Source organism: Peromyscus eremicus, chromosome 1 (genome assembly GCF_949786415.1).
Source record: "Peromyscus eremicus chromosome 1, PerEre_H2_v1, whole genome shotgun sequence".
Taxonomy (NCBI): domain Eukaryota; kingdom Metazoa; phylum Chordata; class Mammalia; order Rodentia; family Cricetidae; genus Peromyscus; species Peromyscus eremicus.
The window spans coordinates 162,232,160-162,301,896 of record NC_081416.1 but is presented as its reverse complement, the minus strand read 5'-3'; the positions used below and the strand labels follow the sequence as shown (position 1 = coordinate 162,301,896).

The 69,737-nt window shown below is 48.2% G+C and overlaps 4 protein-coding genes across 9 annotated transcripts in view; 3 read left to right on the top strand and 1 right to left on the bottom strand.

The window, feature by feature from the left end:
* The first annotated feature begins 10,742 nt into the window (after positions 1-10,742).
* On the top strand, positions 10,743-19,591 carry Siglecl1 (SIGLEC family like 1). 2 transcript variants are annotated; one of them, XM_059277886.1, is made up of 6 exons: positions 10,752-11,026; positions 13,369-13,447; positions 13,996-14,277; positions 14,882-14,987; positions 16,076-16,226; positions 19,410-19,591. In XM_059277886.1, exons 2-6 carry the CDS (start codon positions 13,423-13,425, stop codon positions 19,428-19,430), a joined length of 585 nt encoding a protein of 194 aa, XP_059133869.1. In that variant the 5' UTR covers positions 10,752-11,026; positions 13,369-13,422; the 3' UTR covers positions 19,431-19,591. The 2 variants fall into 2 exon arrangements, with proteins under 2 accessions (XP_059133870.1, XP_059133869.1); XM_059277887.1 differs by lacking the exon at positions 16,076-16,226 and having other exon boundaries at positions 10,743-11,026.
* Positions 19,592-22,335: 2,744 nt separating this feature from the next.
* LOC131922975 (sialic acid-binding Ig-like lectin 10) lies at positions 22,336-41,422 on the top strand. Of its 5 annotated transcripts, none has more exons than XM_059277882.1 (9): positions 22,336-22,936; positions 26,960-27,158; positions 27,284-27,382; positions 33,800-34,129; positions 36,397-36,678; positions 37,547-37,828; positions 37,966-38,068; positions 40,094-40,227; positions 41,296-41,422. In XM_059277882.1, exons 3-8 carry the CDS (start codon positions 27,343-27,345, stop codon positions 40,197-40,199), a joined length of 1,143 nt encoding a protein of 380 aa, XP_059133865.1. In that variant the 5' UTR covers positions 22,336-22,936; positions 26,960-27,158; positions 27,284-27,342; the 3' UTR covers positions 40,200-40,227; positions 41,296-41,422. The 5 variants fall into 5 exon arrangements, with proteins under 5 accessions (XP_059133865.1, XP_059133850.1, XP_059133857.1 ...); XM_059277867.1 differs by having other exon boundaries at positions 26,885-27,158; XM_059277874.1 differs by lacking the exon at positions 26,960-27,158.
* A 4,730-nt stretch (positions 41,423-46,152) lies between these two features.
* Iglon5 (IgLON family member 5) lies at positions 46,153-62,944 on the top strand. Its single transcript, XM_059281941.1, has 8 exons — positions 46,153-46,231; positions 55,768-55,846; positions 56,745-56,977; positions 57,819-57,938; positions 59,106-59,240; positions 59,412-59,532; positions 60,056-60,210; positions 61,474-62,944. The coding sequence occupies exons 1-8, from the start codon at positions 46,153-46,155 to the stop codon at positions 61,560-61,562; spliced, it is 1,011 nt and encodes a 336-aa protein (XP_059137924.1). The 3' UTR covers positions 61,563-62,944.
* Positions 62,945-63,246: 302 nt separating this feature from the next.
* Positions 63,247-69,737, bottom strand: part of Vsig10l (V-set and immunoglobulin domain containing 10 like) — a 9,270-nt gene continuing 2,779 nt past the window's right edge. The window contains exons 5-10 of the mRNA XM_059281802.1: positions 69,071-69,325; positions 67,957-68,235; positions 67,547-67,843; positions 67,030-67,143; positions 66,683-66,777; positions 63,247-65,177 (exon numbers count right to left, since the gene is read on the bottom strand). Coding sequence (XP_059137785.1) covers positions 65,106-65,177; positions 66,683-66,777; positions 67,030-67,143; positions 67,547-67,843; positions 67,957-68,235; positions 69,071-69,325 — 1,112 coding nt within the window. The 3' untranslated portion in view covers positions 63,247-65,105. The remainder of the gene's footprint in view (positions 65,178-66,682; positions 66,778-67,029; positions 67,144-67,546; positions 67,844-67,956; positions 68,236-69,070; positions 69,326-69,737) is intronic.

The following is a 69,737-nucleotide window of genomic DNA, read 5'->3' as shown; positions in this document are numbered from 1 at the left end:
AACACAATGCAGCCGAAAAACTAACACTCATGGCTGCAAACTACCTGACCCTCATCCCATATCTCTCAGTTCCTCTTGAAGCAACCTTTCTCAATTGGTGTGTCTTTTCCTCTTGCACACTTCTGACTCCATATATGCTGTCTCTGCACTTTCAGACTTTAATTTGTGGTTTTGCTTATGCTGTGATGCTCCACTGAGATGTATCCTATGTGTACAGTTTGTTTTTTCAGGTGGTTTCTTCATGGTCTCTGGCTCAAAACCTGATTCCTGACCTGGAATGACCTTGTCTCTGGCTCAGCTGTCCTAGTCTCTGGACAGACCCACACACTGTCTCCTGGGATGCCGTGGCTGTGATCTTCAGCTGGTTCAGCCAGACTTTGGAAGTCTGTGATCCTGTCTCTGCCTCTGTCCCTCATGTATCTCTTGAGAGTCCGTCACACCTCAGCCTAGCCAAGTAGAAAACTAAGGCCCACAAGTGGGACCTCTCCTGTCCTGTAAGGAGGAGTGTGGGGTTGACAGGGTGGTAGGACTACCCTGAAGATCTGTGCACAGGAATGCGGATGGTTCGTCTGGTGGCCCAACCCTTCGCTTCTCTCTCTTCTCTCACTTTCTTCCCAGTCCCACCTGACACGGCATGTGCTGTGCCCTGTGTGGCCCCCTGTGCCCAAGGCAGGCTGTGTGAGCAGTCTCCTGGTAGGGATACATGATGTCCTGAGGATGACCTTAGGTGTCAGCTTGTCCAAGCTGTGGTGACATAGATCAGCACACTGAGCGGCTTAAACCACAGGTTTGTTTCCTCAGTTCTGAGGCTGAAAATGAGATCAGGGTGTGCTCAGGGCAGATTCCTCCTGTGCCCTCTCTCATCAACCTGAAGATGGTATCTTCTGTGTTCTCACGTTGTTTGCCCTGGGTGTCTCTATGTCCAAAGCCCCTCTTCTAATAAGAACACAGCTGTATTGGATTCAGGCCATGCTAATTATCTCACTACAACTTTTTAAGTGGCTTGTTCTAGATACACACAGTCTGAGGGATTGGGGAGCAGGGACTTCAAAACATGAACTTTAACTGGCATGGACCCAATTCATCCCATAATGTTCTATGAGTGTAGACACAAGACTGTGCACAGAGTGGTTCTGTCTCTTCCCTCAGTAGCAGAAAAGGAATCAGGGAGACCAGTCCCTAATGTTCCTTGGAAAACCTCAAAGGACTCCTCCTGCAGGCCTGTGGACAATGAAAAATGGCTTGCTGGAAACATGACTCTCAGAATGACCACTGAAGATAGACAAGGTGGCCCATGTGAACTCTGGAGCATATGAACACATAGGATATACACTCAACAACCCTGAGTCTGCAGAGAACATTGTCCTCCATTATCTCATTGGATTCAAAGACTGAGGGTTGGGGCTGTCTTAGCTATGGCTTCTATTGCTGTGATAAAACAACATGACAAGAAGGAACTAGGGGAAGAACGGTTTTTTTTCAAGCATACAACTCTCGGGTCATTGTGATCCAGGCTAGTTATCCTGGGCTATACAGGAAGATAGCTTGAGCAATCCAGGAGGTGCAAGATAGTAAGCAGCATTCTTGCATGGCTTTCTGCATCAGTACCTGCCTTCAGGTTCCTGCCTTGAATTCCTGTCTCAACTTCCGTGGATGATGGACTACAAGCTTTAAGATGAAATAAATCCTTTCCTCTACAAGTTGCTTTTGTTCATGGTGTTTTACCATAGAAACCCAAAGACAGAAATTGGTACCAGATCTCTCTTCCTGATGCCTGCGTATGGTGGTTCCCCTGCACGCTTTACAGCAGACAGGGGAAAACAATCCATGAAGGGACAAGAATGAAACTTGGCCAGCCCAATTTTATTGTAACTGGTGCTGGACCAAGACTTCTAGAGTCAACAAAGACTATTGGGGTCCAGCCTCTCTATAGTCTTTTCCCAGAGTTCCAGAAGAGATGCTACCAGCAGCAAATTAATTAATCTGAGGGATCTTGAATGAATCTATGTACACGAAACTCTTTAGTTCATTCACTTTATTTTTCTGAGTCAGTTCTCTCTATATACAGCTTCTTTTCTGCTCTCATACTTAGCTCCTTTCTTGTCTGATTCTCTCTACATTTTTCTGCTGTTCTAAGTTCTATATTAATTCTCCAATCTTAGTTCTTCCCATCTAGTTCTGCCTATCTTAGTTCTTTTCCATCTAGTTCTTTCCCATCTCATTCTTTCCCATCTTAATTCTTTCTCAAGTCTCTGAGGTTTACAGTTATATACCCATGCAATCAGCAATACTCTGGCCAAGGCAAGGTCACCAGGCTTGAATTCCTTCAGGATCAAAAAGAAGAGTGATAAGATCCACACAAAGAGCAGTAATTGTCAGCTATCATAGCAACCTAAAGGGAAGTGACTAATGGGGAGTGAATCAACTAAGGGCTAAATTCAGTTAATAAATTTAAAAAAAGGATTTATGTGCTCAAACTATATTCTTAGAAGTGGTTGGGTAAAATGTTAAGATTCTATAAGTCACTAAGTCACAAGTGAAATTAAAACTGCCTTTTTTCCCCTTTGGCACCAAAATCTGTCCAAGCTTTTTCTCGACTGTGTCATTTTCTGGCAGGGTGGGGGAAGAGGTAGCTAGGCAACCTGTGTCACAGCTTGATGTACCTGGTATGTAAAAGCCATTTAGTTCAAGTTAATTGTAGCACTTGGAAAAAGGAGAATTAAGCTTAATTAGCACATCCCCCTGGCCTGGGCAGTTGTCAATTATAAATTTTTACCTTTTCTCAGGAACTAACAGGTAGTCTGGATGCTAATCTATCTGCAGTGTGTTCTTACAAAGCCTGGGAAGTATCTCAGATAAAATACTTTTGTCCAGAGATGGTCCTGGCCAGATGGTTCTGATGACGATAATTACAGAAAGGCCTGACATTAGGGGTCTTGACTGTGTGACTGCTGTCAGCACAATTGGGGATGTTATTCAAATACCCCAATTGTATAGGGGACATTGTGCCCAATGAATGGTTCAACTACACTGTAAGAAGTTCTTGGGAGCTGGGCGGTGGTAGCGCATGCTTTTAATCCCAGCACTCGGGAGGCAGAGGCAGGCGGATCTCTGTGAGTTTGAGGCCAGCCTGTTCTACAGAGCGAGTTCCAGGACAGGCTCCAAAGCTACACAGAGAAACCATGACTCAAAAAAAGCAAAAGAAAAAAAAAGAAAAAGGAAGAAAGAAAAAGAAAGAAATGGGAAAGCTACAACAGCACATAAGAAGTTCATTGCAGGAAACAGCTAATATAGTCAAAAGCCAGCACCACCAAGCTCCTTGAGGCTTGGCTTTATCCTCTGGAAGAGTTTTTAACTCTTCTAGGTAATAGCCTTTGCCATAGTCAGCTGAATTCCTACTTCATATTTCTGCGGCTCGCAGCATAGAGTCTTAACCCAGATCATTTTACTTTAGCCATATTTAAACACAGCACAATTTTGGAAAAAAGTATTCAGATAACAATTAACTCAGCCCCAAGTGCACAACAATTTAAGATGTGTTTTCATTGAGATTCTTTACAAAGTATATCTGGCTTCTTTCCCAAGAATGGGTCTTGTTGACTCAGAGATAGTGTCCAAGATTTAGGGCGTTTGACTGAAGTAAACATAAGGCCTATGGGTGGATTGGCCTGGCCCCAAGAAAACATAGACGTCAGCTAGGTTGGTGTAAAGCACAAGTAACATCACTCATAAGAGTGGGTTTTATGGTCTAAAAGCAATGCTCAAGATTTAGGGAAAAGGTCTTGGATATGTAAAACTGTAAATTATAGGAGATAGGGGCCTGTCTCAACAGACAGCAAAGGATCACCAGGTTGTAAAACTACATAATTTCTGGCATTCTAAGAAGAGCAGCTACACACCTCATCCCATTGAAGAGGAAAGTGTGTTTCACTTTCCTGGCTTCTCCAGTGCCTATCTGTGTGCCCTTTTGCCCTCTACGCCTGCTGATTCAGTTGTACAACTCTCAGCTCCTTCTCCAGCACCATGTCTGCCTTGTGCTGCCATGCTTCCCACCATGATGAAAATGAACTAGACCTCTGTACTGTAAGCCAGATCCAATTAAATGTTTTTTCCTTTATAATAGTTACTATGGTCATGGTGTTTCTTAATAACAATAGAAACCCTAACTAAGACAGAAGTTGGTACCAGGGACTGGGGTACTGCTGTGATAGGCCTGTTTTGTTTGGAGGAATATGAAACACTTTGGGACTTTGGGCTAGAAAAGCTATTGAAAATTTTAAGCAGGGCTTAATGGGCCATACTAGTAGCAGCAAGGAAAACAGTGACACTGAGTGTGATTTGGACTGTGGGGGTCTGGCTTAAGAGGCTTCAGATGAGAAGAATATTCATATGTAGCCTAGAGACTGTTCTTGTGATATTTTGGCAAAGAATGTAGCTACTTTTTGCCCTTGTCCGAAAAGTCTGTCTAATGCTAAATTGAAGAGTTTTGAGATAACTGCATTGGCAGAGGAGAGTTCCAGACAACCTAGTGTTGACTGTGTCCTGTGGTTATTAGTGGCTAATCTTATGAAGATCTATAAAGAAAAGGAGCAAGCTGAGCAAAGAAAAATACAAAATACACAGTTTAAGGAGAAAAGGGGCACCAGGAAGTGTAAACAGACTAAAGAAAAGCCTGATGCTAAATGGAATAAAGGGAGTGATGACCTCAGAGCAAGCCCCGCCTCCCCTTGCCTGCCCCTGCAGCTAAGCTTCCAACTTGTGAAGAGGAATTTTTAAAAAGTGAAAAGGTATTAAAGAAAAGCCTAGGGCTGGGTGTGGTGGTGCATGTCTTTAATCCCAACACTCAGAAAGCAGAGGCTGACAGATCCCTGAGTTCAAGGCCAGCCTGGTCTACAGAGTGAATAAAAGCTTAGGTAGTGAAGGAATCCATGAAAACCAGAAATCTGATGAAAATGTGCTTGAATGAGTGGTCCATGTTCTGGCCCCAGCAAGCAGCAGACCACATCTTCAGCCACATTCTTCTCTAAAATATCAGAAGAACAGTCTTTAGGCTGGTTAATAATATTCTCCCCTGAAACCACTTGAGCTAGGCCATCATAAATTGGTACCAGGGACTAGAGTATTGCTGTGATAGGCCTAACCATGCTTTTGTTTGGAAGAATATGTAATACTTTGGACTAGAAAAGCTATTGGACATTTTAAGTGAGGCTTAATGGGCAATCATAATAGGGGCATGGAAGACAGTGGTGCTGAGGGTGAATTGAACTTGGATGCCCAGTTCGAGAGATTTCAGATGACAATATTATTAGTATGTGGCCTAGAGACCATTCTTGTGATATTTTGGTGAAGAACGTGGCTCTTTTCTGCCCTTGTCCAAAAAAATTTGCCTGAGGCTAAACTGAAGAATTATAGATTAATGGCATTGGCAGAGGAGACTTCCAGACAGCTGGTATTGACCGTGTTGCTTGGTTATTAGTGGCCAGTCTTATGCAGATCTATAGTGAAAAGGAGCAAGCTGAGCAAGGGAAAACACAAAAAGGACAGTTTAAGGAGAAAAGGGGCACCAGGGAGTATAAAGGAACTAAATCCTGTGTTCAAGGAGATAAACAGATAAAAGTCTGATGCTAAATGGAATAAAGGAAGTGGTGATCTCAGGGCAAGATCTCACACAGCTAAGCTTCCAACTTGTGAAAAGGAATTAAAGAAAAGTTTAGGGCCCAATGTGGTAGTACATGCCTTTAATCCCAGCACTCCAAAGGCATAGGCAGACAGATTTCAGAGTTCAAGGCCAGCCTGGTCTACAGATGGAGTTCCAGGACAGCCTAGCTTAGGCAGTGAAGGGAACCATGGAAAACGGAAAGCTGGCGAAGATGTAATTGAACAAAGGGACCACATTCCAGCCCCAGAAAGCAGTAGAATCTGGCAACTTCAGCCACATGGCTCCCGCTTTAGAGTCAAGGATACAGGATAGGGCTTATGAAATCTTCCTCCATGACTCAAGAAAGCTGCTGAGGCTAGGCATGTGTCAGGGGTGTCCCTGCATGGAGGCCTACAGAGTCCATTTTGTGAAGCTATGGAGATGAAACCTGGATTGCCTTGGAGATTCCAAGACGTTGGAGATGTCAGAGTTGTGGGATATCTGTCAAGGAAAGCTGCTAACAGGGAGTGGAACTAGCCCAAAGGAAAGAAGTGTGTTCAGTCAACACAAAGCTGAGAGGAGTTGGAGATCTGAAGAGCTACAAAGAGCTCAAGACATCAGATGCTTAGAGATGCAGAGTTTGGATTTTGCCGAGCTGGTTTTTAGATTCATTTCAGTCCAGTAATTCCTCAATATGCTCCCTTCCCTCCTCTTGGGAACAGTAATGTATATCTTGTGCCATTGTGTGTTGGAAGTATGTGATCTGCTTCTTTAATTTTGATTTTGTAGGGAGTTACAGTTAAAAGATTGCATGAGTCTCAGAAGACACTTTGAACTTTGTACGTTTACAGAGTGCTGATTCTAATAGACTATGTTTTGAAGTTGGACTAAATGCATTTTTAATTATGATGTGGGTATAAGGCTGTGGGGCAAGGGAGTGGAATGTGGTGGTTTGAATGAAAATGGCCCCCATAGGTCCATAGAGAGTGACACTATTAGGAGGTGTGGCCTTGTTGAAGGAAGTGTGTCACTGGGGGTGGGCTTTGGGGTTTCAAATGCTCAGGACAGGCCCCGTGTCATTCTCTCTTTCTGCTGCCTGAGGATCCTGATGTAGAACTCTAAGCTCCTTCTCCAGCACCATGTCTGCCTGCATGCCACCATGCTTCCCACCACCATGCTTCCTGCCATGATAATGGACTGAACCTCTGAACTATAAACCAGCCCCAGTTAAATGGTTTCCTTTGTAAGAGTTGCTGTGGTTATGATGTCTTTTCACAGCAATAAGAACACAGGGTCTCTCCCTGAATCTGGAGTCTGATGTTTAGGCTAGACTGGCTGGCCAATGAGCCTCTGGGGTCACCTCTTTATGACCTTCAATATTTTCATGAGAGATACTGTTGCAAGTAACTTTATGTACGTGATTGAAATCCAAGCTCAGCTCTTCGGTTTGCTCACTGAGTACCCTTTGCAGCCTCCTGTATACTGGCTTTCTAGGGAATCAATAGCCTTTCTATAGACCAATGACAGACGCATTGAAAAAGAAATCAGGGGAGCAACGCCATTCACAACAGCCTAAAAAGTACTTGGAATAAACCTAGCTAAGGAAGTAAAAGATGTGTATATGAAAACTTTAAAACACAGAAGAGGTAGAGGAAGACACCAAAAGGCAGAAAGAACTCCCATGTTTTATAATAATTCATCTTGTGAGAATGACATCCTACCAAAAGCAATCTACAGACTCAATGTAGCCTAATCAAAATGGAAACTCCATCCTTCATCATTTTTTTTTAAAAATCCAAAAATTCATACAGATAACAAAATTCCCCACATAGTCAAAGCAATCCTGACGAAGAATCCTGCTGGAGACACGGTAATACCTTCTTTCAAGTCATATTACAGAACCTTACTATTTTTTCCTTTTTTATTTAAGAAATTTTTTAATTCATTTTACATACCAACCACAGAGCCCCCTCTCATCCCTCCCCCCAGCCTACCCCCTGATCCACTCCCCATACCCTCCCCCAAAAGGGTAAGGGCCCTATGGGGAGTCAGCAAAGCCTGGTACATTCAGTTGAGGCAGGACCAAGCCCTTCCCCCCTGCAATAAGACTGAGCAAGGTGTCCCACCATAGGTAATGGGTTCCAGAAAGCCAGCTCGTGCACCATGGATAGATCCTGATCCCACTGCCAGGGGCCCCTCAAAAGATCCAGCTACACAACTGTCTCCCATGTACAGAGTGTCTAGTCCGGTCCCATGCAGGTTCCACAGTTGTTGGTCTAAAGTTCCTGAGTTCCTATGAGCTTGAGAACTGTTAAAGCCAGCATGGTTTGACACAAAACCGATACCAGACCAACAGAATAGGATACAGGGTACAGATAGAAACCCACATAACTCAGCTACCAATATTTTTTAAAAATTTAAATGTTTACTTTATGTGTATTGGTCTTTTTGCCTGCGTGTATGTTTGTGCACAGGAGGTGAGCCTGCTTGCCTGGGCTGGAAGGCAGCTTCCTACCCCCTGGCACTGGAGTTGGAGATGACTGTAAGTCGTCACGTAGGTGATTAGACATGAATCCGGGTCCTCTGCCGGAGCAGCCGGTGCTTCTAACTACTGAGCTGTCTCTCCAGCCCCAAACTATCGATTTTTGACAGGGAAGTAAAAAAAGTACACATTGGAGAAAGTAAGCCTCTTCAACAAAGCACTTGTATCTACTCACAGAAGAGTGAAAGCAGCCTTCTCCTCACCTCTGCACAAAAGTCAGCTCTAAGCAGATCAAGTGCCACTTCCTCTGACAAGCTGCTCCAGTTTTAGCTCTGCACTTCCCTACAGGCTGGGGAAGGGTTCATTGATCTCAGTGCTTGTCATATTTGGTCATCTGAAGCTGGATGGCTCGTGTGTGTGTGTGTGTGTGTGTGTGTGTGTGTGTGTGTGTGTCCTATGGGATGTTAAGAATAGACCTGACTTCTACTCATAGATGCCAATGGTTTCCCTCACCTGCTTTTATATGGTTTTTTTTGTTTCTTGTTTTAAAATTTTTGTATTTTGTTGTTATTGTTTTTCCAGAGACAGAGTCTCACTCTGGAGCCCAGGCCAATCTGGAACTCATGACAATCCTCCTGCCTCGGTCATCCACATGCTGGTATTACAAGCTTGAATCGACATGCCCAGCTCCCCTACCTGGTTTTCTTCATTGTGCTGTTTACTTTCTATTCGTGTGTCTAGAGATTTATTTATTTTAATTTTTATGTGTGTGAGTGCCTGCATCTATGTCCATGCACAGGCATGCAGTACTCACAGAGGTCCGAAGAGGGGCTTGGGTCTCCTGGGACTGGAGTTACAGAGAGTTGTGAACTGCCACGTGGATTCTGAGAATCAAGTCTGGGTCCCCTAGGAGAGCAGCCAGTGCTCTCAGCCACTGAGCTCTCTCTCCAGCCCCTCCATTTGTGCTGTTTTGTCTAATTTTAAGTGCCATTAAATTTTGCTTAAAAAGAAAATTTACATGCTGCCTACATAGGAATAGGAAAAATGGGAGGGTTTAAAAATTAGGATTTTACATTATTTTCTTACATCTTACTGCTCCTTAATAATGCCTAGTTCTATAATAATTTAAAAAGTTATTTGCTTCTTTACATTAAATTTTAAGTGTGGGCGGTCTCTGCTTAACATCTCACATGGTTCACTGGTTAACGGCACCTGCTGCTTTTGTTGAGGATCCGAGTCAGTTCTTAGCACCACATCAATTGGCTGCAAAGGCCGTGCAACTCCAGCTCCAGTGGTTCTGATGCCCTCTGTGACTTCTATATGCACTTGCGCACACACACACACACACACACACACACACACACTAAAAATAGGCCTGTAGATGTAAAATGTGTACTACACTTTCACTTTTATGTATCCTCCTCTTAGTAAGGCAATGAAACAAACTCGTTGATTTGTCAGATTGGGCACTGGTGCCCTCGTTACTTTGGTCTGTTGTAGACTCCCTTCCTGGGGTGAGTAGAAGCTTGTGCTGTGTCTCCTCAGGAAGTCTATCACACAACAGCTAACAGGCAGCACAACTGTCTCCAACTCCACTTTCAGGGATCTAATGCCCTCTTCTGGACCCCATGGGCACCTACACATGGGTGACATTCACTCATGTACACAAACACACACACACACACACACACACACAGATAAAATAATGATGACGATAAATCACTTAAAACAGAATATAAGATAATGTTATATTGATCCTCAGGCAGATGCAAATTCAGAATCTCAGTGAGCCAATAACACACACACACACACACACACACACACACACACCACACCACACCACACCACACCACACCAGAGTGGTTAAATTTAGAAATGACTGTTCTCATGTGTGGCTGATATGGAGCAGGTTGTAAAGTCCACTTGACAGCATCTTAGGAAGGTAAGCCTAGACCTAGCCCCTGTAACCTTGATGTTCTGCTCCTTTAACCTGCCCGTGATTATAAAACTGTTTTTATTGAAGAGTATGAAGCACAGTCAATATTTCAACCTCGAGGAGATAGTTGTGAAAACAACAAAACATGACCAGATTTGCAAGGTGTGTAGTTTTAGTGGGATAATGCAAATTTAACATAATTGAGTAGCTAAGAAGCATTTTTGAAAATGTGAAATAATGGGTCAGAAAGTTTGTAATGAGTAAAGTAGAAGAAAATCAAGCAGGGCTGACAGGGAAGGGAGTAAGCAGGGTTGGAAGCCAAAGCGTGATTTGATGAGCATGGTCAAAAACAGGCCTTGTGGAGGCCAAATTTTCAGCATCTCGCAGTAACTCCTGATTGGCTCGGAGCCACCACAAAGATGGGTGGGACATGCATGTTCTGCTTCTGATTGGCTATGATGACTTTGCATCAAGTTCCGGAGGCAAGTGCGTAATGCAAACCTCATAACCTCACTTACTGGTTGTAGCATGGGACCGCAGCCATTCTTTGGCTGCTGGGTAAGATGTTCATACGTCACCAGGTCGTTGACAGACAGACAGACAGACAGACAGACAGACACACACACACACACACACACACACACACACACACACACACACACACTGCGCATGCGCGGCAGAGACTTTCACGCAGCCCATCTGTGGCACTCTAGCGTGGCAGACAGAATATGACGGGCCGCCTGGGCCTATGGGAGGGTCCATGGGATTTTTGTGCGTCGAGATTCTCCATGCTGGGCTTCCGGGGACATGGAGTTCCTCCCTTAGTCAAGCAGTCCTCAGACAGCGTATCCACTTCTCACGTGACAGCCACAAGGCGGTTAAACCACTTGCAACGTCAGCTCCAGGGTACCCCGAGCTTCTGCGTTTGTCCAAGGCCCGTTCTGGATCAGCAGACAGGGACTGTACACCGGTCAGTTTCCAGGGGCCAGTTTAGTCAGTTCACGCTATGCTAGTCAGCCTGTCACTCCTCAGTCACCTGGTCAGCTTTTACCTCTCAGTTTGCTGTTCATCTTCCCCGCCCCCATCCCCTCCCCACCTAGTCAACCTGTTACCCTTCAAGTCACTTATTTGTCCCGTCTCTCTCACTCGTTTGTCCTGTCACCCCTCAGTCACTTGGTCAGCCTCTCTCCCCTCAGTCACCTTCAGCGTGTCACCAAGTTAGCCTGAAAAGTAGCCAGTGGATCACCATTCTACTAATAGAACAAATTAGAAGCATGGGAGTTAATTATCAGATTAGTGGCTGTGTGAGTTAGCCATTCGCTCCCTTGCAAATCAGTTAATCCCATAATCTATCTCTGTCATAACCTGACAGGGATCCATTAATTAGGCTCCCACCAGTCTCTTGGTAAATTAGTCCCAATTACATACCTGTAATCCTAGCTCTTGGGAGGTGGAAGCAGGAGAATCAGAATTTCAAGGTCATCCTCAGCTACATAGAAAGGCCAGCCTTGGCTACATAAATCAAAACAAAACAAAAATCTAACAGTTGGAGAGCACTTAACTAACAAGATGGACGTAGGGAGACAGATAGATGGAAGTGTGCTGAAGAAAAAGAATTTCATGGAGCCCCCGAGACATCAAGTAAAATGAAGAGGAGTGAAAACCATGAAGAGATCCATTAGTAGCGTCCTACCTATACTCCTTAAAGCTGGCAGAGAAGAGCAATAAGAAATCAGAATTATAAAGCTAGATTAATCACTACATCTCCAGCAATAAATCCCACCCATGTGGCGTGAACATAAAAACAAAATTGGAGAAGGGATGGCATTTGACCAGAGCACTTTGGTGATTTCCTGGCAAAGCTTGGGCCAGGACCCATATTAGGTTCATTCCAACATCCAGAATGAGGTTTTAAGTTGGCAAAAGAGAAGAGAAAAGTTGACAGAGCAAAGATGAGGCTCATGTTTGGTGTGAAAGTAAGAAGCCCTTATGCCTGGGAGCCTGGGCAGCAGCGTGTCTCTGTGAGGAGCAGGAGCAATGCAGCACTCAGGAGCCAGAGACTAGCCTGGTCTACACAGCCAGCTACAGTAGGCTGCCTATTTCAGCCTGTGAGCCACCACATCTGGCTACGAATTTAGTGACTGATTTATTCAGACTCATTTCTGGACAATGAAAGGAACACCAGAAATCTAGATTCTACCCACCCCTCTGAGTCCTGTCCCCCATCCCTCACATTTCAACTCATCCTTTCTCAATAACAATAGAGGTCTCTGCCCTGGTCACCTGGCCTGCAGTGGAAGAATCCCAAACACATCTCTTGATCCCATCCCTCCATGGTATAACATCGCTTTAGTTAGAGTTTCTGTTGCTGTGAAGAGACACCATGACCACAGCAACTCCTATAAAGGAAAAACATTTAATTGGGGCGGCTTGCATTTTTAGAGGTTTAGTCCATTGTCATCATGGTGCGACATGGTGGCACGCAGGCAGACATGGTGCTGTAGAAGGAGCGGAGAGTCCTACATCTTGACCTGCAGGAAGTGGTCTGAGACACAGGGCAGGCATAGCTTGAGCATAGGAGACCTCAAAGCCTGCCCCCCACAGTAACACACTTTCTCCAACAAGACCACACCTCCTAATAATGCCACTCCCTATGAACTTATGGGGGCCAATTACATTCAAACTACCATTCATCCGTGCATTGCCACTAGCTTTTGAGAACTTGACATACCTGATCATTGAGTTCCTTTTCCTAAACAGACACAGCACTGGGTTGGAAATATTGCTCGGTGGTAGAGTGCCACATTAAGGATGACCACACCTGTCCCTAGATACCCCCGAGCATCTCATTCCATGTAATTCTTGCTTCTCTAGGGCATCTGGTGTTTGGGATGAGAAGAGGGTTGCAGGCACCTGTGTCTTAGTTAGGATTTCAAGTGCTGTGAAGAGACACCATGACCACAGCAACTCTTATAAAGGAAAATATTTAATTGGGGTGGTTTACATTTTCAGAGGTTTAGTCCAGTATCTTCATGGTGAAACATGGTGGTGTGCAGGCAGACATTGTGCTGGAGAAGTAGCTGAGTGTCCTACATCTTGACTTGCAGGCAACAGGAAGTGGTCTGAGACACCAAGCATGGCTTGAGCATATATGAGATCTCAAAGACCACTTCCACAGTGACACACATCCTTCAACAAAACCACATCTACTCCCACAAGGCCACACCCCCTTTGGGGGCCATTTTCTTTCAAACCACCACAACCTGCTTTTCAAAGATGTTTCTGCGCACCCACGTCCACATGTTCTTTCAGTTGCCATCACCTCCTTCCTCACGGTGAAGAGTACTGGGATTCTTGCTGTTGCATATGGGAATGCCGCATCTACAGCTGGGTAAGTGGGACAAGAAGCACTTCTAGAGGTGTCTGAGGAAGCTACAGATGGAACTGTGAAGAAAGAGGACAGAAGGTTGTAGAAGACAAATAGTCATTGTGAATTAGACATCATCTCTGTATCTGGGATCCCCAGTGAGGGCTGGGTTATGGTTCAGTGGTGGAGTCCCTGCTAGAATCCCCAAGTAAGGGGTTGGGGATGTGGCTCATCAGTAAAGCACCTGCCTAGAATTCCCCAGTGAGGGTTGGGGGTGTGGCCCAGTGGTAGAGCACCTGCCTAGAATCCCCCAGTGAGGGGCTGGGGTGTGGCTCAGTGGTAGAGCCCCTGCCTAGAATCCCCCAGTGATGGGCTGTGGGTGTGGCTCAGTGGTAGAGCCCCTGCCTAGAATCCCCCAGGGAGTGGTTCAATGGTAAGGCATTATCTAGCATGTGGGAGGCCTTGAATTTCATCCCCAGCGTGGCAAACAAAGGAAAGAAGGGTGGGTCCGTAAGGAAGAAGACAAAGGACAGTCAGGTCACCTTGCTGACCCCTGACCCTCCTCTCCACAGAACCGGCCAGACTGATGAGCTCCTTCTGTGCTGTGGAGAAGACATTGCGGTGCAGTTGTTCCTTTCATGGGGTCCCCACACCCTCTGTGCAGTGGTGGATGGACGGTGCTCCTGTGGACGTGAACAGTGGGCATGGCCAGCTCCAGGTGACTTCTACCACACTTGGTTCCTGGGACAACAGCACCCTCAGCCTGCTCAAGGACCCAGAAATGGGCACAGTCCTTCTTTGTGAGGGAAAGAACCAACATGGAACCCACGGCTTGAGCATCCTGCTGATGTCAAGTGAGGGCAGGGACTTGGAGACTGGATGAGGGCAGTGAACTGGGAGGGACTTGGAGACTGGATGAGGGCAGTGAACGGGGAGGGGCTTGGACTGGGCGAGGGCAGTGAACGGGGAGGGGCTTGGACTGGGCGAGGGCAGTGAACGGGGAGGGGCTTGGACTGGGTGAGGGCAGTGAACGGAGAGGGACTGGCACTGAGGCCAGAAGAGGGAGCACAGCCTGGAATCTGAATCTTAAGAAAGGCTTCTAGAGGGTGTATAAGATGGCCCAACCGGGAAAGGTGCTTGCGGCCAAACCTAACAACCTCAGTTCAATCCTCAGGTGCCACATGGTAGGAGGCGAAAGCAGACTACTGCAACTTGTCCTCTGACCTCCACATGCACACTGTGGCACATGCAACACCCTACACAGATATGCAAACTTGTCCTCTGACCTCCACATGCACACTGTGGCACATGCAACACCCTACACAGATATGCAAACTTGTCCTCTGACCTCCACATGCACACTGTGGCACATGCAACACCCTACACAGATATGCAAACAAACAAATTTTTTTTTTACTTATAAAAATAAAGCCTTACTGAAATGCCTTCTACTTCCAGGAAGGGGCCCTTTGGCTCCCCAGATCTTCCTGAAAGCGCTGCTCCAGGGTGTTGTCTACGCAGCCACGACAATCACACTACTTTTCCTCTGCCTCCTCCCCTTCATGTGAGTATGTCTTAGCCCATTTTATACTATGTAACAAAACATCTGAGATGAGCTAATTTATGAAACACAGACGTTTATTTAGCTCAGGGTTCCAGAGGCTGAGTAAATGAAAGAGTATGGTGCTGGCATCTAGATCCAGCAAGGGCTTTCATGATATATCACACGGTGAGATCCAGAGCAAGCATCTCTTCTCACAAAACCACTAATGGCCATCATAAGGGCCTCCCTTTCATGACCCCCCCCCCCAAATCCTATGTAACAAAGAGAGATATGGTAATTGGGACTGAGTGGTTGTCTATCAGGGGAAGAGGAATGACGTGGTACAGCATGGAGAGAAACTGGATTCAAAGGCAAACACAGGTTAGGAATATTGCTCATTGCTTGCCTAGCATACACAGAGCCCTGGGTTCAATTCCTAGCACTGCATAAACTGAGTGTGGTGGTGCATGCCCATAATCCCAGCATTCAGGAGATAGAGACAGGAAGATTAGAAGTTCAAGGTCATCATCCTTAATGTGATGAGTTCAAGGCTGGCCTGGGCTACATGAAACTCTCAATAAGCAAGCACAAATAAATAAATGACAAGGTGTTGCAGAGATGGCTCAGTAGTTAAGAGTCCTGGCTGCTCTTGCAGAAGACCTGGGTTTAGCTTCTAGTGCCCACATGTTGGCTCACAACCATCTGTAACGCCAGTTCCAGAAGATCTGCCACCGTCTTCTGGCTTCCGAGGGCACGCATGCAGTGCACAAACATACATTCAGGCAAAACATCTATACACATGAAATAAAAATAAATAAGCTTTAAAAAAACCTCAACTCCCCCACACAACAAATAAATAAATAACAATCTCTAGGGGTGCAAGGACCCTTCACAGCTGACCCATCTGAACCCCATGGCCTGTTAAACAGAGAATCCCAATTACACAGGGTGTGAAACCAACTTGCAGAGAAGTTGGGTAGCTTTCCCTAGATAGCACAGCCAGCAGGCAGTACTGTTGAGACTCTAGACTTGAATGTTGAACAAAACCAGAGTCCATCTGGGGACGCAGAGGCGGGAAATCAGAACTAATCAGAAGCACATTTCCGTAGAGTGAAACTTCTCAGGACCAAGCAGGCAGAGAAGTGTGCACAGACGAGAGCCCATCAGGGCTCTGAGGCTGGAACAGACCAAGAATCCAGCACGAAGCCCATGGAGCCCAGGGAATTCAGAACTGAGTCACCTTCTGGGACGCAGCTCTCAGTGAGTGCCCCTTGCGCCAGAATGGAATCCAGCTAGCAGGACAGTGTTAGGAGGGGGAAGCTTGTGTGCTGCTTTGGAGAGAGAAATTAGCTTGAAGGTTGTTTCATAGGTACTGAAGTGGAGGCCCCAAGAGCCTCTTGGAAGAAACTAAGACATATAGTTTAAAAATAATTAGAACTATCAACACACACACACACACACACACACACACACACACACACACACACGCTCCATATACATCATATTCACATACACATATAGCATGCACACATATACACAGACTCACTAGACATACCACACATATATACTCTATGCACACATCATACTTACACATGTATACACATGCACACCACATATACACACACACATACACATGTACCACACACACATATACACACACACAGACACACCATACCCATCACATACATGCGTGTGCACACACACCATATACACACATACCATATACATCACTGTAGCAGGCTTTCTTTTGGGCCACCAACCAGCGTCCAAATCATGACACAAGACATATTAATTAGTTAGGAATGCTCAGGCTTATGTTATGCTTGTCCCACTAGCTCTTATAACTGATTTTACCTGTTTCTCTTCATCTGTATTTTGCCTCGGGGCTTTTTACTTTTCTTTCATTCTGTATGTCTGACTCCATTTAGCTGGCTGGCCCCAGGCATCTCCCCATCTTTCTCCCTTTCTCTCTCTTGTTCTTCTCTCTTCCTAGATTCCTCCTCCTACTTATTGTCTCTGCCCTCCAGCCCCACCTATCCCTTTCCTGGGGATTGTTATTGGTTGTTCAGCTTTTTATTAGACCAATCAGGTGCCTTGTGCAGGTAAGGTGAAACAAATGCAACATCTCTTTACATAATTAAACAAAGGCAGCAGAAACAAATATAATACATCTTTACATAAAGTAATATTCCATGACACACCATACATACACACATACCCACACATACAAACCCACCCACACATACATACCATATGCACACAACACATACATGTACACATACATTCCATACACACAGACATGCATACATACCGTATACACACAACACACACACATACACATACACATACATATACCACACATATACACACACTCCATAAACACAGACACAGATACATACTTGCCATATGTATACCACACACTCATGCTCACACACACACACACACACACACACACACACACACACACACTGAATCCCCACTGGGAAGTGGGTTGATGCCCCTCTAGCAGTAGTGGTAGCATCAGAGTGGAAACCACAGGTTTGGCCTCTGGTGTGCAACAGGCAACAGCCACTTACAGCCTAAGGCCCCATCAGCACCAAGTGCTTGGAGATTAGGGAGTACTTGAGGCTCAGCTCTGTGACCAAATATCTGACAGAAGCAACTTCAAGGATTTATTTTGGCTCATGGTTTAAGGGATACAGTCTCTGATGGTCAGTGTTAGCTGTCAGCTGGACAGGATCTAGAATCACCCAGGAGATGGGCCTCTGGACATGCCCGTGGGGCCTGTCTTTATTGCACTGATTGAGGTGGGAAGACCCGCCCACTGTGGGTGGCACCATTCCCTGGCAGGGATCATGAACTGTGTAAGTGGAGAAATTGAGCTGAACACCAACTGGCATGCTCAAGTTCGTTGCTGTGTTTCCCGATGTGGATATGATGTAATGAGGTGCTTCAAGTTCCTGCTGCCTGGAGCTCCCCGTCTTGGTGGACTGCACCTTGTACTGTGAGCCAGAATAAACCCTTTCTAGCTGGAGAGATGTCTTAGTGGTTAAGAGCACTTCCTCCTCTTTCCAGAAGCCCTGAGTTCTGTTCCAAGCACTCACATCAGACAGCTCACAACTGACTATGACTCCAGCTTTAGAGGGTCTCATGCCCTCTTCTGGCCTCTGTGGGCATCTGCACACATGCTCACATACTCACAGACATATAAATAAAAACACATCTTAAAAACAGCACCAAGAAAAAGAGAGCTCAGGCAGGAAGCAAGGCCAGGCTATAACTCGGAAAGGTCCACCCTCACTGAGGAACCTGTGCCAGCCATTCATCCAGCCCCCAAGGTTCCAGACCTCCCGAAACAGCACCACCAGCTGGAGAGCCAGCGTTCAACACAGGAGCCTGTGTCTGATTTCACATCCAAACCATAACACCAGGTTGCTCCTTCCTTCACCCCGAGCCCCACAACCCCAGGATATCTTGACTGGAACAGTGCTGGAGACTGCTAAGTCTCATTCTTATTTAACATCTGTGAGTCTCCAGGACATAGGCATCCTGCTGCTGTTAGTTACTCTTCTGTTGCTGTGATAGAACACCAAGACCAAGGAAGAGTTCATTTGAGCTTATGGTTCCAGAGGGTTAAGAGTCCAATGTGGTGATGGTGGCAGGCATGACATCAGGAGCAGGAAGCTGACAGCTCACATGTTCAAATGCAAATCAGAAGCCGAGTACAGACAGTAGTAAGTGGGGTGAGACTATAAACACTTAGAGCCCACTCCCAGTGACATACTTCTTCCAGCAAGACTAGGCTCCATCTCTCAAAGGCTCCATGACCTCTCCAAACAGTGCCACCAACTGGGGACCAAGTGTGTCATACCACCTCACCCCCCCCCACCCCCAACCCCCATAAGCTTATGTAAATTGAACACTTGTCTCTCAGCTGGTGGTGCTGCTGTGGAAGATTATGGAAACTTTAAGAGGTAGAGCCTGGCTGAAGAAAGTGGGGGTGGGGGTGGTGATGGGGGGTCTTAAGTTTATGTCCCCAGTTTATGTCTGCTCTCTGCTTCATAGTCTGTACTGGGTGGTGTGAGGTCCCAGGAATGAATCAGACCTAGCCCTTGCCCTCAGAGAGTAACCAAGCTGGTAGGGAAAGGTGCCCTCCCAGAAAGAGGACTGAGCCAGGGCTTAGGGTGTCCAGAGCATGGGGAAACACTTGCCTGAGGCCATCATATACAACATCTCGGGAACCTAAGGGGTATTCTGGGAGCCTCTAGTTGCACCAGGGAGGGGCCAGAGGGAGAAGAGTTTTGTAGGCTCCAGCCACGGAACTGTGAGGAGAGCTAAGCCAACGTTTGAGCCATGTTGCCTTAGAGTTCCTTCTCAGGTGTGGCGACTTCATCTGTAAATCTGCTCCATCATCTCTCTTTGTCCCACCTTCTCACCTTCCAGGAAAAGGAAGACAGAGCCTGAAGCCAACGAAGGCTGTGGAGACAGCACCCCATCCAAAGTTCCCACTGTGCCCAGAATTACAAAAACCCATGGAGACTCCAGAAGCCCCAACTCCATAATAAACTTGAGGTCCTGAGAATCTGTGCTCACAAAGCCCTCTCAGCCTCTACACATCCCATATACTCCAAGGTGTGGAGACTACTACTGGGCCTGGTCTCAGGACTTTAAAGGTCACCTGTGTGATTAACAAATCATATAGGTTTGGGTGAGCCAAAAGGTACATATTTCACTCTGAGACAGAGTCACAGGAGAGAAAAATGAATGCACATGGCACTGTGAAACAGGGATTTTGATCCCTTCTTCATGACCAGTTCCATAGACAGACAGGCAGACAGACAGACAGACACACACACACACACACACACACACACACACACACACGCCATTATATTTTAATCTAATCCCAATGTAAGTGCTTAGTAGATGAAACCTTTGGACAAGAGCTCCCATTCTTATTTCTCTGCCTCAAACTTCAGTAGACTCATATAATGTGTAGTTGAATGGAGACTGGGTTGTGAAAAGTGGTACCCAGAGCGGGCAGTTGTGGCACACGCCTTTAATCCCAGCACTTGGGAGGCAGAGGCAGGTGGATCTCTGTGAGTTCAAGGCCAGCTTGGTCTACAAAGCTAGTTCTAGGACAGCCAAGGCTACACAGAGGAACCCTGTCTAAAACAAAAAACAAACAAAAAAACAAAAAAACACCAACCCGCCAAAACAAAACAAAACAACAACAACGACAAAACAAAATAAAGTAACAAACCCAAAAAACAAAAACAAAAACAAAAAAAAGGAAAGAAAAAAGTAGTACCCAGAGACACAGGTGGAGAAATGCCGTGATGAATTTGAATTCGAAGATAAAACGTTGGGAGATTATGTCATAGGGTCACACCCTGACCCTCAGATGTCCATTCCCCGGGGATAGGAGCTTGCCTGTCTTCTCCCTGTGTCACCAGGGACGGTGCCTAAGGTCTAAGATGCATGCAGAACTGTTTGTGAGAAAGTGAACAAATGAGTGAATGAATCATGAGCCAGTACGAGGTTTGAGGCCAAGAAGTGGAGTGAACAGGCCTATAGAGGAAGGTTGTTCTCTGAGTGAGAGAAGGGTGTATGTGGTGTCTTTGGAGGGGGCAGAAGTGAGGCAGAGGCAGCGAGCCTGCTTAGGTGAATACTGCAGTGTCTCTTGGTATTTCTTGACGTTGTTAGGAGGTAAAAGAAATGTGTGTTCATTCCTAAAGAAGACCAAAGAAAAGATTCCTATATGTCCAACCCGGCCAGACCAATGAATTTGTTAGAGGTGCTGACAGGAACACGGATGACTCGTGTGTAGTGGTACTATGGAAAGTTGAGTTGTTGTTTCCTCCTGTTGCCGGGACAAAACACTCTAAGAGGAACCTAGAGAGGGAAGGATTTATTAGGCTGACAATTCCAAGTGACAGTCCATCACCGAGTCAAGGCAGGAACCTAAAGTAGAAACTGTGGAGGAATGCTGCTTGCTGGCTCCCTCACGGGCTCATGCTGAGCTAGCTTTCTTATACATCCCAGGATCTCCTGCCTAGGCATAGTGTCACCCACAGTTGGCTGGTCCCTTCTGTATCAACAAGACATGCTCCCATGATATGCACCAACCAGTGTATATATACAATACACTCATAAGATGGACACACAAATTGATTTTGTAAAATGTAGGTAAGTGGTAAGAAAAAAGTGGACAGAATACTATGCACAAGAACAAGAGAGAGAGTTGAGCTGAGTCAGAGTCAGGGAAGGCACTTCAAGAGAAAGAGCAGTGGTGTCTGAAGGGACCCTAGCCACTCTGAACACAGCAAACATGGCTCTGGTAGCTTTTGCCCTTTTCCCTATTCCCTCTGCCTTGCCAAACACCATTAGATTGCTTTCCTAAGCTAACCACCAAGGACTATTCTCTAGTTTGACCGCTTTCTCCTCCTGACTACCAAGGTATTGAAGTGCAGCAATCAAAAGCCTCCTTTGGTTCATCTAATTAACATTAAACACCTCATCCTAACACACGGGTTCCCCTTTTACCTTTATAAACTGCCATGTGTCTCCTCTCTATCCAGAGGCAGGCAGTCCTTTGTCCCTCAGGACAAATATCCTTCCCCTCTCTCCCTCGTTCCCTCCCCCTTCTCCCTCATCCTCAATCTCCCGTCTTTGTCTCTTATTCCCTGCCTGTTGTCTCTCTTGGGCAAATAAATCTCCTTTGAGCTGAGATCTCGGTCTTGGGATGTCTTGTGCCAATACTGGTCCCTTCAGTATTGAGACCTAACACATTATGAGTCATCCAGAGGAAGCGGAAGGCTGTGGGAGAGACGCCATAAGTTCAACAGTGCAAAGCAGGCCGAAAGTGAGAGGGTGGTAATTTATTTCAGAAGGGCCAGAATTTTTAGAGCCCCAAGTACTCTGGTGACTTTAGATTTTTTTTTTTTTTTTTTTTTTTTTTTTTGGTCTTTCGAGACAGGGTTTCTCTGTGTAGCTTTGCGCCTTTCCTGGGACTCACTTGGTAGCCCAGGCTGGCCTTGAACTCACAGAGATCCGCCTGCCTCTGCCTCCCGAGTGCTGGGATTAAAGGCATGCGCCACCACCGCCCGGCGACTTTAGATTTTTTAAGTGTGTGTGTGTAGTCGAGCTTTTGCAGAGTCTAGAACCACCTGCTCAAGAAAACAACAAACTTTTGACTGGAGGAGGTTCTGCTCTGTATTGCTGATTGCTAAAGGTCCAGCTCAGAAGAAGGAAATCTGCTACTTTTTGGTGGCCCGGCCCTCCATAGACTCCTACTTGGCACCACCTTCAGACTCGGATTTGTTCTGAATAGGCATGCGCCTGCTCGTTGGTTCCTGTGTGGGCGGGGCTTCTTAAGAGTATCTGTGCTTGTCAGTTGCGGTTCCTCAACCTTAGTCCCGCCCAGTCTGCGCAGCGTCATTCTTCCTGTGGGTTCATCAGGGTGGGCACTGCGTCCTTAAATCAGCCCAATTGGTTTGTCCCTCTAGAACCTAACTTCCCCAGCCAGTGTCTGTAATTGTAAGTCAGCCCCTCACTGGATGCTTTCTGCAAAGCTTCCCTAAATACCCAAGAGAAGGCTTGTTGAGGAGCCTGGAGCCCTAGGAAACGGAGACCAGGAAGTAGAATTGGAGAAGAAATTGAGGGAAGGGACAAGAAGGTGCTGTTGAGACTGGCGAGACTCTCGGCAGTTAAGAGTGCTTACAACTCTTGCTGAGGACTGGAGTTCAGTTTCTAAGTCAAGTGGCTCGAAACTGCCCATAACTGCAGTTCCAGAGGATCATCAATGCCTTCTTCTGGTCTCCACCGGCATCCAAACACAAACAGGGGTATCAGGAGGTCAAGGCCAGCCAGGACTACGAAGGGGCTTCTTGGTCAGTCTGGAGCACACATTGACCACATATTGAGAGTACAAACAAGAGAGAGCCACAAGAGCAGCTCCCAGTGTACAGGTGAGGGAAATACGAGCGTGGCAGGACTGGCCTGAAGTCAGGAGCCAGCCCTGAACGTTTCCACCCTTTGATTTGAGCTTTGTAAGCCAAGCATGGAATCTAAGCACTGGGAAATGGGCATGGGAGGATCGGAGGTTAAGTTCCAGCCCCGTTATATAGTTTGAGAGTAGTCTGTACTACATGAGAGCCTGTCTCAAAAAGTCACAAATAAGGGCTAGAGAAATGGGTATGAGTAAGTACTGCTCTTGCAGATAACTTGAGACGGATTTCCAATGCCCATTGTCAGAGAGTTCACCACCACCTGTAACTCTAGCTCCAGAGATCCGACACCCTCTGGACCACACACACACACACACAATTCAACTCATAACCCAAAGGAGATTAGAAAATATTTTACCTCTTTTCACCCTATTTTCTTTATTTTTAATGTAGGTGTGTGTGGAGGGTGCCTATGTGTGTACGTGTGTGAAGGTTAGAGGACAATCCTGGGAGTTTCAGTTGCTGTTCTATTGCGGTGAAGAGACACCAGAACCAAACATTTTCCTGGGGGCGTGCTTACAGTTCCAGATGATCCCACCATGATCGCCATGGTGGCAAGCAGACAGACATGGCAATGGAACAGTAGCTGAGAGCTTCACATCCTGGTCCACAGGAAGCAAGCAGGGGATGGGGGAAACAAAAAGAAGAGGAGAGACAGACAGACAGACAGACACTGGCTCTGGTGTGGGCTTTTGAAACCTCAAAGTGCCCCACCTCACCAATGACACACCTCCTCCAACAAGGCCACACACCCTAGTCTTTCCAAACATTTCCACTAACTGAGAACCATGAATTCAAATATGTGAGCCTATGGAAGCCATTCTTACTCAGAAAGCCACCACAGGTGCATCCCCAGGAACGACGTCATCTCCTTTGAGACAGGGTCTCTCACTGGTCTGGAGCTCATCAATCAGGCCAGGCTGGCTGGTAATTTTATATAATAAAACAAATCATCTGAACTTACTGCTTCATGGAAAGACACCCCCTTTAACACTCTTCCTGGGATTATTTTCTTTAGCATGAAAACTAGGTTTAAAAAAAAATACTCCTGAATCTGGCAATGGTCACTCATGCCTATAAACCAAGTATTCAGGAGACTGAAGCAGAAGGATTGCTAATAGTTGAAAGCCAACCTGAGCTACATAGTAAGTTCTAGGCTAGCCTGCACTACAATTTGAGGCTGTTTCAAAACAGACAGACCTTGGAATTTTATTAACTAAAACTATATGCAACAAGCAGGCGTTTGAAGCTCAGTTGTGATGGGAAGGGAGGGGTGAGTAGATGTTTTTGTTTGCTGACAATAATCTTTAAAAACTGGTTTATTTATGTGTGTTTGTGCATGTGTGAGTCTGTGTGTGCTATGTTTGTGGGCCAGAAGAGGGAGTTGGATCCCCCGGAGCTAGTGTTACAGGTGGTTGTGGGTCACCTGACATGGGCGCTTGAACTGAGCTCAGGTCCTCTTGAAGAGCAGGAAGCACTCTTAATTATGGAATCGTCTACTCTGTCCTGCTGATTATAATTGTGCTTCTGGTTGGCTCTGTGTTGTACAGCCATCTCTAGATGCCGAGTAAGTAGACATATTTTTAGCAGAACTTTTAGACATTTTCTCTTTATGCTTCAGATGTGACTGCCTAAGCAAACCTGAAATAATGAGGAGGAAGCCAGGGTGGATATCATTTTTGTAATGCTCAAGGTCTGCCCGAGACAATTCCCTAGAAGTGATGCCAGAGAGAGGTGTTCACATGAGCCTGGGGTTCGGGCTGTGCAGATTCCAGAAGGATGTTACATTGGACTGGACTGGGAATTAGGTAGCATGCCTGTAATCCCAGCTCTTGGGAGGCTCAGACAGGAGGATAGTAAGGCCAGGGTAGCCTGGGGTACATAGTAAGGTCCTGTTGTAAAAATGAAAGTTAGGCCGGGCGGTGGTGGCGCACGCCTTTAATCCCAGCATTCGGGAGGCAGAGCCAGGCGGATCTCTGTGAGTTCAAGGCTAGCCTGGGCTACGAAGTGAGTTCCAGGAAAGGCACAAAGCTACACAGAGAAACCCTGTCTCAAAAAAAAAAAAAAAAAATGAAAGTTGGATTTGGTGGCATACGTCTCTAATTCCAGCCCTCCAGAGGCAAGGGCGGGCAGATCTCTGTGAGTTCCAGGCTATCCAGGGTTACATAGTGAGACCCTGTCTCAGAAGAAGAAAAATGGGAGGCTAAGAGATGGATCAGCAGTTAAGAACAGATGACTCTGGTTCCCAGCATCTATATGGTGGCTCACATCCAACTCTAGTTCCAGGGATCCAGTGCCCTCTTCATTTACATACATGCAGGCAAAACACTCATACACATAAAATGAATATAAATCTTTTAAAGAATAAAAAATAGAGCTGGGGGTGTACCAAGTTGGTAGAGTATTTGCCTAGCAGGCACAAAACCCTGGGTTTGATCCCCAACAATGCATAAACTGGACATGGTGGTGAACATCTGTAATCATAGCACTCAGGAGATGGAGGCAGAACCATCAAGAGTTCAAACCCAGAGGCTGAAGATGTACTCCATGAAAGAGTACTTGTCTAGCATGTGCAATGCCCTGATTGGAGAGAGAGGTCCTCATGCCTGTAATCTCAGCATTTGGGAGGGTTTGGGCCAACTTGAGCTACACAGTGAGTTCCCAGACAGTCTGAGCTGCATAATAAGACATTGTCTCAAAAGAAGAGGAGAAAAGGGAAAATGGGAAGAAGAAAGGTTGTTTAAGGCCAGAAAAAGCAACAAAACAAACAGTAACAAAAACATAGAAGAAGGATTTGAAGGTGGCAGAGGGGCAGTAGCAGAGGAAGCGTACAGAAACAGCAATGTAGAGGGTATGGAGAATAGCATGCTTTCTACTCTGTCTTGGAAAGAGCAAGAGAGGTTGGTGGAAGTAGTGCAGCCGTGAGGCAAAGTCACAGAGAGCCTTGAATGCAGAAGAGCAGAGTTTAATTTCTGTTTCTTATACATATTTCTTACTTTTTAGCTGTGTATACTCACATGCACATGGATGAGCCAGAGGTAGATGGTGAGTGTCTTCTTTGATTGCTGTTCTAGTTTTATGTCTTTTGCTATGATAAACTGTTCTAATCAAAAGCAGTGTAGAGGAAGAAAGGATTTATTTGGCTTGTAATTTCAAGTTTCAGTCCATTTCAGGGTAGTCAAGACAGGACCTGAAGTGGCCAGTCACATCACACCCACTGTCAAGAGCAGAGAGAATCCAGTGCTCTTAGGCTACCTGCTTCCCTAAGTTGTTCACCTTTGGCCGGCTTCCTTATATAGCCCAGGACTGCCTGCTTAAGGAACCATGCCACCCACAGTGGGTTGGGTCTTCCCACATCAACCAACAGTGAAGATAACCCCTTACAGACATTCCCACAGGACGGCTTGATCTAGAAGGTTCTCAGTTGAGGTTCTCCCCTTAAGTGCTTTCAGGTCATGGCAAGTTGACAATTATAACTACCAGCACAATCGATTTCTACCATTTATTTTTTGAGACAGGATCTCACTATGTAGTACAGGTGGCCTTGAACTCAGAGGTCTTCCTGCCTCTGCCCCCCAAATGCTAGGATTAAAGATCTATACCACCATGCCTGACTCTGGTTTTTGAGACAGGATCTCTCACTGAACCTGTAACTCCTATTTTCTCTGGACTACCAGGCCAGCAAGTTCCAGGGGTCCTTCTGTCTCTTGTCTCTGAGCACTGAGCGCTCTCTCTCTCTCTCTCTCTCTCTCTCTCTCTCTCTCTCTCTCTCCTGTACCTGGCTTTTCCTCTGGGCACTGGGTGTTCAAATGCAGGTCTAATGCTTTCATAGCAATCACTTTACTAACTGAGCTATCGCCCCAGCTCTACATATCTCTCTTAAATCTGTGCCCTTTTCTCCTTATCCAGCTCAAACTCCATTATCTTCTCCTTCAGTGTAGACCCAAAGCAACCTTCATAACAACCATACTTGGTCCCCAACAGTCTTAAACCTTTCCATGAACTTTGAGACCACCTTGTGGACTAGAGACAATCCAATCTTCCAGATCTCAAAGGAGGAAGAAGACAGGAGAGATAATTAGAAAAAAGAAGGCAAATATGTTAGGCTCACAGAGAGTCATGGTAAGGATACCTGTCCTCCAATCTCCCAGCATCTGTTGCCAGGAGGAGCCCAGTTCACAAGGTAAAGAGATCTTAAATGTGATTGAGGAGACATAAGGCCCCAGTAAGTAGTGATGTTATTTCTGCTCCCACCACCTGCCTCTTTAGCTGCCTTTGTTCTCACATGTCCCAAATCACGCCCTACAGGACATTCATTCTGAAGCAAGAGTCAGCAGCAGGAGCTATACTGTACTCTCATCCCTGAGATGCTGTGGGGGCTCTTGACCCTGCCTCTGTTGTATTTGGGTAAGTAACACAGACTTTGAGACCATCACCTGGGGCAATGGAAAAGGAAGGGGAAGGAATAATTTTTTGCTATGAGCGATGGCTAAATTATAGTCCACATTGTCGTTACAGAGGATCATGACTCTGTAGCTGTGTAACTTCCCCCAGGAGACTATTTTTATTCACTGCAGATAGAGAGGACAAATACACCAGAGAAATGATTCATTAGAGTCCAGCTGGGGGACCCAATGGATTTATTGGGATTGCTTACAGGAGACAGGTGACTTGGAATCAAGCTGCATCACTAAAAAGCATGCCTGTCCCCAGCCTTCAAGCATGGATGGCTGCTCACAAAAGCTTCATTCCTGATCTCTCTGCACAACTTGTAGGCAGCTCCACTGAAGAGTCTCTTGTCTCCCAGAAATCCTTTATTGTTTATATAACCTGATGGAAGGACCTCATAAGTCCTGAAAGTATAATGACCCTCCTGAGCCCTGTTCCTTCCTCCGGGAGGGAATTTTTTCATCTAGAGGAAGCAGCTATACAGAAGTGGTTTTTCTTTAATTCCTACATCACTGCAGCATTGGTAGTGTTGAAACTATTTTTCCAGTAGCTCAGGAATGATGCAGGGTTGTGAGGTAATAAAATATAGTCCGTACTAACAAGCACAATGACAAAACCAGAAGCTGGATTAGGTGGCACTGATTGAAAGAATTCTATTGCAGTGGGCATTGGTTAGTGCAGAGACTAGTCCAAGTGTGGAGAATAACAGTCTGTGAGTACTGGGCGGTGGGGGTACACGCCCCTAATCCCAGCACTTGGGGGGCAAAGGCAGGAGGATCTCTGTGAGTTAGAAGCCAGCCTGGTCTACAGAGAGAGTTTAGGATAGCCAGGGCTACACCGAGAAACCTTATGAGAGAGAGAGAGACAGAGAGAGAGAGAGAGAGAGAGAGAGAGAGAGAGAGAGAGAGAGAGAGAGAGAGATAGATCCTGGAGCTGGAGGGATGGTTTAGCAGTTAAGAGCATGGTCTTGCAGGGGATGTGGATTCAGTTCCCAGAACCCATGTCAGATGGCTCACAACCACTCATGACTCCAGCTCCAGGATCCTGGACACTTCTGGTCACTGTGGGCACCCAAACACATGTGCCCACTCAGAGACACATACATACACCTAATTAAAAATAATAAATCTTGAAAAAAGTAATTTTTATTAAAAGAGAGAGACTAAGTGTTCTGCTGGAGAGGGGACTACTATATCAGCCTTCCATCCCTGGCCCCAAGGTTCAGAGGACATTGTGGGAGAGGGGGCAGAAATACTGCAAGAGACGGAGGGTGGAGAAGAGTGCCAAGAAATGCTGTCTTCTAGACAAGACTTTGGCTGTAGCGTTCACGAACTCATAGCATGTGTAGTTACCTGCACAAGACCAAGCCAGTTAAGAATGTCAGCGTGGATGGTAGAGAAGCTACTGAAGTCACATCTCTAACTGAGGAACTACTGACAGGTGACGGCTGCTGGAGGAGTCTCTTTTCTTTGAGAGACGGCTACTGGTAGGCTGCCCAGGCTGCACTCGATATCTCCACCCCATGCGAATATGGGTGGCAAGAACTGGACTCAGTGGTTTAAAATAAATACACAGGCAGACTTGAAGTTGGAAGGAAGTGTTAGGAATGTCCTGGAGGGGATCTGGAGCAGGGGCTTGGGATGAATAAGATTAAGCTAAATTGTATACATGTATGAAATTTTTTACAGAATAAATAAAAATAGTATTTAAAAAATGTAATGGAATTAGGCCTGAAGATGTGTCTCAGTTGGTAAGGTGTTTGTCTAGCATGCTCAAAGCCCCAGGTTTGGTTCCCTGAATCTCATAAAGCTGTGTGTGGTGGTATATACCACTATCTCAGTACCTGAGGAGTGACTATATAGTCAGTTTGAGGCCAATCTAGACTAGAGGTTTTGTCTAGAAAAAAATACTTCAATGATCAAAGTATCGCTATTTGCTGACGATATGATAGTATATGTAAATGACCCCAAAAATTCTACTAGGGAACTTCTACAACTGATAAACAGCTTCAGCGAAGTGGCTGGATACAAGATTAACTGAAAAAAATCAGTAGCCCTCCTATATACAAATGAAAAATGAGCAGAGAAAGAAGTCAGAGAAACAACACTCTTTACAATAGCCACACATAATATAAAATATCTTGGTGTAACTCTAACCAAGCAAGTGAAAGACCTGTATGACAAGAACTTCAAGTCTTTGAGGAAAGAAATTGGAGACAATATCAAAAGATGGAACGATCTCCCATGCTCTTGGATAGGTAGGATTAACATAGTAAAAATGGCCATCTTGCCAAAAGCAATCTACAGATTCAATGCAATTCCCATCAAAATTCCAACACAGTTCTTTACACATCTTGAAAGAGCAATATCAACTTCATGTGGAAAAACAAAAAACTCAGGATAGCTAAAATAATCCTGACCAATAAAAGAACTTCTGGAGGTATCACCATCCCTGATTTCAAGCTGTACTACAGAGCAGTAGTAGTAAAAACTGCATGGTATTGGCATAAAAACAGACAGGCAGACCAACATAATAGAATCAAAGACCCAGAAGTAAATCCACACACCTATGGACCCTTGATTTTTGACAAATAAGCCAAAATTATACAATGGATAAAAGAAAGCACCTTCAACAACTGGTGCTGGTCTAAATGGATGTCTGCATGTAGAAGAATGCAAATAGATCCGTATCTACCACTCTGCACAAAATTCAAGTCCAAGTGGATCAAAGACCTCATAAATCTAGATACACTGAACCTGATAGTAGAGAAACTGGGATAGCCTTGAACGCATTGGCACAGGAAACAATTTCCTGAACAGAACACCAATAGTGCTGACATTAAGATTGAAAATTAATAAATGGGACCTCATGAAAATAAAAAGCTTCTGTAAGGCAAAGGACACCATCAAAAGGATAAAAAAGCAGCCTACAGAATGGGAAAAGATCTTCATCAATCCCACATCTGACAGAGGACTGATATCTAATATATATGTATATTATATACATATATATTTATATATATGTTTATACATACATATATACATATATATAAACAACTCAAGAAACTAGACATCAACAAATCAAATAATCTAATTAAAAATGGGGTAAAGATCTAAACAGAGAATTCTCAATGGAGGAATCTCAATTGGCAGAGAAGTACTTAAAGAAATATTCAACATCCTTAGCCATCAGGGAAATACAAATCAAAACTACTTTAAAATTCCATCTTACATCTGTCCGAATGGCTAAGATCAATAACACAAGTGACAACTCATGCTGGCGAGGATGTGGAGCAAGGGGAACACTCCTGCATTGCTGGTGGGAGTGCAAACTTGTACAGACACTATGGAAATCAATATGATGGTTCCTTAGAAAATTGGGAATCAATCTACCTCAAGATCCAACTGTATCACTCCTGGGCATGTACCCAAAGGATGCTCCACCATACCACAAGGACACTTGCTCAACTATGTTTATAGAAGCTTTATTTGTAATAGCCAGAAACTGGAAACAACCTAGATGTCCTTCAACCAAAAAGTGGATAAAGAAAAATGTGGTACTTTTACACAGTGGAGTATTACTCAGCTGTTAAAAACAAGGACACCAGGAAATTTGCAAGAAAATGTATGGAACTAGAAAAGATCATCTAAATGAGGTAACCCAAGCCCAGAAAGACAAACATTGTATTTACTCACTTATAAGTGGATATTAACAATAAAGTAAAAGATAACTATACTACAATCCACAGCCCCAGAGAAGCCAAGTAACAAGAGGCCTCAAGGGGGGATGCTTGGATCTCCCTAGCAAGAGGAAATAGAATAGATTTCGGGGGTGGACTGGTGGTGGGGGAGATGGGAACAGGAGGGGTCAAGTAAGGGGAAGATGGAGGGAGAGAGTACTAGGAGAGACAAGTGGAATCTGGGGGCATCTCTGGGATGACCTAGAAACCTAGTGCAATGGAAACTCCCAGAAATCTGAGGCTAATCCTAGGTAAGACTTCTAGCAGTGGAGTATATAGAGCTTGAACTGACCATCTCCTGTAATCAGGTAAGACTTCCAGTGGAGGGACTGGCATACCAACCTAGCTACAAAACTTTTCCTACAATTAGTCCTGCCTACAAGATGTCCTGGGTTAAAGGTGGTGCAGATATTGTGGACGTAGCCAACCAATGACTGGTCCGGTCTGAGACCCATGCCATGAGAGAGAGCTCACCCCTGACACTGCCTGGAGGGCCAGGATCCAGAGGCTGAATAACACAGAGACCTAGGTTAGAACTAAACATGACTGACAAAAAAAATGTCAATGTAATGATTCCTAATGATATTCTGTTAAACTCAAAGATTGGTGCCTAGTCCAATCGCCATCAGAGAGACTTCACCCAGCAACTGATGAAAACAGATTCAGATACCCACAGCCAAACATTAGGCTGAGCTTAAGGAATCCTATGGAAGTGAGGAGGAAGGATTGCAGGAGCCAGAGGGGTTAAGGACATCACAAGAAAACCCACAGAATCAACTAACCTGGGCTCATAGGAGCTCACAGAGACTGAACTGCCAACCAGGGAGCCTGCATGGGACTGACCTAAGCCCTCTACATATTTGTGACAGTTGTGTATCTTGGTCTTCTTGTGGGATGCCTAACAGTGAGAGCAGGGGCTGTCTCTGACCCTGTTGCCTGCTTTGGGGCCCATTCCTCCTACCAGGTTGCCTTGTCCACCCTTAATAGGAGAGGAGGTGCCTAGTCTTACTGCAACTTGATATGCCATGTTTGGTTGATATCCATGGGAAGCCTACTTTTTTCTAAAGAAAAACAGAGGAGGAATGGATGTGGTGAGGGGGAAGAGGAGAGGGGGGGAGCTGGGAAGAGAGGAGGGAGGGGAAACTGTGGTCCGGATGTAAAAAAAAAAAAAAAAAAAAAAAAAAGAATTTTTAAAAAGAAAAAAAAAGACTTCAGTGAAACCATTATCTTTATGGTGATGACCAATTATATCAAATAGATTAAGGTCAGCAAAGGGAAGCTATGGTAGAGAAGTAGCAGAGGACTAAGTACAAGCACCCAACCGTCCTCTCCTAGGGAAGCTGTCTAGACAGCACATTTTTCTCAACATCAGTGCATGGTGAATCACGGAGCTGAAGTTCAGCTTCCCAACTCAGAAGCCCATCAAACCTTGAGTGCAAGGCTTTCACTGGGAGGCTGGTCGTGCGGTCGTGAGAGGCCTTAGCATCCAGTACTTGCAGAGATCGAGATCATGCTTACTGTAAGTAACAGCAGTGCTACAGGCTCTGCAGCAGGACGTGGATGAATTCCCCGCCCCAAGCTCACACATACAAATACAAAGAGCTTCATTAGGAGTGGCAAACAGCACAGATAGCACGCTGGACACCTAAAGGGAAATACCTTCAAAGTAAGATGGAGGGACTTTTCTGCTCTATAGGTTGGGGAAGGGATAAGTTCCACCAGAAGTCACAAGACAGGAAGACAGTGGGTAGACCAGGGGAGGGCTCCAAGATTCATAAGAGTTTAATATCTGGAACCCACACGGTGGAAGGAGAGAACTGACTTCTGCTAGTAGGCCTCTGACCTTCATAAAATGCAATGAAAAAGTAACATTTTAATTTAAAGTTGGCCTGGGTATCAGAGAGGGCTGGGTTTGCAGCTTCCAAGGGCCTGAGGCCACAGCTGGTTATATACAGTCTTTCTGTTACTGTGGTAAAACCCTGGCCAAAAACAACTTGGGGAAGAAAGGGTTTATAGACACTTGCAGTCTATAGTCTATTGTTAAGGAACCTAAGGAAGCTACCTGGAGGCAGGAGCTGAAGCAGAGACCATGGAGGAGTACTGCTTACTGGCTTCCTCTCCATGGCTTGCTCAGCTTCTTTTGCAATCCAGTCCGACCTTCTTAGGGATGGCACGATGTCTACAGTGTGCTAGACCCTCCCACGTGAATCAGAAATCAAGAAAAGACCCCCAGAGACCTGCCCAGAGGCCAGTTTGATGGAGGCAATTCCTCAGTTGAGATTCCCTCTTTCCACAAATGTCTAGGCTTACGTTGAGTTAACAAAAACTGTAACACATATCAACTTTCTGATCAGAGGGAATTTCAGGCAAGTGTGACCTGATCTGGGGGACACTGGCAGCTAGAGAGACTGTAATTGAGCAATGCTACATATTCTTAAGACTCTACTGTAAATCACATGACTCTTAGACTATCTGATGTGACCCATGATGCATATTAATAAAGACTTACCAAGAAGGACTTTCCAGAAATGGGCAAATGCCAAGTCTGTCCTGAGTGACATGACCCTCTAATTGACAGGCAGAACTCTGAAAACTTGAGGTGGGACTGGCTTCCATCTTAGATCTCTCCCCCACAGGGTTACTTGCTCCAGTTTTGGTTGATATCAAGACAACAGTGGAGGAAGACAGTCTATGCAGTCCAGTCCCTTGTGTGTTTGAGTTTTCCAAGGCCTCTCCCAGGAATCCCATGACTGTGGGCTACAGGCTTAATGAAAACATCAGCTTCCATGTAGATACCAGCCAGCCCGGATTCCCCACAGGTGATTTCTCCATGAAAGAGGTGGAAGACTGCATCCTGCTGAGCCGTGACATGCTCAGAAGGGAGAACACGACCTACGTGCTCTATGTAGATCTAGAAGATCAGAAAGGCACTGTCCTGAGAGAGGACGTCGGACTCTCCATATCAGGTGATGCTCAGGCTTGTGCACTAAGTGGTTTAGGAAGTAGGAAATCCAGACAGAGTGCTGGTGATCAGGTGGCTGTTACTTCATCAGGAGCTGGACTTTATATAACCTGAGGTGTTCACAGACACACACACACACACACACACACACACACACACACACACACACACACGGAGCACAAAGAAGAAAATGAAAAAAAAAATTGGGGACCAGTGAGACAGGTCAATGGATGAAGGTACTTGCCACTAGGCTTGAAGACCTGAGTTCCATCCCTGGGACCCATGTGGTAGAACTAACTCCTGCAAGATGTCTTCTGACCTCCGCATGCATGCCTGACCACATATAAATTAACTAATGTAAAAATTACAAAACCTTAAGTGTAATTGATTTCCAAAGTAATATAATGCTTTAAGTACAGTTGGCATCTCTCTAAATAGAAATTTCAAAGACAGGGCAGGCATAGTGGCTTGTGCGTGTAACCTTAGCACTTGAGAGCTGAGGTAATAAAAAGGCAAGGAGCTTGAGGTCAGTCTGGGCAACAGAGGGAGTTCCAGGCTTACCCACATAAAGCCAGGCATGGTAACACACATCTGTAATCTCATCATTCCCGTGGTAGGAGGGGAAGCAGAGGCAGCAGGATCCTGGGAAGCGGAGGGACAGCTAGCCTGGCATTCACATCAGAGAACAAGAGACCATTTGGAGTAAGATGGACGTCAAGGACTGACACCTGAGATTTTCCTATAAGCTTCACATGTATACCTTGGCACACTTGTGTCTGTATTTATTTGTATGAACATGTACATACACATGTACATAGAAAGCTTTTTAATTCGAAAAGAGGAGGGAAATGGTCATAGAGCAGTTTGGGGAGGGGCAGAGCTCAAGGTGAGGGGCAGGTGGGAGGGAGGCTGAGTAGCATCTCACAGGGGGAGGTCTAGTCTGAGGATATGAGGAGCCACAGGCACTGTAGATCAAGAAACTCATTCACCATCAGTTTGTGTCCAGACTTCAGGGCGTGAGATGACCCAGAGGGTAAAGACGCTTCCCACCAAGGCTGACAAGCTGAGTTCAACCCCTGGAACCCAAATTCTAGAAGGAGAACCAGCTCCCACAAATTGTCCTTGAACCTCCAAGTTCACTCCATTGTGTGCCTGCACACGCGTGTGCACACACACACGCATGCACACGCACACACACATGCACACACACACATGCACACACATGCACACACACACACACACACACACACACACACTGGATAAATGAATAAATTTATTCTTAAAGTTTTATTATATTCATTTGCACGCACACACACCCGTGTGTGTGTGTGTGTGTGTGTGTGTGTGTGCACGATTAGTTGTTTTTTGTCTCTTTGGGTTTGTTTATTTTTTATTTGTCAATTTGACATAAGCTATTGTCATCTGGGAAGAAGTAACTTCAGTTAAGGAATGCCTCCATCAGATTGGGCTGTAGGCAAGTCTGTAAGGCATTCTCTTGATTAATAATTGGTATGGGATGGCTCAGCCCACTGTGGGTCACATCACTCCAAGTGGTCCTGGATTGTATAAAAACGCAGACTAAGCAAACCAATAAGCAGAGTTCTTCCATGGTTTCTGCTTCAGGTCCTTCCTCAAGGTTCCTGCCTGGAGTTCCTGTCATGACTTCCCTCAATGATGGAGTATGACATGGAAGTGTAAGATGAAATAAACCTTTTCCTTTCCTCTCCAAATTGCTTTTGGTCATGTCTTTATCAGAGCAATAGAAAACAAAGGGATACAGTGTGTGTGCATATGAGCGGGCCACTGTGTGTATGTGGAAGTCACAGAGGCGAGAGTCTGTTCTGTCTTCCTTGTGTGTATGTGGAAGTCACAGAGGCGAGAGTCTGTTCTGTCTTCCTTAGTTTAAGTTCTAGGGATGAACTCAGGTTGTTGGAGCTGGTGGCAACTGTCTTCATCTGCTTGGCCATATTTCCAGCCCCAAATAATGTCATTTTAATCCTTTTAAAAATCTAGACTTTGGGATCAAGGGTTTCCACCTTACTAAGCTCCTTTATCTTGTTCATCCAGTGGGGTGGGGTGGGCTTCCTGATAGAGAGTAGAAATCGGCAAAAAACAAACAAACAAACAACAAAACAAAGCTCCACATGAAAATGGCAATCCTGGGTTCTGTGAGGCTGTTAGGAAAAGTTTGAGGGGTTCAAACAGAAGTACTGTACAGTGACCTGTTCCTAAAGCATGACTCTAAATGTATCATATTTTTCTCTCCTCTAGACCTGACCCAAAAGCCAGAGCTTCACATCCCAGAATACAGTGTGGCTAGAGAGTCTATAACTTTGACCTGTATCATCCAAGACACCTGCCAAGAGCCCAAAGCCCTTTTTCTGTCCTGGAAGGGGCCTGCCATGTCTTCCAACCTGCGTGTCTCCATCAATCCCTCTTCAGAGCTGCCCATTGCCCCGAAGCCTGAGGACCAGGACACCACCCTCAGATGCTACTTAAATCTATCCCTAGATAGCCTGAGCAGCAGGAAAGCGGTCAAGCTGCAACTGGTCTGTGAGTGCTGGTGGGCACTGTCAGGGTCTAGTGCGGGGGTAATGGTGGGTCCCAGAGAAAGACCTGGGTCCTGGAGAGGAGCAGTCATACATTGACCCTCTGGGGCTGAGAAATCACAGCTAAGAGTCAAGTCCAAGTTTGGTACAGATGATGAGAAAAGATGGAAGAGAACCTCTCTGAGTCTCAACTATCCACTCTTGGGCTTCTAGAAAGCCTCTGAAGCTCTTTAGGAATCATAAACAAGATGTTTGGGGGATATAGAGATGGCTTTAAAAAGCTGAGAGAGCTCATTACTTGTATTAGTTACTTTTCCGTTGCTGTGATAAAATACCATGATCAAGGAAACTTACGGAAGAAAAAGTTTGTGTATTATGGTTCCAAAGGGATAGAATCGTCGCGGCAGGGAGGCGTGGCAGCGAGCAGAGGCTGAGGGCTCATATCCTTTACCATAAGCAGGAAGCAAAGTGCAAACAGGAAATGACCCAAGATTTTTAACTCTCAAAGCCCACCTCCGGTGACATACTTCCTCTACCACGGCCTTACCTCCTAAGCGTCCTCAGACAGCACCACCAACTGGGGAACAAGTATTCAAATACATGAGCCTCTGTGAGAAGCTCTCATTCAAACCACCACACTACCCTTGCAGAGGAACTGAGTTCAGTTCCCCCTAGCACCCGTGTTGGGCAGCCCAAATTACCTGTAACTCTAGTTCTAGGGGGATCCAGTGCCCTCTTCTGGTGTCTCTGGGCACTGCACTCACCTGCGCATACACAGACACACATATGCACATAATTATACATAAATTTGGGCTTTGGAGGAAGTGAAGAAAAGTATGGATGTCTCTCTGAACCCTGCCCCTTCTCCACAGCACCTGCTAGGTTGCTCAACTACTCCTGTTTGCTGAAGAGGACACTAGCATGTAGTTGCTCCTTCCATGGGATCCCCACACCTTTTGTACAGTGGTGGATTGGAGGAACCCCTGTGAGGGTGAATAGCATAGATTCCATCCTGCACATGACCTCCACCACACTGGAACCCTGGACCAACAGCACCATCCACCTCATGTGGGAACCAGAAATCATTAGGAGACTTCGTTGTGAGGGGAAGAACCAATATGGAGTCCATGCTTCCAGAATCTTCCTGATACCAGGTGAGTGGACAGAGGTCTGGTGACTAAGCTGGAAGGCCAGCACTTGAGGACCAGGATGAGAACAAACACAGAGCAGAAGGAAGAGAGTTATAGTTTGGAAGCCTCGGGCAAGTGTACTCTCTTCCCTTTCATTTCAGATAAAAGCTCCATTGCCGGTGTCTTCCTGAGAGGGCTAATCCAGGGCATTGTGTATGGGACCATAGCATCTTCTTTATTCTTCTTCTTCCTTGTTGTACTAATGTGAGTATCAGAGTTCAGACTCATCACCAAGCCCCTCCCACAGCCCATCCCACGGACTTATTATTGATTTTTAAAAATCACATTTATTCTTTAATTTGAGTGTGTGTGTGTGTGTGTGTGTGTGTGTGTGTGTGTGTGTGTACAAATGCATGTGCCATGCATGGTGTGTGAGTGGAGGTCAAAGGATAACTTCTAGGAGTTGGTGATTTCATTTCACCATGTAGCACAGTCTTGGTTCGCAGGCCCCTTTATCCACGGAGCCATCTCACTGGCCCTTCATTGACTTATGATGTTCATTTTCTTCCAGTTTTGTTTCTGTTGAAGTGGACTCATCATTAAGTTCCAGCCTTCTTTATTTGCATTTAGGGCTATACATTTCCCTTTAAGCATAAATTTAACTGCGTCTCACAGATGTGGCTATGAACTATGTTATTATCACTTGAGTGAAACGGTTCCAATTCCAATATGATTTTTGACCTATTAGAAATGTCAGTGCTTTCTAGTAAATCCCCCACACACACTCTCTTTCAGTACTGAGGATTGAATATAAGTCTTTGAACATGATAGACAATTGTTCTACCATTGAGTCATGCCCAAGTCCCTCTGGGAGGGGAGAATCTAGGTAGGTGCTCTACCACTGAGCTACATTCCCAGCCCTCTTTATACTTTTATTTTAAGACATAGCCTTAATACAGTGGTCTTGGACTTTCTCACCTTCCCAGTAGCTGGTATAACAGGCCTGTACCACAGGACCAACTGATCCTCTTTCTAGCTTAAATTAAACAGGATCATAAAATATACTATGCATAATGCCAATTTATTTTCCTTGCAGCAAATTTTTGCTTATTTTTAGTAAACATTCTACATGGGCTTAAATGAAATGTACATTTCACACCTGTGAATGCAGTCATGATACACACTTCCTGTAAGTCAAGTTCATTTGTGGTGGGTCTGAAATTGGCTAGTGAAAAGTGCTTGCTTCCAACCCTGACGATCTGATCCCCAGGGCTTAGTGGTGGAAGGAGAGAATCAGCTCCTACAAGTTGTCTTCTGACCACCAGACTCATGTTTACACAACCCCCCCCCCACAGTAAATAAAGAAAACGTAATTTTATAAAATTCATTGTGTTGCCAAGGTCTGCTCCAACTCTGCCATCTGAAGCCAACCCTAGCCAATGCTTCTGATCTTCAGAGCATGGCTCTCTTCAGCTTCTGCCAGATCTCTGGAAGTGCTTTTTCAGATAGGAAATGAAAATTTGGATCTCACTCTCTCAAGTGAGCCAAAAAAAAAAAAAAAAAAGGCTGTTCATCTGCAGAGAGAGAGAGACTAACGGACATCTGTGGAAATCTGGCTCCAGCTGTTGGGGTGAGGGGAGGTGTGTGATAGGACAGAGTCCACAGGTAGCTGTGAAGTGATCCAACAGGCCCTCGCTGTTGCTAGAGCAAGAGAAGCAGGTGACTGTTTGTGTAATCTGTGGTATGTTCACTGAATAGAATAGTATAGAGCCACCAAAAAGACTGAGTTCCTTGTTTTCTGGTGTGCCAAAAATGTTAAGAGAAGGAAAATATGTGCAAAATAAGATCTCTCTCTCTCATATATATATATATATATGAGAGAGAGAGAGAGAGAGAGAGAGAGAGAGAGAGAGAGAGAGAGAGAGAGAGAGATTGTAGGGTTGCAAGAGAAGCAGAGAGAAGGCACTTTATCCTGGAGTTGATGGGAAACCCCAGGAGAACTGTGACCAAGAGAGAAACAGAGCAGTTTCTAAGGCCTGGAAAGTGATAGCCTAGAGACCAGAAGGTGAGTAGAGGCTGTGGAGAGAGTCCAAACCAAGAGAGTACGTTTGATTTCTTATGGATGAGTGGGCTGGTCACAGAACCAGCATGTGGAGACAACCTGGTCTTCTGGCAGCAGCCCAGGGCTCATTTCAGGAATGGTGGTGACTGTAAGGAGCAGAGGTGTCCAGCCCTGAGGTAGGGGTAGAGACTGAATGCAGCACTCACCGCAGGGTTCCATTGTTTTAGAATGAAGATGCTTAACTGGTGGGGGGAAATTCAAGCTTGCAAGAACAGAGAGGTCCCAACCCTCAAGAAACCAGTTTCAGGAGGAGCCAAAACAGTTGAAATCTGAAGCTGTGCATGGACAGCCTCGGCTGGAGGTGAGTGCCAGTCAGCCTGAGCTGTGTGCTTGGCTTGCAGAGGGATGCAAACCAGACCCTCCCTGCCCTCCTGGGCACAACCACTGGAGGTTGGGGCACACGCTCTTTAGGAACAACCATTACAGCCTCATCCTGGCACTCCAGCTCTGTGTCAACTTGACCAGCATGGAAGGGCAGGGTCTTAACTGGATGTGGGTCTGGATTTGTTCATTCTTCACAGTGAGGTCCCATGGAACAGCAGAGCCCTGCAGTGACCATGGCAAGGACCCTATAGCCTCAGGCCCAGCATTGCCCCACGATGGAGACCTTTCAGACACCAGCAAATGGTGTCTGTTGAGAGCAGAAAATTCCAGTGTAAATGCTTTGTAAGTCAGCTGGGATCACCATGAAAAAGTGGCACAGGATGGGTACCTTCAAACCACAAGTTTTCTTTCCTTAATTCTGGGAGGCTAAAGATCAAGATGGAGATGTCCAGATGGCTGGCTTCTCATGGGCCGGCTCTCCTTCAGTCTCCTTTGCATCCTCACAGGATCTTCTCTGGGTCCTCTTCCTCTTCCTCTGACATTTTGGTCTGTTTGGAATGTACGGCCTTGCTCATCTGATACCAGACAAAAGCTCCATTGCAGAGCCATGCCCCAGCCCTCACTTCGGGGTTCTAGAAAAACTCTACTGCATCCTGTATCCCTGTCTTCTTTTACATTTTTTTTTAAGACAGGGTCTCACTAAGTCACCCAGGGTGACCTTGAACTCTGAGATCCTCCTGCTTCAGCCACCTAGTAGGTAGGATGACAGTTGTCCCCTGCATTTCGACCCTAATTTCTTGTCATAGTCCATATTGGGTCTAATCCACGCCCGTGAACTCATCTTAATTGATATCTTGATTACCTCTGCAAAGTCTTGTCTAAAAATAGAATTGTATTCTAATGGGCCTGGAGTTTAGCGTAGAAATTAGGATGAAGTAGGTGGGCTGTGGCTCAGCTGGTGGAGTGCCTGCCTAGCGTGCTTGACGCTCTGGGTTTGAGCCCCAGCACCACAACTGAGGTGTGCTTCACACCACGTTCATTTCAGCACTCGGAAGACAGAGGCGGAAGGATCATGAGTTCCAGCTACACAGTGGGTTGGAGGCCAGCTTGGGCTACATGAGATCCTGTTTCAATCAATCAATCAATCAATAAATGGCAAGATTCCAAGGAAATCATTCTTTTTTAAAATTTAATTAATTTTATTAACTTATTTTCCACACCAACCATAGTTTCCCCTCCCTCCTCTCCTTCCATTCCCTCCTCCCTCCCTTCGGCCTCCCCTTCAATCCACTCCTCCTCCATTTCTGTTCAGCAAGGCAGGCCTCCAGTGGATATCAACAAAGCATAGCATATCAAGTTGCGGTAAGACTAAGCACCTCCCCTGGTATTTAGGCTGAGCCAGGAGATCCAGTCGGAGGAATAGCTTCCCTAGAGCCATCCAAAGCATTGTTAGGAGCCCCACAAATAGATCAAGCTACACAACTGTCACAAATATGTAGAGGGCTTAGGTCAGTCCCATGCAGGCTCCCTGGTTGGCAGTTCAGTCTCTGTGAGCTCCTATGAGCCCAGGTTAGTTGACTCCGTGGTTTTGTTTTTGGTTTTTTTTTTTTTTTTTTTTTTTTTGTGTGTGTGTGTGTGTGTGTGTGTGTGTGTGTGTGGTGTCCTCAACCCCTCCTACAATCCTTCTTCAGCAGGATTCCCTAAGCTCGGCCTAATGTTTGGCTGTGGGTCTCTGATCTGTTTCCACCAGTTACTGGATGAAGACTCTATGATGATTATTGGGGTAGTCACCAATGTGATCAGAGGAGGCGGCCAGTTGAGACTATGTATCCACTATTGCTAGGAGTCTTAGCTAGGGTCATCCTTGTAGATTCATGGGAGTTTCCCTTGCACCAGGTTTCTACCTGACCCTGAAAAGCCCCCTCCCCCACTTTTCCAGTCATCTTTCCAGTACTCTCCCCATCCACCCCAACCAGATCCCTCAAATTCCCATCCCCACCTGCCCCAAGTCCACCTAGGAGATCTCTTCTGTTTCCCCTTCCCAGGGAAATCCATGTGTCCCCCCTTGGGCCCTCCTTGTTACCTCGCCTGTGGTAACATGGTTGTAGCATGGTTATCCTTTCAAAAAGTAAGACATTTTTGGGAGCAACACCTTTACCCATGGCCAAGGATTAAAGGAGCCAGCCTGCAGGAGTGGGACTCTCAGAACAGGAACTGGACCTTCCAATACCAAGGAAAGACAGACTCTGTTTCTTCTATACCCCAGGGCCGTGGAGAGAGAAAGAAGAGGGTCCATAAGGGAACTGCAGATGGATCATGGCATGTGCCAGATCCCTCTAGCCCCAACAGACCTGCAGAGGAGCAAGGTGCCATCTCCACCTCAGACTCCAGAGCCAGATACCTATAGCCCAGCTCTCACTCTGGCTAGGCAAACCTGCCCCTCTCCAGGCCTCCGCCTTCTTCTTCCCCCTCTTTTCTCTCCCTTCTTCTTCCCCCTCTTTTCCCTCCCTTCTTCTTCCCCTTATCTCACAATCCTCCCTTTTCCCCCCTTCTCCTCCTTTTCTCTTCCTTTTCCTCTTCCTTTCCTCTCCTCCTCTCTCTCTTCTGTTCCTCCTCTCCTCCTCCTCTTCTAACCTCCAGGTAGTTGCATCCCAGATGAGTGGCCTGGTCCTTGCTTATGGCTCAGGGGCAGGTAGCAGGGGAGGGAGGGTCTTAGCTACACCAGAAAGTCGTGAGGAAAGGGTTGACCAGAAGTTCAAGTAAGGGAAGTGTGAGGTTCAGAGTGCTCTAGCATTTGGGGCAAGCAGAGACATCAGGAATGAGTCAACCAGCTGCCTTTCCTGTGTGTGGTGAGACTTCTTAAAAAGATAACACTTATGAATACAATACCACATTGTTGGCTACAGTTATCCTGCTGTGGACGAGCTCTCTTAACCCTACTTGCTCTTTATATCTGTTTTTCATGCCCTTTGCCCCCCAACACCCACATTCCCCCACCCCACCCCCATCATAATCACGCTTTGCTATGTTTCTGTTACTTCACATTACTTTGGTTGTTTTGTAGGGTCCATGCATTTTGGGCATATATGGACCTCTTTTCAGCCACCCCTCCTCTCTTTGAGACAGGGTTTCATGTAGGCCAGGCTGGCCTCCAACTGCATATGTAGCCAAGGATGACCTTACACTCTTTATTTCCCTGCTTTCACCTGCCCTGTGCAGGGATTGCAAACAGGCATCCACATGTTTGGTTTATTGGTGCTGGGATGGATGCCAGGGCTTCATGTGTGCCAGGCAAGCACTCAACTAACTGAGCCACATGCCCAGCCTTCTTTTGCCATTTCTCACTCTTCCCTCTTTTCCTCCCCCTTCCCTCGTTTATCAAATATTTCCCCATGGACCCAGGCGATACTCTGCACTGACTGTTGTGAGGACACATGGTCACAATAGTCTGGTGACCATCCAGACCAAGACACAAATTTATCCCGTAGGGGTGAAGAAAGGTCAAATATCCCATAGATGAAGATAATGTTGTCCCCATCTAGGCTTGGTCACCTCAGGCTCTTCTCAATTGCCTCGGTGGTTGGTCCTGGAGAGGAGATGACAGAATGTACAGGGAGGAGAGAGCCAGGCAGACAGCTGTGTGCCATCGTCTATCCTACGGAAGAAGTGAGCAACTGAGACTGTGGTCTGATACCTACTCAGTCCAGCAACCCCGGGACTTGGTGGGCTCAGCATACCCACTTATAGAGCAGGAAACTGAGGCATGCATGGATAAGGAGTCTCTAGGAAGTAGGGCAAGAAAGATAACCCTGTTCCTCCTTGCAGAGTCCCTCCAGGGTCCTTCTGCTGCCCACAGCAAAGCAGAACTATTCAAAGACTGTGGCTCTGTTTTTGTAATGTATGCAATAAAGGGTGATGTCTTAGTCACTTTTCAATTGCAGTTATAAAATATCAAGGCAACTTATAAAAGGAAGAGTTTATTGGGGGCTCACAGTTCCAGAGGGTTAGAGTCTATGACTATCATAGTGGGGTGTATGGTAGCAGGTAGGCAGGCAGGCGTGGCATTGGAGCAGTAGGGAGCTCACATCCTACCCACAAGCATGAGGCAAAGAGAGTGAGTGCACACTAACTGGGAATGTCCTAGGCTTTTGAAACCTCAAAACCCACCCCCAGTGACATGCCTCCTCCAACATAGCCATACCTACCAATCCTTCCCAAATAGTTCCACCAACTGAGGCCCAAGCATTCAAGTATATGAGCCAGTGGGGGCCGTTCTCATTCAAACCACCCAAAGATGGCTTCACAGAGTCAAGAGGCAAAATCCAACCACTATGACAGGGTGAGCTTCCATAATCCAAAAATATGAAATCCAAAATGCATCAGAACCTGAAACATTTTATTTTGAGAAAGGATCTCATGAAGCCCAGGCTAGCCTTGAACTTGATGACCTTGAACCCATGATCCCCCTGCCTTCACTTCTCCAGTGGGCAACACCACACCAAAATGAATAAAATGTTATTAAAAATTAAAAGCTTCAGAATTTAGAGTGATTTGAACTTCAGTTCTCCGGATTAGGATGTTGAACCAAAATTAAACTCTTGCTTCCTAAGTTGCCCATGCCAGGCATTTTGCCACAGCAATGAGAACAGTATCTAATAAACAGCAAGTCTGCAATACTTCAAGGAACAGGAAATGGTCCACTGTAGTGCCCAGTGGGTGGAGAACTGACCTGTGTGTCGTGTACCTTTCCTGTACCATGCCATCCTGTCACATCCTGGCTTTACAACTCATTCACCTGCCTACATTAAGAATCCGTTAAGGCTGGGGCTGCAGATCAACAGTAAACTGTCTGCCTAGACTCCACAAGTGAAGAGCTCGGGTGTGGCTCAGTGAGAGCCCCTGCTTAGAATCCCCCAGTGAGGGGCTTGGGTATGACTCAGAGGTAGAGCTTCTGCCTAGAATCCCCAGTGAGGGGATAAGGCATGCTCTATGGTACAGCCTCTGCTCAGGGGTAATTCTCTTGCCTGGCAAGCCCAAGGCCTTGGGTTCAATTTAGGGACTCAGTGAATTCTCCTACAACTTATGCCCAAGGAGTGTTAGTCCCCACATCAAAAACATGAAAGGAGAACATCTATTTCCCCCACTGTCTAGCTTGGCTGACTTCATCTCAGAGTTGTGGCTCTTACAATTAAAAAAAAAATTATTCTATTTACATATTTTGTAGGGGGGGGGGGGGCTGTTGAATTCCTGGGTCTGAAGGAGAAACCTGAGGTTGAACCTTGTTTAAGGGAGGAGGGATGGAGTCTGGACATCTAGGTGTGAGGGAGGAGGCTGGGCCTTGGACTCCCAGGGTCTGATAGAGGAGGTTGGGGTCTGTGCATCTGGGCCTGAGGAAGGAGGCTGTGGCTTTTGCACCTGGGTCTCCTATGACTAAGGGAGGAGGATCTCCCTTAGTCTGTGCACCTTGGGTCTGAGGGAGGAGGGACAGGACCCGGCTCTGGCGAGGAGGATTTTGGCTCTTGCAGCAGGAGGCAGCTGGATGAAGTGCATCTCAGGCCCGGGTTCTGGAGACCAGGAGGACGCCTGTGGCCCGGGGGAGGTCGGGGGAGGGGCCGGGCCACAGTAACAAAGGCCTCTCCCTCCAACGAGCAACCCCCCCAGGCCCCGCCTCCGCGGCCCCCCGCCTGCCCTGATTGGCCGGTCTCCCTGCCCGTCAGCGCCACCCCCCTCCCCGGGTCTGCAGCAGCTCCAGCCGCCTCGTCGCGCCCCCCCAGCCCCCTCCCCCCGCCCCCGCCGCCCCCCGGGCCGGTGCAGCCGCAGGCGGGGTCCCCCTTCCCCTCCCCCTCTCCCCCAGGCTCGCGCGCCCCGACCGCCCCCTCCCCTCCCCCTCCGCGCCGCCGCGATGCCCCCCCCTGCGCCCGGGGCCCGGCTCCGGCTCCTCGCCGCCGCCGCCCTGGCCGGCCTGGCCGTCATCAGCCGAGGTACCGCAGCGCCGGGGGCGGGGGGGGCTCGGCGGGGACGCCGGGGTCCCGGGAGGGGGTACAGGGCCAGGGCGGAGGCGGGCAGGGAGGTACCCCTCGAGGGTAGGGGTATGCGGAGGTCTGGAGCTGGAGACCTGGCAGCAGTCCTTGGCTGGGCAGGGGGTCCTTGGGTGCATGGATGCGCGGGGTTCAGGGGTGCATGTCCCTATCTGGTCAGCTGCTCCATCACTAGCAAGAGGGTCGCCGACACCTGCTGCTGGCCTGGGGCGGCAGAAATATACAGCTCTAGGTCAGGTAGGGGCTCAGACATTGGGGTGACAGTCCCCGCCTGGGCAGAGTCTCCAAACTGAGTTGGGGTACTAGGCTGGAATGATGCCCCGTGCGTGGAGAGATCTTGTCTTTGCGTTTTGGAGAGGGTCCCCTGCGCAGTCCTTGCCTGGGGACAGAGCTCTGCGTCTTTAGACGGAGGTGAAGGAGGGAATGTCTTCCCAGGGTCAGCAAGCAACGGGGACAGAGTGCCCAAAGACTGAAATAAATCCCAGACCCAGGGAAATCAGAGAAGGGGCTGAAACTCCCTATCCAGGTTTTCCTCTCAGCTCAAAGTGTTGGCATTTGGGGTGTTGCAGTTAATTGGGAGATGGCATTGGGAAGCCAGCAAGTTGGGGTGCTGGGCTAAGGATTCTGATCTAAGTCTTCAATTGGATGAATATTTGGATGGAGAAATGGACAGGTGAAGGAGTGGGGGGTGGGCTGGAGAAGGTAGGACAGGAAGAGTTAATGCAGGGTCTCAAGGGTCTCAACCAGTCCAGTGGACCTGGAGACCCTCTGTAACAGCAGGTGTGAGTCCTGCCTTGAGGATGTGTCTGGATTGTCTCCCCTGCAGGGCTTGTCAAGGAGAGTATGGTCAAGGAAAGGACCCTGCGGGCACAGGAGGGAGAGGGATGGGGCAGAAGAGTAAGCTGTGGGTACCCAGGAAGCCAAGAAAGTGTTAGTCTGGCGTTTCTACATCACTTCCTCCAGGCCCTGTCCAATCAAGCATCACAGAATCAGGGACATGCTATGCCATCAGGGACCCAACATTATGACCCCAGCTGGCAGCCCCAAGGGAAGCAGCTACTCTGGGCCTCCAATCAAGTCACCCACAGTCACACAAACATCCCAGTATCCCAGCCAAGCTGCACCTGCAGACTAGAGTCACATGAACAACCCTGTCCACGAAGGACGCCCACACACAGATCTATTGGGGGAGGGCGTGGAATCTGCCAGGAATGGAATGGGCCAGCAAGTCTACCGCTTAGCACAGCACAAGGCTGAGCACCGTCTTACTTGCTGACCACTGGCTGGGTGCCTTTCTTGCCTGTCGCTTTAGGTTTCTGTTTCCGGCTTATTTATGGGCCCTCCTTGCCAGTCTCTGTTACTTGCTGGTGGCACTCCCTGCCTCCCTGGGCTGTCTTTCCATCCCTGCTGTTTTCAGTACGGTAGCATGTCTGCCTCTCAAACTGGTCTCCATTGGCCTCTGTGTTGGAGTCCCTCTTCTTTCCTTGCTCCCTCACTCATACTGTACCCCTGTTCACTTCTGCACCTGTTCCTTCCTCCCCTCACTGTACCTCCTTGAGCCCTGACTCCACCCAACTCTCTTCTTAAGGTACTGTTCCATTTGCCAATTTGCCTCTCAGAAATCATTACTATGCATGTCTCCTGGGGTCCTCCCCTGGGGGCGGGAGGGGGCGGGGCAGGGCGGGGGCGGGGGAAGGGCTTGTCTCTGGCAAAGCCATATGACCTTGATCAATGAAAACCTGAGAGTGAGAGAAGATGGAACCCAGTGGGTTGAGCCAAGATAAATCTACCTGTCAGGCAGGTGCCCCATTCATACCCACTGCTACTTGTGTGTGTGTGTGTGTGTGTGTGTGTGTGTGTGTGTGTGTGTAGGGGGGCACCTTATTTTGTTAAGTATGCAAAATAGTGCCTTCTTTTTTTTCAAACCATGTTTTGCATATAAGAACCAAGTCCTTGACCCCAACTTCCTCACGTATTTTTCTAGTCAAGAGTCTCACAGACTGGCCTTGAATTCAAGGTGATCCTCCTGTCTCAGCCTTCCAAGTGCTGTGATTACAGGCATGGGCTTCTCTCTTTTCTCACAGTTTTTTTGTTTTTTGTTTGTTTGTTTGTTTGTTGGGTGTTTTTTTGTTTGTTGGTTGGTTGGTTGTTTTTTTTTAAAGGGTCTTAATATGTAGCCATGGTTGGCCTGGAAAATGTAGACCAGGCTGGCCTTGAACTGAAGGCAATCCTGCCTTTTCTTCCTAGATTCTGGGACTATGGCTGTGTGCTACCATGCCCAGGTCTCACACACACCTGAGAGAAGCTGATGGATGAGAAGCCAGGCAGCAGAGGGCCATACTTCCTCAGCTTTCTCTCCCTTCCACAAACTCATTCCACACAACTTTCAATGCAGAGCAAAGGAGGCCCGTTCTTACTAGTGTTTTCTTCCTAAAACAGAAATAAAGTCAGCCCATTTCTTGTTGTTGGCTTATTTACACTTAGCAAAATCTCCTTGGCTATGTAACTATAAGCCTACAATTAATCCCCCACCCCAAATCCTTTATGCCAACACTGTCCACACATTTACATATTCATTCACAAAATGAAGCTTTGCCGGCTGGGGATGTGGCTCAGTTAGTAGAGTGCTTGGTTATCATGCAGGAGGCCCTGGGTTCGCCCCCCAGAGCTGCATAAGCTGGAGCATGGTGGTGCATACCTATATTCCCTGCATTTGGGAGCAGAGGCAGGAAGATCAGAGGTCCAAGGTCAGTCTTTGCTACTGAGCTAGCCTGGGCTATCTGAGATCCTGTCTCAAAACTAACTGCATCAAAAAATTCAACAGAGTGAGTGAGTTGGTGGGGGAAAGGGGATGCCTTCTGCTCCTGGAGCAGCTGGAGGGGAGAGGGCATGCACACAGCAGCCAGCAACGAAGCCCAGTGCCACCCCTGACCATTCCATGGCCCTTGCATCCTGTCCCAGACTCTGACTCTTGATCCTTTTTTTTTTCTTTTTTCCTTGTTTTTTTAATATTGCATTTACTTATTTGTATAGTGGGGGTCAGAGGACAACTTGTGGAAGTCAGTTCTCTACTTCCACCATGTGGGTCCAGGGGACTGAACTCAAGTTATCAGACTTAGCAGCCCAAGCTGGTCTGGAACTCAGAGGGTAGTCATGTATTGTCCCACCCTGTGGGTAGCTCAGGCTGGTCTCAAACTTGCAGCAATTGTCATACCTTGTGTCCCCAGCACCAGGATTACAATTGTGTGCTACCACACCTGCTTCGTTGGCTCAGTAAATATTGTGTAAACTGACATTCTAGGTACCTGAGAAATGTGGTGTGTGTGGTGAGGGCAGGGGGCAGGGGGCAGGGAGCAAGCCACACTAAACACTCCTTCACAGAGCTTACAGGGAAAAGAAGAGAGATCAAGAATCAGCTGAAAAAAAAAATCCAACAAACAAGTAGATAGGGGCTGGAGAGATGGCTCAGAGGTTAAGACCTCTGGAAGAGAGGTCCTGAGTTCAATTCCCAGCACCCACATGGTAGCTCACAACCATCTGTAATGATATCTGGCACCCTCTTCTGTATACATAACAAATAAATAAATCTTTAAAAAAAAAAAAACAAGTAGATAGGTCATCTCAGGGAGTGTCACATAATGGGAAGAGGCTAGAAGTGCTTCGGAGGATGAGTTGTCCATTTTAGAGGAGAGTCGTCCAGGAAGCCACCCAGGAAGGTGAGAAGGGGGTTAGGGCCTGAAGGAAGAGCAAATCCAGCCTTAGCTTTCCAGGTCCCAAGGAAAACAGTGTGTGTAAAGGTCCTGAGGTGTCAAAAAAGGGTGGCTGATGGGCAGCGCTCAGGCATCACATGAGTGGAGGCCCCAGGCTTCCAAGTTGAGCAAAGGTGGGCTTTCGGGTGGCCATCATGCCAGAGACTATTCCTTCTGTAGCCCTTCCCTGGGCAGCCTAAAGGAGCTCCAGGCCCCAGGTAGTAGGATCATTACCTTTCCAGCTCCAGTCCTCACCCAAGGGCCCCAGCTTTGCCTGGGTTCCTCCAGGATCCCTAAAGATTCTTACTTCTAATTTCTGGACACAGAGCTTGTCAGAAATCTCTTCCTCCCTTGACTGTGGCCTCTGTTTATTGATTTATTCTGTTAGTCTAGACTGGAAATCTCACAAGAGCAGGAGCCTGGGGGGAGCCTGTCCTCACAGAATGCCTCCCTTCTAAATCCCTAAGCTCTCTTTCTCAGCTTATTATTTATATTTTTATATATGTTATTACATATCACCCACAGTCTCACTATATATTTCAAACTGGCCTGGAACTTACTCTGTAGTCCAGGCTGGCTTGGAACTCTGTAGTCAAGCTGGCCTCAAATTTGGGGCAATCCTCCTGCCTCACTTTTCAAGTGCTGTGAATACAGGCATGAGCCACCAAGTCTGACTTTCACAATGTCTCTCTAATCTACCCTATCTCCAGTAAGAGACTTCTTTTCATTTTCATTTGCCAATAATGTGCTTTTCGACACAGCCAACGCTTCTTAGGCTATTTGACATGTCAGGTGCTGAAGTAAGCATGACTTTTGCTTGTGAACTCTCAAGGCAGTGCTCAGAAAAACTTGCACTGAATTCTTATTCTTTGTTTTCTCCAGATGGGGAAACTATGGCTCAAACCATGGGGATGTGTAGTCAAGACATGGAAGGGTCGACACTGGGCTTCCCAGCCTGGGCTCCTTTGAGATCTGTCACTTGTCTTTAGAACCTTATACTTCCTTTCCACAGACCTCTCTCTGATCTAAGCAAGGCACAGTCCTGGGTCACAAAGACAGAAATCACAGCATGTGGGACTGAAAAGATGGCTCAGTGGGTAAGAGCATTTGCTGCTCTTGCAGAAGACCTGGGTTTGGCTCCTAGCACCCATATGACAGCTCACAGCTACCTCTAACTCCAGTTCCAGGGAATCCAACACCCTCTTCTGGTTTCTGTGGATGCTTCTGCATTCACATGGTGCACATAAACTCACACAGGCACACACGTGTACACATAAAGTACAAATAAATGAATATTTTTAATCACACCATCAAGAAACTCCAGGTCAGGTAAGGGAGGCGCTATAGACATCTAACCTGGCCACCTAGAACAGGGTGTGGGGCCTCTTGTCTGAGCAATCAAGAGCTCTTCCTGAATGGGGTATTTATGTTGGAGTCTTGAAGAATGAGAATGAGTTCAAGAGTCACAGGCATCCATTCATATTTATTTAGCCAACAACTGTTTCCAAGAGGACTCCAGTGAGAGCCAGGAGACACTAAGGACATAGAGCTGAGTCACAATGAGGCTCTGTCCCCAAAACATGTCTAGTTTGCAGGAGAGGTGGGTCTCTTCTGTGAATTTAGTTATGATGGTCAGTGCCCAGGCTCTGTGTGAAGGAAGACCAGACTTGAGGGAGTCTGGGAGTGTTCCTAGGAGAGTTTCCACATTGATACCTTAAACATCTTTTAAGGCTTGATGTTGGCCAGGCACTGCACTGGATCATGCTGCAGCCCTGGAGGAGTTCCCACACATGGCCACAATCGGGAAACTCAGGCAACATGGAGAGGATTCGGGTCCAGTGGAGTTTTAATATTGTCTTTGGGGCCAGATGTGGTGGTTCATGCCTTTAATCCCAGCATTTGAAAGGCAGAGGCAGGCAGGTCTCTGTAAGTTCAAGACCATCCTGGTTTACATAGTGAACTCCAGGACAGCTAGGACTAGGTAGAGAGACCCTGTCTAAAAAAAGAAAAGAAAAGAAAAGAAAAGAAAACTTAGAAAAGATTGTCATTGGGTAAATGAATGTCTGCCTGATTTGGTCTCTACACTCTTTGAGTGAAGCCTGGGCTGCACAGCACCTGATCCAGGGTCTGGGTGTTGTTTCTAATACATATATGAAGGCCTGTGGTATCCATATCCACAGGCAAGGAGCTAAAGGCCCATTGAGGGACAGGCTCATTGATCAGCATATCACCTAGGACTGTCCACAAGACCACCTTGATTCAGGGTCACATGACCTGAGCACTGGGGCTGGAGTTCACCTGAGCCACTGGAGAAGAGGGATTTGAGGGTGTAGTGGATGGAGGAGCAGAGAGAGGCACATCTGGGCCTCAGGGGGGCTGGAGGCAGGAGGGGGACACGGGGACTCTGGGACTTGACAGGCAAGCTTTGGTCCCAGGGGCCACTGGAGCCTTCAGAAGTGGCAGTGCCAGTGTTGAGAAGTGTCCTGTGGCAAGAGGTGCCTCTGTGCTGGTCCCTCTGTCCGGAGAACCTGGGGCTGAGGGCTTTCCTGTGGTGTGGACCTCCACTCTCTATCTCAGGGCCCCTGTTTGCACATTGAGCCTGTGTGAGTGGGACTGGACATGCCGAAAGGCTGTCGCCTTGGACAGTTCACTGGTCCCCACTTGTCCTTCTCTCTTCAGAGCACTGGGGTAGTGGAGTATGATCTACCCACAGGGGACTTGCAGCAATATCTGTGGGTATCCTGTGCTGTCAGTACTGTAGGGTGGGGGATCTAGGAACCCTACAGCGCCCAGGGAACTCCAGCCCTCAATGGGCCAGGGTTGAGGGCCCTGTCTAGGTTACTACAAGAGCTTGGCATGCTGCAGGGTGTATCTGTGTTGGCCAGCTTACGAAGGGATCGTGGTACCACACCGGGCTGTGTTCCTGAACTGATCATCATCACATTCCCTCGCTTCCTTTGGTCTGGATGCATATTTTAATCTGTGACTTTTAGACTCCTCTGTGTGTGTGTGTGTGTGTGTGTGTGTGTGTGTGTGTGTGTGTGCGCGCATGCACGCACACGCGCGCGCATGACCTGGTCAGAAGTGACAGCATGATTTACTAAGAATTACAGATTCTTAGACAGGGCAACCCCTGTGTATTGGAGGGGATGTGACAGTGTGGTGGTCTGTCCTCTTAGACAAGTGGTAGCTTTGTGCAAGTGGGACCAGAAGCCTTCCAAAGTGGGTGTAGGGAATGTCTGCTCAGGCTGGCAGTGCTACTTGTCTGCAACCCTGGGTGAGCAGACTTTGCAGCTGTGTGTGGGGTGCGAGGCTGCTGTCAGTGGAACCCTGAGGGAGCAGCAGAGTGACTAGGTGCACCAGTGCCGTTTGGCCTTTGGCATCCGTTTGCAGCTGAATGGGTCTATCTGCTTCTGGGAAATGGCTGATTTGTACAAGTGACCTTCTGCTAGGCATGTGTCTGGGGCTGTGGGTGTCCCTCTGACCTGGGCAGTAGCCACGTGTATGACAGGGCTTAGCCTTGGCTTTGTGTTTTTCGTAGGCCTTGGCGGGGTGTGTATGTGTGTACACATCCCATTGTTACCTGAGCACATGTGACAAAGTCCTCTGCATGGGCTTCTCACAGAGCAGCAGTAGCTCTGGCCTGCATGACCCCAGGCTGAGAGGCTTCAGGGCTCAGACCCAAATCCCAGGCCTAGCCAGCTTGCTACATTGGTTCTGTCCTAGCCCCATCCTGAGGGGCTGTTGATTGAGAGGCCCCCAGGGAGTCATTGGCATACCACGGGCAATTAATTCATTAGATTAATTAGCTCCTTTTCCCAGGCTGGGGGCAGGGCAGCCCTCTCAGGGCCCTCCCGCTCCAATCATCCAAGGTCATTCACTCCTCTCAGTGCTGTGTCCTTGCCCCCACTTACCCAGCCCCCACTCCCTGGCCCTGGTCCAGCCTGCTGGCTCCGATCCACAGACTTGAATGGTGGTGTGACCGGGCCGCACTGGTGTGTGCAAGCAGGCCTGTGTGTGCACTATGAGCACTGGCATGCCAAGTGCGTCTGGCAGGGGTGTGTGTGTGTGTGTGTGTGTGTGTGTGTGTGTGTGTGTGTTCAACCACACAGGATGCCTAAAGGTATGCATACAAGCCCATGTTTAGTATCTGTGATAGCTCCCTCTGTGTGTGTCTGCACATGTATGTCTGAGTTAATGTGTGTTTATGTACATCTGTGTGTATGTATGTACAACTGCTCAGATGTTCATGTGTATATTTGTTAAAAATATAAGCCAGGCGGTGGTGGCGCACACCTTTAATCCCAGCACTTGGGAGGCAGAGCCAGGCGTATCTCTGTGAGTTCGAGGCCAGCCTGGGCTACCAAGTGAGTTCCAGGAAAAGGCGCAAAGCTACACAGAGAAACCCTGTCTTGAAAAACCAAATATATATATATATATATATATATATATATATATATATATATATATATATTTCATGTATGTATGAGTGTCTGTGCATGCATGTGTACTTATGCTCAACAGTCTGTGTGTATGAATGCATACAATGTGTCGCTGTGTGTGCAAGTGTTTATGTATATGAATGAGTCCTGAGCACTTGTATGTACATACATGGTACCTGGGTCTGTATGTGAACATACCTGCATGCTCGTTTATTACATCTATGCATTGTGTGACTTTTCCTGAGGACACTTGAATAAACATCTGTCCATGGGGCTGGAGAGATGGCTCAATAATGAAGGCAGTCTACTTCTGGAGAGGGCCCGAGTTCAGTGCCCAGCACCCACATCAGGCAACTTACAATAGCCTGTAACTCCAACTCCAAGGGATCCGATGCCCTCTCCAAGGGCACACACCACACATACATATAATAACCAAAGCAACAACAAAAGGAAACGTCTACCCACCCCAGACAGGGCACAAACAATACACCAGAGAAATAATTATGAAATCCAGGACTAGTTGGTGGACCAATGAGTTCAAATGGGGTTTTCACAGGAGTGTGGGTGAGAGTGACTCACAGGAACGTGGGCAACGTTCGGGCAGCTACACCATCAAAGAAGAGTTCCCCCCGCCCCCCGACACACCCCAGCAAAGTTAACCAGGTTCCTCCTGCGGGGTTTCTATGTGCCACCCCATGAGCTGGCATGACCCGTTCCTATGCTGCCTCCGGTGCTCTGAGAGCATCCTTCCCACAAGGGACTATTACTTAGTCCAGTCCTGCAAACACCTCCAGTGGTGCTCTGCTATCAAGACAGCAATCTTGTTATGCCCCAGGGGACAGTGTTCCATAGTATGTAACTGGGAGTCTGTGCACACTAATGTGTCTCTGAACACTTTGCTTTGCATACTCGTGTAGCTGAGTGCTTAGACGTGTCTGTGTCACTGTGTTCGATAGGTGCATATATGTGTCTGGGTGCACAGGTGTCTGTATGCATGTATCTCTCTGCATGCACATTTGTCTGTGTGTATGGGCTGCAATTGGGTGTCATCTCTGTAAGCGCACTGGTCCACAAGAGTTCCATTCTGTTTATGAGTCAGAACAGACCACAGGAAGGGACATGGCATATATTGGTCTATTCTGAGTATGTCCACTATGTGTGAATTTCTAAAAACAATGAATTCTTGTAGCAGTGGATGCAGATGCCTGTGTTTGTGTCCGTGAACAGTGTTTGTCACGGCTGGCCTCACCCCAGCTGCCAAGGCTGAGCAATCCCCTCCCTTCTACAGGACTGCTCTCCCAGAGTCTGGAGTTCAGCTCACCCGCGGACAACTATACAGTGTGTGAAGGTGACAACGCCACCCTCAGGTACATCCCGGTGGAGGGGCTCAGGTCGCCTGGGCTTCACAAGGCTAAGCCCCTCCACCCACTCTGCATGCACAAGCCTTGATGACACCACCTGCATCTGGAGCCAGCTGTGAGGGGGTGGGGGCACTAAGCCCAGCTCGACCTATAGTAGACCTTACTGTCCTCATAAAAGTGAAGAGGTGGGAACTACTAGGATTCAAAATCCTGTAGACCATGAGTGCCAAGGATGCTGAGTGAAGGTTATCAGTCTCTGGGGCCATCTCCTCACTAGGGTCTCTTCTCCACCTGTGTCATTGTCCCTTGTGTTATCTGTCTGTCAGTCTGTCAGTCTGTCTATCTATCTATCTATCTATCTATCTATCTATCTATCTATCTATCTATCATCTATCTATCTATCTATCTAATCCCTCTGTGTGTGTGTGTTTCTCAAATTGTCTTATCGCAATGTCCTGCCCCTCTGTCTCTTCTTCACCCTTTTACTCTTTCCAAGTCTTCTCTCTCTCTCTCTCTCTCTCTCTCTCTCTCTCTCTCTCTCTCTCTCTCTCTCCTCCTCCTCCTCCTCCTCCTCCTCTCCTCTCCATCTTTGCCTCCTTTTTCGGAGTCTCTGCCCCATCTTTCTTGTTTTCTATCTCTATTTCTCCCCACTTGTCTCTGTTCTTCTCTCTCAGGGTCTTTGCCCCCACTTCCCACCTCGGAGTCAGTCTCCCTCCCTCCCTTCCTGTCTAATACACAGCAGTTCCTCAGAAGTCTGGCTTCCAGGCCTCTTCCCTCTCTGAGGCTTGGTTTACCTTCCTGTAGAGAGGGCACTGCCCTGTCTGCTTCCCAGGGTCCTGCAGGTGTAGTGGCAGTGGATGGGGAAACCCTTGCCTTCTCTTCTTATCCTCCCCTTCCTCCCCAGCTGCTTCATTGATGAGCACGTGACTCGAGTGGCCTGGCTGAACCGCTCCAACATCCTGTATGCAGGAAACGACCGCTGGACCAGTGACCCCCGGGTGCGGCTGCTCATCAACACACCTGAGGAGTTCTCGATCCTCATCACCCAGGTGGGGCTCGGTGATGAGGGCCTCTACACCTGCTCCTTCCAGACCCGCCACCAGCCCTATACCACTCAGGTCTACCTCATCGTCCATGGTGAGCCCTGTGTGAAGATGAGGACAGGTGGGGAGGGGACAGGAAGACAGGCCTGCAGGATGGTCAGGGCTAGGAGGTACTACTGAACAGCCTGCACTATGTACGCTCGACCCACTGCTGGTCACTACCCTGGGATACAAGTGAGTGGAGCATGAGCCACCTCGCCCTTGTGGATTTCAACCAGGCTGGAGGTGGGGTGGCACCACACTGGTTCTCTAACAAGGTAGTGGGTGAGGTACTCAACCTCAGCTCTGTGTGTTTGCTGAGCTGTGTTACTGTGACTCCCCGTGAGTGGATACTCTTCTGGGTGCTAAGGAAACACACTAGCCTGGCTGTTTCTTCCTGTTTGCACTTATTTCCCACGGAGAGGTTCAGGGGGTTCCTAGACATGAGGAAGGAGAGTTAGTGTGCACACCTCTGGGGGTGAGGGAAGAGGGCTAAAGTCTGGACTCCTGGGTCTGATGAGATAGGTCTGTACTCCTGGGTGTGGTGGGAAAGAGGAGAGCTGGGGTCTGTACCCCAGGGTCTGAGGAAATAAGATTGAGTCTGAGTATGACTCCTGGGTGGGAGGGAGGGCTGACATCTGGACCCCTGGATCTGAGGGAGGAGGGATGGACCCTGAACTCCTCAGTCCGAGGGTGGAGGGCTGTAGTGTGGAGTCTACACCCATGGGTCTGAGTGAGGAGGGTCTGAGCCCACACCCCTGGGTCTAAAGGAGGTGAGCTGGGGTCTGTAATCCTGGACCTGAGGGAGGAGGGCCAGGCTTGGATCTGAAACAGTGGAGCTTAGGTGTGAGTGGCTAGAAAGGCACCCTCACCCCAGCCCTCTCCTCGGTCTCCAGTTCCTGCCCGCATCGTGAACATCTCCTCACCTGTGGCAGTGAATGAAGGGGGCAACGTGAACCTTCTCTGCCTGGCTGTGGGAAGGCCAGAGCCCACTGTCACCTGGAGACAGCTCCGAGGTGAGGCTCCCCCCCTGGCTGTAATCTGAGCCCCTCTGTCCTCCCACCCCTAGCTGGAGCCCAGACTCCCTCCCTCTGAACCTCTCTAGCCCTTCTGATGACTTGATTCCTTCCCACCCTGGCCCCCATTTCTTACCAGACTCCCATCCCCTTATCTGGAGGCCTCCCACCTGATGTTCAGGCAGGTCTCTTGTCTCCAAGTCACCTGACACCTCCCCCCCCCAGCTTCCCTCCCCCTGACAGATTCTCCTGACTCAGGCCCCAAGCTAGGCTGCATCCAGTGTCCTACCATTCATTCACCTAGCAGTCCTGTACTCTCCTCTGTTGGATGTTGTAACCTAGTAGTTTGAGTGGTCCCCAGACCTCAGCATCAGCAACTCCTGGGAAGTTTCCAGAAATGCACATTCTCAGGCCCCCGCCCTAGATCCAGAGGCAATCAGGAGCTCCCCTCTCTCTACCTACAACCTGCTTTATGAGTTCCGAGATCCAGTTTCCCCGAAGGTGCCTCCAAGCTGCCTGACATGTCAGGCCAGGACAACACCACTTCATTCCTATCCCCAGATAGCCCAGTCTCGGGCTCTTCCTGCATTTTTGCAGACCCATAATGACTGAGTCCCATTCCTTGGATGCGCTGAGAGCAGGAAACCCAACGTAGCCTCATGTCCTTCATCCTGATACTTGGTGTCTTCTGAACCCTAGATCCTGCTTGCCCTAAGTGCTAAATGACTGTTTGTGACCTCATCTGTTGTTTTAAAAAAAGATCCCAGGTATCTGGATTACCAATCTCAATCAGCAGGTCCAAATTCCCTGAACCCCAAGAAACTTCTGGATCCTCCCTCACTGTCTGCCTTTCCTGAATCCTTGAAAACCAAAACCCAAGATCCTGGCTTCACTCCCTACTCCCAAATGGGTCCCCTGAGCATGACACAAGAGATTCCAGATGTCTAAATCTCTTGCGCCTGAAATCCGAAGCCCCTTTGTTCCACTGGGTTTTGAGCTCCCCAGCCCCACCCTCAGCCCCATCCTGCCCCACAGGACCTTCCCGGCTCCCCCCGGGCACACCAGGCCCTGCTGTGCCCCGCTGATGTGTGTCTGTGTTGTGCCCGTGTTGTCCCGTGTTAAGTGTTTGTGTCCGGCCCCGCACCCCCTCCCCCGCCTCCTCCACAGACGGCTTCACCTCAGAGGGCGAGATTCTGGAAATCTCCGACATCCAGCGGGGCCAGGCCGGGGAATACGAATGCATTACTCACAACGGGGTGAACTCGGCGCCTGACAGCCGCCGCGTGCTAGTCACAGTGAATTGTGAGCACCAAGGGGGCGCAATGGCTGACCCTGGATACCTGGGGAGGAGGGGTCTGCCGCATGAAGCTGGAAGCTGTGTGGGAATTCGGATCTGGGGGAGGAGGGTGCTGAAATGGGGCCCCGAAGTCCTCATGCAGCAAGAATGTGCCTCTGTCCCCTATCCCTCTAAAGATCCCCCGACCATCACCGATGTGACCAGCGCGCGCACCGCCCTGGGCCGGGCCGCCCTCCTGCGCTGCGAAGCCATGGCGGTGCCGCCTGCGGATTTCCAGTGGTACAAGGATGACAGGCTGTGAGGACCTGCACCGGGCAAGGCTGAGGGAAGAGGGGAGGGGCGGGAGGCCCTAGGTCTCGGATCACAGAGCCAGGGTAGGGAACCTGGCAGTGCAGAGGTGCGGAGTCCTGGGTCTTGAGAGTCTAGGGTCCAGTTTCTAGATTACAGGGTCTGTGGGCTCCTGGAAGAAAGACTACTTCGGGCACCAGTATAATGAATGCTAGGATTGCCCTCCACCCCACCCCGTGCAAGACGGTCTGGGGTTGAGGGTCGATGCTAAGTGTGTGGAAGACAAATTTAAGAGACCACCAAGGGCTGAGTTTAATAAGAGACACTGGGGATTAGGGACACATTCTGGGAATGTACTGGAGTGGCCCTAGTGCGTGGAGAGGGGATCCGTAAGGAAGTCTGGGGTCCGTGGGGTACGTAGTAGAGCTCTGGGTCTTTGCGGGGGGAAGAGAGGAGCCTGGGTGTTTGTGGGGGAGCTGGGCACTGCACCCCAAGGGAGGCCAAGACCAACCCTGATCCGGATCTCCGGCAGGCTAAGCAGCGGCTCGGCAGAGGGTCTCAAAGTGCAGACGGAGCGCACCCGCTCCATGCTTCTCTTCGCCAACGTGAGCGCTAGGCACTACGGCAACTACACCTGTCGAGCAGCTAACCGACTTGGAGCGTCCAGCGCCTCCATGCGGCTCCTGCGTGCGTCTGTGCTGGGCGGCGGGGTGGGACAGGGTTGTGGGGGCTGAGCACCGGTGGGGCAAGGAGGTGAAGATATAGGGATAGCCCCTGGCCCAGAATTGAGGAAACCCCAGCAGTGTCACAGAGTAAAGAAACTGATTCTCAGGTGGTATGCACGAAGTTCTAGACGCGAACCCCATCACTATTTAAAGTCAGCATAGTGGTGCACCCAGGAAGGGAAGGCAGGAAGTTACATAGTGAGTTCAAGGTCTGGGGACTCATAGGGCCTAGTAGAAAAACAATAAACAAATGGGCTGATAGATGCATATCAAAGAAACAGGTGCATGTGCAAAAAAACAGACGTAATTGGGGGTGGTAGGTTTGAGATAAGATCGCTGGAGAAAGGGGAGCTCTGTGCAAGTCAGCAGGAAGAGGGAACAGCCATTACAAAGACACAGGAAGACAAGGACAGCTGCTCTTAGAGAGAGCCAGAGCTTCCCAGCGTTGATCAGAGGCTCTGGACTTACTGCACTGCCCCCAAGGCCACTGACGGCTGTTAAAGAGTGATCGACGTGAGGTTGACAAGCCCTTTTTACTGCTCCAGGAATCCAGTCTCAGCCTCTCAAGCTGTTTTGGGGCAGAGCCTACAGGCTGTTATTGTCTGGGTGCAGAAGTGTGAGCCAAGAGAGAAGCTGGGTCAAAAGTGACTCCGAGCCAGGGACTTGTATTGCAGGGTGTTATCGCTGGTACTCAGAAGGCTAAGGAAAGAGGATTGAAACTAACCTAGTGGGACCCTGTTGTGAAACAGAGAGTAAAGAGAGGTCTAGGATACAGCTTAATATTTGCCTAGAATCCCGCAGTGAGGGGCTGGGGGTGTGGCTCAGTGATAGAGCATTTTCTTATCATCGTGTGCAAACCAGTACATTCCATCCCCAGTAAAACAAAGTGATAAAAAAACAAAACAAAACTCACAAACAGTCAAACAAACATAGGCATCCTGAAGTTCCTGGTGGCCTAAGAAGGTGACTGGTAGAAACACTGACAGAATTTTTAACAGGGAAAAACAAACCCCAAGGATCCAGACTAACCAATAAAAAGAAAATGGAGAAAATCTGGGAGTATCTTGAGACCCAGAACAGTTATAGAAGAGGCAGGCACAGGGAACCCAACCCCCAGACAGTTCTAATCACAGCAACCCTCGGAAGCTGGAGAGAAGGCACCCAGGAAAGACCCGCAGGGCCTCCCCACCTCGGCCTCCCTCTGTGACTGTTTCTCTTTTGCCAGGCCCGGGATCCCTGGAGAACTCAGCTCCGAGGCCCCCAGGACCCCTGACCCTCCTCTCCGCCCTGGGCTGGCTGTGGTGGAGAATGTAGATGTCACCCAGCACAGCGCACCTCCCCCTGAAGGGGGCCTCAGGCCAGGAGCAAGAGAAAGGGGGTGAGCAAGCGCCTTGGGTCTCAAGGGGGACAGAAGAGCTCTCAGCCACAGAGGAAGAAAGAAGAGGAGGAGGAGGAGGAGGAAGGTCTTTTAGAGAACCCATCACTGTGAGGGATAACGCAAATTATGCATCTTTCTACAGCCATTCTCGCCACCCGTTCACGTCTCCAATTGTGACCCACCACCCCCAACCCCTCCACACCCCTCTCTTAGCTCAGGCTGTCAACTGGCTCGTGTGCGTGTGTGCGTGTGTGTAGTGTGAGTCTGCATGGTGTGTGTGTGTGTATGTGTGTGAAGGTGTGCTGGGGAGGGAACCAGGAGGCCTCCCTCTCTGGAACCGACTCTCCCATGGCCCCTGCCCATTCCTGCTGCCTCTCTTCCTCTGGCTGGAGGTAGGTATGGGGGCTTCATGGTGGAAGCTTGACAAGAAGATTGCCAGCTCTCCACCTTCCCATATATGCACGAACACCTACCCCCTCCTCCCTGTTGAAGGGGCAGGTAGGGTGGGTGTCAGGTGTCACTCAGCCTTTGTGAAGAGGTGGGGATCTTCATTATGGCTTGTTTCTCCCTGCTCTATCACCAGTTGCCTGCAGCCAGAGACCCTGTCACTGGCTCTGTGGCTTGAAATCTCCCTTGTCCCCTGCCCCTCCCGGACCCTGAACTTTCTGGCCCCCTTCCTGGGCCAATCGGTGCTTCCATTCAACTGATGGGCTGGTGGCGCTTGTCACCGGTCTATCTCAGTGCTTTGCCCCACCCAGACCCCCAGACTTCCCTTGGCCACAGTGGCACCCTCCAGCTGCCCTGCAGCTGACCCACAAGCATGGGCTCCCTGGCCACCTGCTCCCTCTCCTCTCAACCCATAGTACCTCCAAAGGCTGCTGTGACCACACACACACGCACACACGCACACACGCACACATGCACACACGCACACATGCACACACGCACGCACGCACACACACACCAGCGACTGACCAGCAATAGCTCTTGGCTTCAGCTGCCCCAGAGTCTGTGACGAGCAGTAATTCCCTCAGAGTAGGCCATTATTATCCACAGAGGAAGCTGACAGGCTCTGTGCGTGGGAACACCCCACCTTGATACACCAGGCCTCACAGAGTTGGAGAGGAGACACACAGACATCTTGAACCCAGGCAGAGGCACCATGCCACCAGCCCTAGCTTCAGTAACCACACACCCAAAACCATGCCACTCAGAGCCTGGTGAAGACGAGGGCAGAGAGGGGCAGGGAGGCAGGGGCAGTGACTGTACCTCAGACGGGGGCGTGGGCCCCATCTCACATTGTCTTCCATTCCCAGGGTCCGGGATGTGGTGGGGAGGGGGAGGGATACCAGGGGAGGTGGGAGGGGGGCCCTGGGGGCCGTGTGTTCCAATTCATGGGGAGTGTTGAGACCACCACACCAATAAACGCCTTTTTCCAAAGTCCCCGCCTGTGGAAATCAGTGTCATTGAGGATTTGGGCAAGTGGATGGCAAAGGAGGTGTAGCCATTTGGTAAAGGATCCCCAATGCCATTCCTACCTCTGCCTGTTAGGGAAGTGAACTCCAATTGGCTTAAGCTGCTCAACAGAGCCCATCCATGTTTGGCTCAGAGATGGGCACATGACCCAATGATGCTAACAAGGAGGCATATTGTCTCTAGGAAGGGAGGCTCTTCTGCTGGTCAAGGGGGCTCAGTCTCATAGCCTGAGCATGCAGTGTAGCTTTATTATGTGGAGGGGGAGTGTTATGGGGGGTAGCAGTGAGGAAAGGGTAGAGCAGCTGGATCAAACCCTACCTGAAGCCCACTCACCCACACACAAGCAGTAAAGCCTGTGTTTGTATAAGCTAATTTGTATCATGCTTTCTGTTGGCAGTGATTAAAAAAAAATACAAAATCTTGATTTTTCTCCCCCTTTGTATATATATAGTATTAGGGACTGAACCCAGTATTTAATCCTTACTGGGAGATTCTAGACAGGAGCTCTACCACGGAGCCACATTCTCATCTGTCACTGAGGGATTCTAGGCAGCTGCTCTAGTATGGAACCACATCCCAAGTCCTTGGTGTTTTGAGACAAGGTCTCCCTCTGAAACACTGGCCTTGAGCATGTGCTCTTCCTACCTCAAGCTCCCAAGTGTTTGCATTACCTTGGACTGTGGTACCTGGCTCTGTGTGTTGCTGCTTGCAGCCTAAGATTCCTCACTGCTGCAACTCTAAATTTCCCGTGAGAACTCTTGTTGAAAAAGGAAGACATGTCTTGCCAAGGATAGTAGCAACAGCAGCAGCTCTTCATGGGCACCGGAATATTTCATCAGTCCACAGTATTTATTGCTTGCCTGCTGTGTGCCAGGCTCTGTTTCTGCTGGGATAATAGTGTGGTGTGTGCCTCACTGAGCTTTCAGTTCAGAGAGGGAAGCTTCCTGACATCTGTCATTGCACACTTACAGGACCGGAGGGAAGCTGGGGACGTGGAACTTCACTCACATTCAAGGCAGGGGAGGGGTGTCTTTCTGAGTGCTAATGGCTACTTCAAGCCTTGATAAATCAATGACATGGGAAAGAGAAGTGTCCAGGCAGAGAGAACTCCAGGGACAAAGAGCTGGAGGCTGGGGGAAGTGCAGTTGGCAGAAGGCCTACGGAGGAGTAGCCTTGGGAGGAGAAGTCACAGGAGTTGACAGAGGCCAAACCACAGGCCTCAGAGGTTAGAATGCAGAGACTGAATGATGTCTAAACACTATGTACAGCCGGAGAGGAATTTAGAGAGAAAGGATAGAGAGAAGTCATGATAGTGCATGGCTGCCATCTCAGCACCCAGGAAACTGAAGCAGGAAGACTGGGGAGTGTGAGGCCAACCAGGTCTACGTTATGAGATCCTTTCTCAAAAACAAAAAACAAAAAACAGTAGAAAGAAAGAAAGGTGTGTGTGGTGGCCCATGCCTGCAGTCCCAGCACTTGGGGGACTGGGGCAGGAGAATCATGAGTTCAGGGCCAGTCTGGGCTATCTAACAAGTCTGATGCCAGCCTGGGCTCCATGAGACTCTGAGTCACAAAACAAAGCAAAAAAGGAAATCAAGAGATGGGGGAGGAAGTGGGGAATGGGATGGTGTAAGATCTCATGTGTTGGATGATGGGAGTCTCTGAAAGCTGAAGGGGTGTGGCCTGGAGGAGGCAGAAGAAGGGAGCAGAAGCTGTGGGGAGGCTCCCCTTCCAGCTTGGAGCTAAACAGCAGGCCCTATATGTCAGAGGTTCTGAGTTTCTGCCAACCGCCATTCGCCCTTCTGTAGGTGGCTCTCCTATCCCCAGAGTCACATTGATGTTCTTAGATGCAAAAGGACAGGTTGAGTCTTCTGAGACAAGAGGGGGACAGGATGTCCCACCCTTAGAGTCCAATCCTCAGTCGTAGTAGGCCCCATGCTTCTGGGACAAAGCAGGAAACTGTACCCCAAAACACTTCATGGAGAGTGGGCCACCAGCTTTTGTCATACCTGGGTGGCTGCCCGAACAGTCCATGGGCTGCCACCTGGACAATAAGCTGGACTGGGGCTGATGACCTGGAAGAGAGACAGGGGAGGAGGCAACTTCAGGGGGTACCCTGGGTACCACCTAACCTTCCACCTATAGCCCGAGCCTTTCAGAAACTAGCTGAGGGGCTGGAGAGATGGCTCAGTGGTAAGGGCACTTATTGCTTTTGCAGAGGACCTGGGTTAAATTCCTATCATCTATGTGGTAGCTCACAACGGTCTGTAATTCCAGTTCTGGGGGATGTGACACCCTCTTCTGGCCCCTGCGAGCACTGCATGCTTGTGGTGCATAGACACACATGCAGGCCAAACACACACATAAAATAAAAATAAATAAACCTTAAAGAAAACTAGTTGAGTCCCTTCTCCTTCCCTCTTCCTTTTATTTCTCTTTGTTTTTTTGTTTTGTTTTTATTTTGTGTTTTTTTTGTTTGTTTGTTTCTGTTTTTGTTTTTCTTTTCTGTCTGTCTGAGACAGGGTCCTGCTGTATCACCCAAGATAACCTTGAATTTGCAGTGATCCTCCTGCTCAGCCTTCCAGTCACTATGACTACAGGTGTGGCCCCTCCGTGTGCCAATGAAAAACTGTTCAGCCACCCTTGGGAGAGCTAAGGCATTCAACAGCTCAACTTTTACAGGAAAACAAGGAAATTCCATCTACCTCAGACTTTAATAATGGAAGTCTGGAATAATTTCTATGGGAAACAGAAGTTGCATCTCACTCTACTTTGGAAGATAAATTGGAATTTATATTCTTTTGGTATACATAAGAGCTGAGCAAGACGTCCAGTTACCGGTATTCAAAACAAAGCAAAGCATGAGGTGTGGGTCTGTAACTAGTGTTTGCCTAGAATATATGGGTCCCATCCCCAGGTCTACGTAAGCCAGATGTGGTGATTACTGGACATAAGAGGTAGAGGTCGGAGGATCCTAGTTATATAGCCTGGGATACATAGTCAGGCCCTGTTGCCAAGCAATCAAACAATACATAAATGGAACAATTTTTATCAACCTTTGTGTGCTGGCTAGTTTTATGTCAGTGTGACACAGGCTAGGGTCATCTGAGAGATGGGACTTCGATTGAGACAATGCCTCCATAAGCTAGGGCCGCAGGCAAGTCTGTAGGGTAGATTCTTAATTAGTGATTAACCTGGGAAGGCCCAGTCCGTTGTGGGTTCGGCTACCCCTGGGCTAGCAGTCCTGGGTTCTATAAGAAAGCAGGCTGAGCAAGCTAGTAAGCAGCATCGTCCACGACGTGTGCATCAGCTCCTGCCTCCGGGTTCCTGCCCTGTGGAAGTTCCTGTCCTGACTTCCTATGACGAAGAACTGTGATTCGGAAGTGTAAGCCAAATAAACCTTTTCCTCTCCATGTTGTTTGGGGCGTGGTGTTTCATCACAGCAATAGTAACCCTAACTAGGACACTTTGTAAGTCATGAAGAAAAACTAGAAGAAAGACAGCATTAGAATTAGAATATCCTCCTCTTCCAGGAAGCTACTTGACCCCCACGGCAGGAGGAAACAACACCCACACTCACTTGTTGGGCCTTGACTGGGCGAGGGCTCTGCAGCTGGCTTTTGATGGGCAGTGGCCGTGGGGTCCGCACTGGGGTCAAATTCTGCACCTTTTTTCCTGGCGGGGTAAGCACAGGAGGCAAGGTCAGGGGGTGCTGCTTTTTCACAGAAGTCCTTCCTGTGAGAGGATGACAGGAAGCACATGATTGATTGCTCCAACATGCCACCCTGGTCAGTAGGAATGGAAGCTGGTCCCGGAGGGTGATAGGGTGATGGGACTGTTATTTAACGCATTGATTGCCATGCCTAAGCTTTGACCTAGGAAAGCTCCAAGCTGGCCCCAGCTGCCTCTTCCTAGGTCCTCACTCACCTGGGAAATGCCTCAGGCAGCAGATACACAGGAGCAGAAGGCCAGCCAGCAGCGCCAAGCCCAACAGAGAGCCCAGGACGATGCCCGCGATGGCTCCGGGACTCAGGGCAGAATCTGGAAGACACACACCAAAGGGAGACAAGGAAGCAGGATCCAGGGATGCACTTAAGTTTGTCTGTACCCCCAACTCATCCTTCTCAGGAAGACCCATGAAATCCGAGTTCAGTCCCTGGGACTCTCAAAGCAAAAGGACAGAACCAACTCGCTCAGAGTCTTCTCTGAACTCTATACACACACATCATGTCACATGTACATAAATAAACTAACAATCAAATAAATAAAATTTAAAAAGAGACATGAGAGAAGAGACGCTTATTGTTTCAAGCCAACCAGGTAGTAGGACATTGTCACAGGAGCCCCCCAACACTAACAGAAGCAGAGGGTCGATGTAAAAACCTAAGAATGGCTGGTCAGGTGTTGAGAGGAAGGCAGGAAAAGGTACCACAGCCCAACTTACCCGCTTGGTAGACCCGGCTTTGAGATGGGGTCCCTGGCAGAGACCCCAAGATGGGCAAGATGCGAAAGGTCCAGGTCCCAGGGTTCCGAGGAGGGAGTGGTACGATGGCTGACCTTTCCTGAGGGCCCAGAACGAGCAGGGAGACCCAGTCCCTGCTCATGGTGACTCTATCCAGGTCAGAGCCATCTGTCCATGCCTGGATGTGAAAACCAGTGAGCAGGGTGCCTCGCTCCACATCCCAGGTCAGCACTGCGGCTTCTTGGGCTCTCTGCAGCCTCCACGAGGAAATGGAGGGCCCTGGAAAGGAAAGACGCTAGACAATGAGGAGGATCTGGCGGGAGACAGTGAGGAGGGCTGGAACTGAGGGAGGAGGGCTGGTTTCTGAACGTCTGGGTTTGGCTGGAGCTCACCAGCAAGGGTGATCTGGTTGCCTCCAGCGCCCAGTGCGCTGCTGCATAGCACAGAGTAGTTCCCCAGGTCCCAATCCAGGTTGAAGTTGCTGATGAGGAGCTTCCGGCCATCCTCACTAAGCCGCAGTCGACTCCCACCTCCTGAAGCCAAGGGCCTTCCTTCCCGGGCCCAGGATGCTCTTGAGGGTGGGGGACAGCCAGTGACCTCCAGTGTTACCACCACATCCCCTGGTTCTGTCTCCTCCACTACTGGCTGGAGCAGCACTTCCTGGGGGGCTTCTGTTGGTGGAAGAAGCCCAGTTAAGAGAAACAAGACCTTACTGAATGTGAACAACCAAGTTCTATGTCCTTTGTTAAAGCAAAAGGTGGCAAATGTCCCCTCCTGCTCTGTGACCAGAGGTCACAGTCTGCCTATTCATTCATTTTTGAGTTTTTCTTTTATTTATTTGTTTGTTTGTTTGTTTGTTTGTTTGTTTGTTTGTTTTATCTATTGTGTGTGTCCACTACTGAAAGTATGCAGAGATCACAGAACAATTGCTGGGGGTTGGCTCTAGCCATTCACCACTAGGGTTCTGGGGACCAAACCCAGGTCACCAGGCTTGGTGGCAAGTGCCTTTTCCCATTGTATCATCTCACCCACCCATTCATTCACTCTCCAGCTTCTTCAGCATACATTTATGTACCACAGGATCCTAGGCTGGGAAACTCGTTATTGTTAGCTATCCATTACCTTTCTCTCTCTCTGGGTACCTGGGAAGATGACAGCCCTTTTTCTGAGCCCAGGGGTTTGGGATGGAACACTCTGTTCCTGCTAGCTCCCCACCCTGAAGTACAGGACAAAACTTTGCTTCTCCTCCAGGTTCAAAGAAAAGTCAAGTTTGAGGTCTCAGGAAACGGCTTAGCAGATAAAGGCAATTGCCAGCAAGCCTGACGACCTGAGTTCTATCCCTGAGACTTACATGATGGAAGGAGAGACCCAACTCCCAAAGAAAGTGAAGTTTGGCTTTCGAAAAATAAGTAAAGTTCTTTTTGGTCCTTTCCTTAAACTCCAAAGGACCAAAGAAAAAGTCACCCACTTCCCTTAAAGATAGCAAGGAGGCCCAGCCCCTCTCACCCGGGATGATCGTGCAGGTGCGTGTCGCCACCAGGTGGCGGGCCAAACAGGTGACTGCGACGCCACTGAGCTCCGGGCGGGCCGGGACAGCCACCAGGAGTGCAGATGGCACCGGCTCTGAACGGACGCCTTCGGGGAGACCCTGGAACTGCAGAGAGGCGGCAGGGACCCCACCGGGCCAGGAGCAGCGAAAGCGGAGGCTCCGGTCCGCGGGACCCCCTTCCACTGAGCATTGTGGGGCCCCGGGGGGCAGATCTGCCACGGAGGAGAGATCATCCAGCCTCAGTCCTTTCATCTTCTCCAGTCCCACCTCCATGCGGGATGCCCCGCTCCTTCTCTAGGTTTCTCTCCGCCTCTTTTCCTCGATAGCTCCGCCCTCCCGCGTGCACTGACCCCTTTGTGACTCCCTCCCTCTGCCTTTGCAGGTAACTTCAACCTTCGCTGATCCTACTTACCAGCCTAGGTAGCTCATGCCTTCTCTTTCGAATCTAGCTCTGCCATTTAACTTCGCTGCTCACTGGATTGGGAATTCTCTCTCAGGACCGCCCACCCTCTCCTCCTGCTGGCTCTTCTCCTTCTCCTTGGTATCCTCACGCCTTCAACCCGCAATCTACATACCCGTGGGCCTCGGCCTAAGCACGTGTATCCTTGTGCCACTTTGCTCCAC

Bases quoted from the DNA above. Each gene is read 5' to 3' on its own strand.
- Siglecl1 (XM_059277886.1), top strand. From the start codon at position 13,423: ATGGGAATGCCGCATCTACAGCTGG. The intron at 13,448-13,995 runs GTAAGTGGGACA...TCCTCTCCACAG, and splicing joins AATGCCGCATCTACAGCTGG to AACCGGCCAGACTGATGAGC. The intron at 16,227-19,409 runs GTGAGTGCCCCT...CTCACCTTCCAG, and splicing joins CTTCTGGGACGCAGCTCTCA to GAAAAGGAAGACAGAGCCTG.
- LOC131922975 (XM_059277874.1), top strand. From the start codon at position 27,343: ATGCTGTGGGGGCTCTTGACCCTGCCTCTGTTGTATTTGG. The intron at 36,679-37,546 runs GTGAGTGCTGGT...CCTTCTCCACAG, and splicing joins GGTCAAGCTGCAACTGGTCT to CACCTGCTAGGTTGCTCAAC. The intron at 37,829-37,965 runs GTGAGTGGACAG...CTTTCATTTCAG, and splicing joins CAGAATCTTCCTGATACCAG to ATAAAAGCTCCATTGCCGGT.
- Iglon5 (XM_059281941.1), top strand. From the start codon at position 46,153: ATGCCCCCCCCTGCGCCCGGGGCCCGGCTCCGGCTCCTCGCCGCCGCC. The intron at 56,978-57,818 runs GTGAGCCCTGTG...CTCGGTCTCCAG, and splicing joins GGTCTACCTCATCGTCCATG to TTCCTGCCCGCATCGTGAAC. The intron at 60,211-61,473 runs GTGCGTCTGTGC...CTCTTTTGCCAG, and splicing joins CGCCTCCATGCGGCTCCTGC to GCCCGGGATCCCTGGAGAAC.